This window comes from Nicotiana tabacum, chromosome 10 (genome assembly GCF_000715075.1).
Source record: "Nicotiana tabacum cultivar K326 chromosome 10, ASM71507v2, whole genome shotgun sequence".
Lineage (NCBI taxonomy): Eukaryota > Viridiplantae > Streptophyta > Magnoliopsida > Solanales > Solanaceae > Nicotiana > Nicotiana tabacum.
In genome coordinates, this window is record NC_134089.1 from 42,149,328 (window position 1) to 42,221,416 (window position 72,089).

The window sequence follows — 72,089 nt, forward strand, 5'->3', positions numbered from 1 at the left end:
CTAAACTTAATGCGATGAAAGGGGAAGAGACCTTCGTGAAAGCCTTGGACGAGGAGTTAGCAGAATTGGTCCCTGGAGGTGGCGAGGAGGAACAAGGGGAGATATCCCTTAATATGATACTGGGCTTCAATCAGACCCCTAAGATGATACGAATCGTTGGCCTAGATAAAAGTCAACCAGTTGCAATGTTAATTGCCAGTGGTTCAACGCATAGCTTTGTCGACCCCATCTCCTCAAAAAGCTGAATTGACACATCGAACCATTCAAGAAATCCTTGAGAGTTAAGGTTGCCAATGGGCAGTGGATGTGGTGCATGCACTGCTGCCTGGAGTTCCACTGGACCATGAACGGAGAGGCGTTCACTTTCGACATGAGTGTGTTAAGAGCTAGGGGAAGTGACATTATCTTGGGAATGGATTGGGTAAAGTTAGTGGTGCCTATTATGCTCTATACTAGGCCCCTCAGCATATATTTCTTTAGAGGAGACAAAGTTATCACTTTAATGTTAAATGACATGGGCCGATGGAGGCATCATACGCTAAGTCTTAAAGAAGTTATTGGACTTGGGCCGGTACGTGCTATCAACCCAATTGTTATCCAATGGCAGGGATCAACAGGAGGTTGTGTCGGGACTAACTGATTCAGTGGTTTGCGAATTCGAAGAAGTGTTCAGGGATCCAGATGGATTTCCTCCTACTAGATCGTGTGACCATACAATCAAAATCCTACCAAGATCCAAACCAATTAATGCCCCTATCGCTATTCATTTGAGCAAAAGAACGTTATTGAGAAAATGGTTAAAGAAATATTAGAAGCCCAAATCATTTCAAACAGTACCTCACCTTTTGGATCACCTGTTATTTTGGTTAAAAAGAAGGATTCTTCGTGGCGATTTTGCGTGGCCTATTACAAATTGAATGAAATCACTACTAAAAATAAGTACCTTGTTCATGTAGTAGAGGACTTATCAGATGAGTTGTATGGGGCACAATACTTTTCAAAATTGGACCTCCGGCCGGATTACCATCAAATTAGAATGCAAAAGTGGGATGAGTTTAAAACAATATTCAAAACCCATAATGGGTTGTGGGGATTCCATGTGATGCATTTTGGGCTTACCAATGCACTTGCCACTTTCCAGGCCCTGATGCACGAAATATTTGGGCCCTATTTGAGAAAGTTTGTTCTGGTATTTTTTGACGACATTTAATCTACAGCCCAAATCTAGAAGACCATGCGAAATATTTGCGTGTAGTATTTGAGTTGTTACAGGACAAATTATTGTTTGCTAAGCGTTCAGAATGCAGTTTTGCACAAAGGCAAATTGAATACTTGGGGAATATTATTTCAAGCATAGGGGTGGGCACGAATTCAGCCAAGATAGATGCCATGATCTCTTGACCCAAGCCCACCAACAACAAAGGGCTGAGGGGATTTCTAGGACTAATAGGCAATTACAGGCGATTCATTAAAAATTATGAGATCATTAGCAAGCCTTTAATATTACTGCTCAAGAAAGGGGAATTCCATTGGATGACTTAGCAACGAAAGCTTTTGAAGAGCTGAAGGGAGCCATGACTAGGGCGCCAGTTTTGGGCCTACCCAATTTTTCCAAGCCCTTTGTGGTCGAAGTAGACGCAAGGGGGCTGGGCGTAGGGAAAGTTTTAATGCAAAATGGGAGGCCCTTAGCTTACAGCCAAGCCTTGAGCCCCAAACATTTGAGCCTGTCCATATACGAAAAGGAACTTCTTGCCCTCTTGTTGTTCATTGAGAAATAGAGGCACTAAAGCCTCACAAGTTCATAATTTGGATTGACCACTACAGTCTTAAGTTTTTGAGGGACCAAAGAGAAACTACAACATTACAACACAAGGGATCACTAAATTAATGGTCCTATACTATGAGATACAATATCAAAAAGGGGTTGATAATCTGGTGGCCGATGCCTTATTGAACAAACATGAGTTTGAAGGGTAAAAATTGCACGAGCGCCTTATTTGGTCGCCCCCATTTAACCTATACCCATTTTTTTAAAAACTTTTAACTTATACCTACTTTTTAAATAACTTCAGTCCCCTTTCTCCTCCTCCTTCTCCTCATTCGTTTTCTTCTTCTTCTTTTTAAATTCCGTACTTTTAATGGAAATTTCTTCTTTCCCATTCCCATTATAACTTAGTAGAAGAGATTCCAAGGGAGATTTCACATCTCTTATTTAACAACTTTAAATGGTTTATTCACTGTTCGTTTTCAAATGGTAACCATTCATCCTATTAACTAGGAACAGAATCAAATAACTCTGCAGAAATTGACAATAGAAACTAAAAAGAAAGTCCAGTAAAGACTGTTGGAACAGACGAGTCCAAGTTTTACCAACACTATGGATTTGCGATTCTTTGAATTGTTTTAATGCAGTGAATTTGACTATTGCAAAGTGATCCTCCACTCATTGATCCTCAGCTCTTTAAATTTCCACCAGTGAATTTGGCGAAACGAGGCTTTCAACATACATATAAAGTTCACGTTTAAAATATTCTGGAAGATGAATAATGGCCAAAGACCAAAATTACAAAACAAAAACTTCATATTTATGTTTCGATCCTTCTTTTAAGTGGAGTGAAATGTTACAAATTTCGTAACCTAGGCCAATTAGGAGAGTCTTTCACTAGGAGTTGGATACGTTATTTATTTAATTACTTTTTGACTCCTTGTAAGCTACGCATTTAAGTTTAGTTATTTCCTAAAAGCCTTGTATGTTTTATTTTGATTGAGTCCCTTGACCTAGTACTTAGAGGAGGAGCAGTGTTTGGAATGTTATCCATATATGAAAAACCATTTCTCTTTTCTTGATTTCCTTTTTCTGTCGATTTTCTTAATATTTAATCGTAGCATTTGCTACACTTGGTTTGTGTACTTGTATTTCTAACAAGAACAATGTATTGATCTCTTTATTGACTGATTAGAACTTGACTTCCACTCTAAATTTTGTGGATGCAATAAAATCGTAATATATTAATGAAGGAACCCCTAGGCTCAACCACTATGTACTACGTTTGCATTTTGCCTATTCTGAGTACCATAACTGTAATCTTATACTATTATTTTTATACAAAGTTTATTTGTTTCCAACAAGCCTTTATAAAAAATTATGTCTAGAGTGACTGATGATGATTACTTTTCTTTAATTTTATTTCGGAGTATTTCAGACGTTGATAGATGACAGTAAGGTGGGTTTTTATGTTTGGCTTGCATTGGTAGGATATTTGAATGAAACTAAGGACCAGGTGACTTGCATTAGTTTCTTATATTAACAAAAAATAATTGGCTGACTTTGAGAAATACCTAGCATCAAAGGGTTAAAAAGTTAAAATACAAGCTTTAGAAATAATTTGTCAATGGTGAAGAACTGCGTTATGCTAGCTCAAACAAGAAGCAAAAACCAGAAAAGAAAATTGATTTGAACATAACGAGGTTGTATAGTAAAATTAATAAACTTCAAATCATGATTCCGCTTCTACAGATGAATGCTGACTAATTTCACTTCACAATCTCATTAGCGCACCATTATCAATCTTTAAAAGCAAAACAAATGATCAACGGCTCGGTACAACTAATTTACATGAGCAATAAGAAAATAAATTAACAATTCTATCCGTAAGTAAGCTACCATTCGATTGTAATTTGTATTAGATGTTACATTTTTACCATTTATAGTAAAAGAAAATAGTAATATATTACAAATAAAAATGAAGCCTAACTAATTACGCCTATGGTTGCATCATTATCAATTTTCCTAGTAAACTCTATAACAATACATCCCAAGTAAATAATACGAGTGATAAGAAGCAAATTAACAGTTACTGATGGAAAATTCTTTTTTCATGAATAAATTAACAACAGACCGTTCCAGCATTGAGCTACCAAGAAAAAAATGCATTTAAGCAAGCTGATTCTTTTTTTTTCTTCCAAAACCAACCTATTATCAAATGAAAAGGAAGCTCCTTCTTCACATACATTCAGAGAAAATGTTACGGTAGCAAGCCTCTTTATCAGCTCAATTTTTAATTGGCACTCCTATAACCTTATCTATAATTTATATTAAAATAGTAGCATTCTCTCCGAAAAAGGTAAAGCTCAACTCATAAGCACATTGGGTTGCACAACTCAACTCAACTAATTGACATTAGCAACAAGGACCACATGTGTGAAATTTAAAAAATTACTACGGTAAAAACCGAGCAATTTTAAGATTGAAGTAGTGCAATGTGTTATAATTAAGGCATTTGAGTAATCCGATCGTGCTATGAACCAAATAAAATTTGAATTCCTTTTTCACATACATCATGAGAAAGTATTATGATTGTAATCCCCTGTTGACTAGAAAGCTTTTGACCTTGTCCACAATTAATATGAAAATGGTGGCATGGTATAGATACAATAATAAGAAGTACAACTTTTATATTATTGTATATCTTGTATATGTCGTGTGTATATATTTTGTATATTGTGTATATGTCACTGTATGTACAATGATACGCTGGACATACAAATAACATACAACTTGTGTATAGAATATTTATTTATACAACATTGTCCTTCTTCCTCTTTGACTTTCAATTTGATATTTCAACCAAAATAACTTTAATCTTCACCGGACTCCCTTAAAATTAAGATATAAACTAGGGATGTAAATAGGGCAGGGCAAGGGGGCCAGGGCAGGGGACAGGGCTAGTCGTGCCCCGTTAAAATTTTGATCCGCTCTGCCCTATTGTCACGACCCGGATTTTTCACTCTCGGGAGTCGTGATGGCGCCTACTAATGTGAGATAGGCAAGCCGACTGTTTGAACAAATTACCTTTTTACAAATTTTCTATTCTTTAACAATTATAAAGCAATAACGTGTAGACAACGGAGATTACAATAAGCGGAAGAAATGCAGTAAACTATTTGAAATATGTATCTAATACAACTGTTTGAGCCTCGACCACCCAGAACTGGTGTCACAGTTTCATAGACGATCTAAGAATACTACATACAAAGTCTGAAAGATAAAAGATACACTGTTTCTGAACTAAGTAAATGAAACAGGAGTAAAGGAATAGAGGGAGACGCCAGGGCCTGCGGACGCCTGCAGGACTACCTTGGATCTCCGTGTGGACTGAAGGCAGCCACCCAATCTACGGTCCAAAAGTTGCTGCTCCAGGATCTGCACACAGCGCAGAGTGTAATATCAGCACAACCGACCCCATATGCTGGTAAGTGCCTAGCCTAACCTCGGTGAAGTAGTGACGAGGCTAGGACCAGACTACCAAATAAACCTGTGCAATTCAACTATATACAACGAAAAAGAAGAACAGTGATATACAGTCAAGTATGAGAGGGGTAACGTGCTGCGGGGGAACTATCAATTTAGAATAGAAAGACAACAGGTAATTGAAAGAAACAACATATCTCATATATCAACAAAGAATTAGAAATCAATAAGTGAGGCACCACCCTTCGTTCTTTTACTATCGTCCTCACCAAAGCAATCAAGTAATGAAAATGTGCACCGCATCACCCTTCGTTCTTTTACTCTCGTCCTCACCAAAGCAATCAAGTAATGAAAATGTGCACAGCATCATTCTTCATGCTTTTACTCTCGTCCTCACCATATAATCAATATAATCAGTACGGAATGGTACATCGTGCGGCACGACATCACCCTTCGTGCTTTACACTTTTTCCTCACAAATCATACACGGCATCACCCTTCGTGCTTTAACACTCTCTCACCAAAATAATACACGGCATCACCCTTCATGCTTTAACACTCTTCCTCACCCAAACAACAATCACAAGCAATAGGACAAGGAAATAAATGAAACTACAATAAGAATCCTGGCAAGGGAACAATAGTTCAACAATCAAGTCCTGGCAAGGGAACAACATCAAAAGAAACATCAACATCCCGGCAAGGGAGATAACATCAAAAGCAACAATATCCCGACAAGGGAGGCCACACAATAATTCTCTTCTTTTTCTCACTTTTACTTCACAACCCACTTCACAATTTGAGCCAATGCTCCAAAAGATTCATTTATCACTTATACTTTCACATTTCATTGTACAACTTGAGCCAACGCTCCTCAATGTTCAAATGTCTCAATTACTTCCACAAACTTTGCCCAACGATAGAAATCATCATCAAAGTATGAATAATACAACGAGGTCATAATAACCACAATATAAGACTCACGGGCATACTTGACACGAACGTATAGATACTCGTCACCATGCTTATATGTCGTACTCGACAAATACCACATAGCAAATAGGACTCGACTCCTAATCCCTCAAGCTAAGGTTAGACCAAACACTTACCTCGATGTCACGAATACAATTCAAGTCTCTACTATCGTTACCTCTTGATTCCACCACCAATTCACTCGTATCTAGTCACAAGTTACTTAATTACATCAATAAATGCTAAATGAATCAATTCTAATGCATGGAAATGAGTTTCTAAAGTTTTACCCAAAAAGTCAAAAATCGCACTCGGGCCCACATGGTCAAAAACCGAGGTTCGAACCAAAATCCGATTACCCATTCCCCCATGAACCCAAATATATAATTTATTTTGAAATCGGACCTCAAATCGAGGTCCAAATCCCCAATTTTTGAAAAACCTAGGTTTTACCCAAAACACCCAATTTCTCCTATGAAAATCATTGATTTTGAGTTGAAATCATGTTAAAAGATGTTAATGATTGAAGAAAACAAGTTAAAATGGACTTACAATCGATTTGGAAGAAGAGTTGTCTTTGAAAAATCGCCCAAGAGTGTTTTGGTTTTGAAAGAGTGTGAAAAATGAAAGATTTTTGGCTAAGTTATAAAATTACAGGTTGCAGATGTCGCAATAGCGACCAGAGTTCGCAATTGCGAACCCAGACTTCTGCTAAGTTCACATTTTCTAAGCAGCTTTCGCATTGCGAAGTGGAAATTGCGAACAATGTGTCGCATTTGTGATGTCTGGCTAAAACTGAGGGATCACATTTGCGATCAATCCCTCGTATTTGTGAGGTAAGCTGGCCTGCGCTATTGTTCGTATTTGCGACATAGCCTTCGCATTTGCGAGCCAGGCTTCGCAAATGCGAAGCCTACCATGCAACAGCTGAAATGTGCAATTCCTCAAGTCCAAATTCCATCCCGTGGCCTATCCAAAACTCACCCGAGCCCTCGGGGCTCCAAATCAAACATGCACACTAACCTAAAAACATCATACAAACTCGCTCATGCATTCAAATCACTAAAATAACATCAACAACTATGACTTTAGCATCAAAATCATGAAATTTCTTAAGAACTTCAAATTTTCCAATTTTCTCAAAGACGATCCGATTCACGTCATCTCAAGTCCGTTTATTACCAAATTTCACATACTTATCTTAAATCACATATAAGACCTGTACCGGGCGCCAGAACCAAAATACGGGCCCGATACCATCAAGTTTTAAACATGTTTCATTTCCAAAACTCATAAATAATTCCAGAAAATAATTTTTTTAAAAAATTCATTTCTCGGGCTTGGGACCTCGGAATTCGATTCCGGGAATACGCCTAAGTCCCATATTTTCCTACGGACCCTCCGAGACCGTCAAATCACGGGTCCGGGTCCGTTTATCCAAACTGTTAATCGAAGTCAACTTAAATTCATTTTAAAGGTAAAATTCATCATTTTTCACAGATTTTCACAAAATGACTTTCCGGCTACGTGCCCGTACTGTGCACGCAAATCGAGGTAATGCCGAAAGAGATTTTTAAGACCTCGAAATGCAGAATTTACTTTTAAAACAAATGATGACCTTTTGGGTCATCACACCTGTTATATTTATCTTTTTGTCAAAATTTTGCCCTGTCTCTCCCTCCTTTATTAAGCCTTGTCACGCCCCAGCCCCATTTTAGATTCTATTTTATTTTTTATTTATTCTTTTAATTTCTTTTATATTACTACTTTTCTTAATGAATATGATTAAATTTATTCAATTCTCTTTTAAAAATATATAGAAATAAATCCTTACCTAGAAAAAAAAAGGACTTTCACTTCGTATTTAGTTGATACAATAATGTAGTGCCACGTAAGTGATACTTACACTCACCCCCCTCCTATCAGTTGCACTGCAAATACTCAGAAGCGAGCGATACCTTCATCTATATAATTGCTCTAAGTTCCTATCAATCATTAAACGCTTCTGCTTGAAAAAAATTTCGCTTGACAAAAAGATTTATTTTTATATATTTTTAAAAGAGAATTGAATAAATTTAATCATATTCATTAAGAAAAGTAATAATATAAAATATTGCAGTATGTTTTTTATTTTTGCTCAGGAATTTTAAAAATATTTGGGTTGAAAGTAGTTGAATAATCAGATTGGGTTTTATCTAGATGTTTAGATTTTTCAAGTTTATCTTAAGTTTGTAAAGTTTCCTCTAATTAAAGAAGAACTTAACTTAAACTAATATTAATTTTTTAATTTATATTGAATAAGCTTGGCCAACCTAGTACATTTTGACTATCTTGAGACAACATTGTTTACTTTGTGAATTGCAAGGATGAAAATTTTATCGAATGAGGTAACTAATAGTGTTGACCAAATTTATCTAGAATTCTGGCTTATCCTTGCCCTGGTCCGTTAACTATTTCTTAAAAATATGTTTTGATTTGTGTCACGACTCAAAATCCCTCCGAAGAAGTCGTGATGGCACCTAGTCCCTAAACTAGGTAAACCTAACATTTACAAAAATAACATTTATATTTACTAATTTCAAATTAAATAACTCTCAATAAATCACAATTTTCAAAACCGGTGGTACAAGTCATAAGCATTTTTAAGATTAATTATACAAAATAAATACAACATGGTTCCAGAACGAGAAGGAATCAATGGAACGTAAATACAAACGAAGGTGAATCCGAGGCATGCGAACGCAGCAACAAGTTATCGTGAGTCTCCACCGCGACGACCCGCATAGCTATTATCGATCAATACTTGGATCTAAGTGTAGTATGAGCACACCACGGCGGTGCCCAGTAAGTATCAAGACTAACCTCGGTGGGGTAGTGATGAGGAATAGTCAAGACACCTACTAGTCAAATGAAATGAACAGGATATGATAAAAAAATATCGCGATAAAGATAACGAGGCAATATCAACAATGGAAAGAAATCAAAATACAACAGTAAGACCAATAAAGGAGAACGCGGGTAGTAACAAACGATAACCAAGTAAATTAGATAACCAAGTAAATCAGAAAACCAAGTAAAACAACATTGAAATAACAGGAACAAAGACAAGTAATAGTGTATTCAATTAAAGAAGGAATTGCCCACTCAATCAATCACATCATGTCTAATACGCAATCTCGACCATCTCAATCCTCGATTTCTCATATCATAATCTTCACTTCCGAATCTTCCGCACACATGGCACCTTGTGCCCCCATCTTTTCCAGTTCACTTTTAACAACAGAATCCACATGCTATACAATACATAATGTCCGCACAATGCACTCAATATGTCCAAGAAGCCTCATTTACCTAATATCAGCAAAATTATAATTCCTAAACTAATTGGGAAAGCCAGCGAGAAAAGGTGAAATTTGTTTCTTTTGAAATCATTTGAGTAAAGAAAGTACCCCTTTTAATTTAAAAATACAACATTGAATGGATTATTACCTTTAACAAGAGATTTAATAATTTAAAACTTAGTAGAAATTTCTTCTTAAGTAAAATATGACCTCAGACGGTTTAAGGGGTATAATTGAGAAACTAATTGAATTACGGTTGTAACAATTATTGAAGTTTGAAGTATTGGGGCATGTATATATATATATACACATAAATACGGTGAGGTATTGAAAACATTGTAGGTTTTAACACAAAGGATCACAACAATAAAAGAATTTAAACAGTTTAAACACGTGGATTGATAACAACAAATTAACACAATAGCAGAAAGTGCACAACACCACTCTTCGTGCTTTTACTCTTGTTCTCACCATAAGAGTCAATATTCACTTTTATTCTTTCTTGTTGCAGCGCGCAACCCGATCCCAATCATATTGTACTATTGCAGCGTGCAACCCGATCCAAATCATATAATATTGTTGCGGCGTGCAATCCGATCCAAATCATATAATATTGTTGCGGCGTGCAACCCGATCAAAATCATATAATATTGTTGCGGCGTGCAACCCGATCCAAATCATATAATATTATTGCGGCGTGCAACCCGATCCAAATCATATAATGGTATTGCGGCATGCAACCCGATCCATTTAATATTGTTGCGGCGTGCAACCCGATCTACATAATATTATTGCGGCGTGCAACCTGATCCATATAATATTGTTGAGGCATGAAACCCGATCCATTTAATATACAATCAACACTAATCACAAAAAAATCCCGATAAGGGAACAATAAAGAAACAACCATATCCCGGCAACGGAGTCAACAACAAGAGTAAACACATCCCGGCAAGGGAACCAACGGTATGGATTAAATATGTCCCGACAAGGGAATCAGCTATAACCAAACTTGTACCGATAATTAACTTCACAATGAAACCTCAACTAAACAACAAGACATAACAAGCACGTGATAACTACACCGGTAATCACAACAATTGGGCATGTAACCTATTTGTACGAAGTCATAGAGGAACTCACAATCAAGAAATATCAAAACAATAAGGAAGGTGATCACTTCAACTAAGGCATTTAAGGGTCAATGCAACAGGTAAGAATTCGAGGAAAGTTAGCAACATCATATGGAGCATATAGAGACAATTTAAGCAATTATTAAACTCAATCCTAACGGAATACTCTCCACATATTGAACATAAGGACCTAAGAATCCATAGAGCATATTTCCCACAAATAAGTCCGAGCACACATTTGTCACCTCGCATGCACGGACTACAATTAGCATAGAAGACTCAATTCCTAAGGGGAAGCTCCCCACACAAGGTTAGGCAAGATACTTACCTCAAAGACGACAAACCGATACTCTAAAATGCACTGCTCGGGTGAAAAGACCTCCGGACGGCTCAAATCTAACCAAATTAACTTCAAAGCACAAATAAAACACATAAGAAACTATTCCGGATCATAAAGTCTCAATCTTTAACAAAATCCAAAAATTGGTCCAAAAGATGACCCACGGGCCTGCGCCTCAGAACCTGACAAATTTTACAAAATTCGAATACCCATTCCAATATGAGTTCAACCATACAAAATTTATTAAATTCCGATACTATTTGGTCCCTCAAATTACGATTTTCCATCTTAGGAATTTTCTTCAAAAACCAACATTTTACTCAACCCAAATCACAAATTAAATGATAAAAATAAAGACAAATTCGTGGAATCGCCCAAAACCGAGCTCTAGAACTCCAAAAATGGTGAAAATGGCAACCCCCCGGAATAGAGTACTATTTATTCTGCCCAGGTATTAAAGCATCGCGAATGCGGAGGAAGTATCGCGTTCGCGAAGAAGAAAAATAAAGGCTGCCCAGTTGTGCTTCGCGAACGCGACAGCACGCATGCGAACGCGAAGAAGGAAAATATTATAGCTACGTGAACTAGTAGGCGAACGCGAAGAGTGGAACAACATAGCTACGTGAACGCGTGAGGGGGGATGCGAACGCGATGAGGGATGAAACAGAGCTTCGCGAATGCGAGGCTCTAACCGCGAACACGAATAAATATTTCCAGGTGGTCAGCAACAAAAGCTTCGTGAACGCGGAAGGCGGTTCGCGATCGCGAAAGAGGATACCAGAAGCAGAAAACAGCAGTTCAAAAACAAGAGAAAATGACCCGGAACACACCCGAGGCCCCGGGACCCCGTCCAAACATACAAACAAGTCATATAACCTATCACAGACTCGCTCAAGGTCTCAAATCACATCAAACAATGTTGAAACATCGAATCACTCCAAGAATTAAACTTAGGAACTTTCAAACCTTCTAACTTCCAAAACTCGTGCCAAAACCTATCAATTTAACCCGGAATAACGCCAAATATTGCAGACAAGTCCAAAATGACATAACAGAGCTGTTCCAACTCTTAGAATCACATTCCGACCCCGATATCATAAAAGTCAACTATGGGTAAAACTTCTCCATTTTCCAAACTTCAACTTTTCTAACTTTCGCTGAAACACCTCAAATTACCCTACGGACCTCCAAATCTGAATTTGGATGTGCGCTTAAGTCCAAAAATCACCATACGAAGCTGTTGAGATCACCCACGACCCATTGCGGGACTGTTTACTCAAAAGTCCAATTCCGGTCAATTTTTCACTATTTTAACTTCCAAAACTAGGTTCCTTCTTCTAATTCAACCCCGATTCATCCGGAAACTGAATCCAACCGTGCACACAAGTAGATATACCTAATGTGAAGTTGCTCGAGACCTCAAACTACCGAATCGGGTGCAATTGCTCAAAACGACCAGTCGGATCGTTACATCCTCCTCAACTTAAACATATGTTCATCCTCGAACGTGCTCGGAGTCATTTTATAGCCATTGAATCACTGCATGAGCTCACCATATATACACTCGGGGTGATTCCCCATCACCCAACCTAAGCAGAACTGATAATGCAACTTAACTGAAGATCTCATCTCCTCCTTAGCCCATAACCTTAGAACAGAACCCAAACCTCAACATCTGAAACTCATCATCGAATCCGAACTCCACGTCATCACACTGCATGAGCCTTGACAAGCTAAATCAAGCCAAATTCCAATCCAAAATACAATAATACGTTGTTCCACACAACTCAATTGCACGATGCAATAACATCTGACCACCATAGCTGCTCAAATAACATCCTGGATGCCGGCAATATACTTCATATTGAATACAACCTTATTCTAGACCTCCATATCACTTCTCGTGATAAAGAAACATGCGGGAACTCATAGCCGCCCATGAAGACAACAAGTCAAGAAGCTCTCTCGCCCGCCAAGGGCCATAACCCAAATCTTAGCAGAAAGACCCCCATACTTCCAAACACTCCTCACCCCCGATACCATAATACTAATCTCATGTCTAAGAACCTCATCTCAGCCAATACCAGCAACACAACTGATAGCTCATCATGAAACCACACGGATTCTCACATTATACAGTTCGTCAAACCAACAATAACTCAATTATGCAACACAAGTAAAGAAAAGCAGGGTATAGGAATTATCTAACGAGTACAACACATATAACAACAAAAGTGTACTTCTTCATCAAATCGTCCCACAGAGGGAAAACACAACACCAAATAAACAGAAGGAAAGGGCGTCCCACATAACATCCACTGCGGCGTGCAACCCGATCCCAAATACTCCTTAAGCCAAAATGCTCGAGCTCACTAAACACATGAATACTGATATCAAGTACAACAAGGTGCACAAATAAAACTATGGGAAAATAAATGAAAGTGTTAACACATGAAAGAAGCAAGTATGACTAAGGTGCAATAAGCAAATCAACATTACGAGGGCTATCTCGCCCACATCGCCATAAGGCCTGAATAGGATTACTACTTGCGGGGGAAATAATCATACAACCTCACCGCCTAACACATCATAAAAGAGTAGCACATATCATAGGCTAGGACACAAATAGTATCCATTCTGCCTAATAACATAACCAAAATGATGATCTCACGGGAGCACTCAAACTTGATCTGATACATGATACATATTCTCATTGAGCTTTCAGATAGCCCCCAACCAAATCCTGATTATTTCAAATAGGTAAATATCCTTTCCAAAAATCCAAAGCGACCTATCAATCATGCATGCTATTAACTATCTCATCCTCAATGTTTCTCCGTAATCCGCAAACAGGAAATAATTCACATATGAGGGCATCTAGCCCAAAACCTCAGGAATACCAAAATTTTCATACTCTAACTCCACCACGCAATCTAATGGCTGATATATCACTTACACCTTATTATTCTGCTGAAGCACTCATATAGAGTTTCTGACCGCGTAACGAAATATGAACCTCGAAAGCCTCAAAACCCAGTAATCACGCTGCTACCAGCCACGCACTGTAAACCAAAACTCAAGGTCCTTTCCAAAAAAAATGCACACTCTTCACATATAATAGCTAATAATGCCAACGCTCTATTAATTTCAGATACCGATTCGGGAGAAACTGCAATGTACCACATATTCCTTATGCCCATAGTAGACACTCAACTCAAGCCATAGTAAAACTAGCGAGAACCCTCCGAGATTCGCCCGCACATAACCAAACCATCAGGACTGCACCTCTCTAACTCAACCGAGTCACACAAACCTCCCAATCCAAGAGTGCTGCCACAAATGCCAGTAGAGAATTCCCATCAAAAGGACCATTTACTTCTATGGCTATGTTGACCCAACACTACTAAACTTACTCATTTCTTCGGATAGTCGATATACAATAACTCCCATCAAAGCCCCACATATAGATGACTCTAGCATGAACTACGTAGCAAGAAACTCATAGACCACCGCATTACCTCTGAAGCACCCCGTTTTGCCGCAACCAAGATGCCAACGCTGAATAGACCTCTTGTGAATCTGAAGTTGTTCCTCCGACTCCCCTAGATACTGAAATATAGATCCATTATTGACGTAGAAATACTGTAAGCCCCAACATCATCCCGTGCGAGATCTCAGACCCTGGTCATACCCCAAATTCGGGAATCTACCAATACCATATATACACATACCTCAAGCTAAGATTGATACAAATCTGACTCTGCAATCTGAATGTCGCTATTGGACTCCTCCACTTGGCGCAAGGCCATAGAAAACAAAGTCTGATGATCCGCAAAACTAACCATCAAAGCTCGTACAACACAAATCTCAAGGTACTCCAATACCACCAACTATTCCCAATCAACATCCACTTCGTGGCCTTGCCACAATTGCGACGACTAGTCGACCAATTAAACCTTTCCAGCTCGCACTCATCAAGCAGGTACCGAAAATCATTGTGCCTCCATACGAACAATTGAATAGTCTCTCAATGCCACTGTATCTTCAGTCTGGACAACACGTCAAAGCAATGCCTGAGCATCCCTGACTCCTTTGTAGCTTATCTGTAGCATCACGAACCACTGACGCATAGCGAACACTGAGAGTGTAATATTATACACGAGTGGATGTAGAGGGACATAAGTCAGGTACTTCGAGCTGAATCAATATCGCATGATAGGGAATGAAAGAGGTGGAATTTCCTAACAGTTCTGTAGCCTCTCGAAGATAAGTGCGGACGTCTTTGTACCGATCCGCCAGACTCTACTAAACCTACTTATGACTCGTATCACCTATGAACCTAGAGCTCTGATACCAACTTGTCACGACCCAAGGAGTCGTGATGGTACTTAGTCTCTAAACTAGGTAAGCCTAACATTTACAGAAATAACATTTATATTTACTAATTTCAAATTAAATAACTCTCAATAAATCAAAATTTTCAATACCGATGGTAAAAGTCATAAGCCTTTCTAAGAGTAATTATACAAAATAAATACAACATGGTTCCAGAACGAGAAGGAATCAATGGAACGTAAATACAAACAAATGTTACTTCGAGGCCTGCGAACGCAGCAACAGGTTACCGTGAGTCTCCACCCCGATGACCCGCACAGCTACTATCGATCAATACCTGGATCTGTACACAAAAATGTATAGAAGTGTAGTATGAGCACATCACGGCGGTGCCCAATAAATATCAAGACTAACCTCGGTGGGGTAGTAACGAGGAACAGTCAAGACACCTACTGGTCAAATAAAATGAACAGTATATGATAAAAAATATCGCGATAAAGATAAAGAGGTAATATCAACAGCGGAAAAAAATCAAAATACAATAGTAAGAACAATAAAGGAGAACGCAGGTAGTAACAAATGATAACCAAGTAAATTAGATAACCAAGTAAAACAACACTGACATAACAGGAACAGAGACAAGGAAGAGTGTATTCAATTAAAGAAAGAATTGCCCAATCAATCAATCACATCATGTCTAATACGCAATTCCGACCATCTCAATCCCCAATTTCTCATATCATAATCTTAACTTCCGAATCTTCCGCACACATGGCACCTTGTGCCCCCATCTTTTCCATTTCACTTTTAACAACATAATCCACATGCTATACAATACATAATATCCGCACAATGCACTCAATATGTCCAAGAAGCCCCATTTACCTAATATCAGCAAAATTACAATTCCTAAACTAATTGGGAAAGCCAGCGAGAAAATGTGAAATTTGTTTCTTTTGAAATCATTTGAGTAAAAAAAGCACCCCTTTTAATTTAAAAATACAACATTGAATGGATTATACCTTTAACAAGAGATTTAATAATTTAAAACTTAGTAGAAATTTCTTCTTAAGTAAAATACGACCTCAGACGGTTTAAGGGGTATAATTGAGAAACTAATTGAATTACGGTTGTAACAATTATTGAAGTTTGAAGTATTAGAGCATGTGTATATATAGATTAAAGTATTGGAGTATATATATATATATATACATAAATACGGTGAGGTATTGAAAACATTGTAGGTTCTAACACAAAGGATCACAACAATAAAGGAATTTAAACAGTTTAAACACGTGGATTGATAACAACAAATAAACACAACAGCAGAAAGTGCACGACACCACCTTCGTGCTTTTACTCTTGTTCTCACCATAAGAGTCAATATTCACTTTTATTCTTTCTTGTTGCGGCGCGCAACCCTATCCTAATCATATAGTGTTGTTGCGGCATGCAACACGATCCAAATCATATAATATTATTGCAGTGTGCAACCCGATCCAAATCATATAATGGTGTTGTGGTGTGCAACCCGATCCATTTAATATTATTGCGGCGTGCAACCTGATCCACATAATATTGTTGCGGCGTGCAACTCGATCTATACAATATTGTTGCGGCGTGCAACCCGATCCATTTAACATACAATCAACACTAATCATAAAAAAAATCCCGACAAGGGAACAATAAGGAAACAAGCATATCCCGGCAAGGGAGCCAACAACAAGAGTAAACACATCCTGGCATGGGAACCAACGGTAAGGATTAAATATGTCCCGGCAAGGGAATCAATCAGCTATAACAAAACTTGTACTGATAATTAACTTCACAATGAAACCTCAACTAAACAACAAGACATAAAAAACACGTGATAACTACACCGGTAATCATAACAATTGGCATGAAACCTATTTGTACGAAGTCATAGAGGAACTCACAATCAAGAAGTATCAAAATAATAAGGAAGGCGATCACTTCAACTAAGGCAATTAAGGGAAAATGCAACAGGTAGGACTTCGAGGAAAGCTAGCAACTTCATATGGAGCATATAGAGATAATTTAAGCAATTATTAAACTCAATCCTAACGGAATATTATCCACATATTGAATATAAGGACATAAGAACCCTAGAACATATTTGCCACAAATAAGTCCGAGCACACACGCGTCACCTCGCGTGCACGGACTACAATTAACATAGAAGACTCAATTCCTAAAAGGAAGTCCCCCACACAAGGTTAGACAAGATAATTACCTCAAAGACAACAAACTGATACTCTAAAATGCACTTATCGGGTGAAAAGACCTCCGGACGGCTCAAATCTAACCAAATTAACTTCAAAGCACAAATAAAACACATAAGAAACTATTCTGAATCATAAAGTCTCAATCTTTAACAAAATTCAAAAATTGGTCCAAAGGTTGACCCCCGGGACCGCGCCTCGGAACCCGACAAATTTTATAAAATCCGAATACCCATTATAATATGAGTTCAACCATACAAAATTTATTAAATTCTGATACCATTTGGCCTCTCAAATCACGATTTTTCATCTTAGGAATTTTCTTCAAAAACCAACATTTTACTCAACCCAAATCACAAAATAAATGATAAAAATAAAGACAAATTCATGGAATATAATCAATTCTAGGTGAAGAACACTTACCCAATCTTTTTGCTTGAAAAACCCACAAAGAACCGCCCAAAACCGAGCTCTAGAACTCCAAAAATGGTGAAAACGGCAAACCCTCGGGAAAGTGACCCATAGCCCACCCGGAACACACCCGAGGCCCCCGGGACCTCGTCCAAACACACAAACAAGTCATATAACCTATACAGACTCACTTGAGGTCTCAAATCACATTAAACAACGCTAAAATATCGAATCACTCCAAGAATCAAACTTAGGAACTTTCAAACCTTCTAACTTCCAAAACTCGTGCCAAAACCTATCAATTCAACCCGGAATGATGCCAAATTTTGCAGACAAGTACAAAATGACATAACGGAGCTGTTCCAACTCTTAGAATTGCATTCCAACACCGATATCGCAAAAGTCAACTATGGGTCAAACTTCTCCATTTTCCAAACTTCAACTTTTTCAACTTTCGCCGAACCACCTCAAATTACCCTACGGACCTCCAAATACGAATCCAGACGCGCACTTAAGTCCAAAATCACCATACAAAGTTGTTGAGATCACCCACGACTCATTCCGGGGCCGTTTACTCAAAATTCCAATTCTGATCAAATTTTCATTATTTAAACTTCCAAAGCTAGGTTCCTTCTTCTAATTCAACCCCAATTCATCCGGAAACTGAATCCAACCGTGCACACAAGTCGATATAACTAATGTGAAGCTACTTGAAACTTCAAACTATCGAATCGGGCGCAATTTCTCAAAACGACCAATCGGGTTGTTACATCCTCACCATACATACACCTGGGTTGATTCCCCATCACCCAACCTAAGCAGAAATGACAATGCAACTTAACTGAAGATCTCATCTCCTCCTTAGCCCATAACCTTAGAACATAACCCAAACCTCAACATCTAAAACTCATCATCGGATCCGAACTCCACATCATCACACTTGCATGAGCCTTGACAAGCTAAATCAAGCCAAATTCCAATCCAGAATACAATAACACGTTGTACCACACAACTTAATTGCACGATGCAATAACATCTGACCACCATAGCTGCTCAAATAACATCCTGGATGCCCACAATATACTTCATATTGAATACAACCTTGTTCTAGACCTCCACATCACTTCTCGTGATAATGAAACATACGGGAACTCATAGTCGCCTATGAAGACAACAAGTCAAGAAGCTCTCTCGCCCGCCAAGGGCCATCACCTAAATTTTAGCAGAAACACCCTCATACTTCCAAACACTCCTCACCCCCGATACCATAATACTAATCTCACGTCTAAGAACCTCATATCAGCCAATACTAGCAGCACAACTGACAACTCATCATGGAACCATACGGATTCTCACATTACACAGTTCGTACACCAAACCAACAATAACTCAAGTATGCAGCACAAGTAAAGAAAAGCAGGGTATAAGAATTATCTAACGAGTACAACACATATAACAACAAAAATGTACTTCTTCATCAAATCTTCCCACAGAGGGAAAACACAACACCAAATAAACACAAGGAAAAGGTATCCCACAAAATATCCGCTGCGGCGTGCAGCCCGCTCCCAAATACTCCTCAAACCAAAATGCTCGAGCTTACTAAACACATGAATACTGATATCAAGTACAACAAGGTGCACAAATAAAACTATGGGAAAATAAATGAAAGTGTTAACACATGAAAGAAGCAAGCATGACTAAGGTGCAATAAGCAAATCAACATCACGAGGGCTATCTCGCTCGCATCGCCATAAGGCCTGAATAGGATTACTACTTGCGTGGGGGGGGGGGATAATCATACTACCACACCGCCTAACACAACATAAAAGAGTAGCACATGTCATAGGCTAGGGGCACAAATAATATTCATTATGCCTGATAACATAACCAAAATGACGATCTCACAGGAGCACTCAAACTTGATCTGATACAGGATACATATTCTCATTGAGCTTTCAGATAGCCCCCCAACCAAATCCTGATTATTTCAAATAGGTAAATATCCATTCCAAAAATCCAAAGCGACCTACCAATCATGCATGCTATTAACTATCTCATCCTCAATGTTTCTCCGCAATCCGCAAACAGGAAATAATTCAAATATGAGGGCATATAGCCCCAAAACCTCAGGAATACCAAAATTTCCATACTCTAACTCCACTATGCAATCAAATGGCTGATATATCACTTACACCTTATTATTCTACTGAAGCACTCATATAGAGTTTCTGACCGCGTAACGAAATATGAACCTCGAAAGACTCAAAACCCAGTAATCACGCTGCTACCAGCCACGCACTGCAAACCAAAACTCAAGGTCCTTTCCAAAAAAATGCACACTCTTCACATATAATAGCTAACAATGCCAACGCTCTATTAATTTCAGATACCGATTCGGGAGAAACTGCAATGTACCACATATTCCTTATGCCCATAGGAGACACTCAACTCAAGCCATAGTAAAACTAGCAAGAACCCTCTGAGATTCGCCCGCACGTAACCAAACCATCAGGACTACACCTCTCTAACTCAACCGAGTCACACAAACCGCCCAATCCAAAAGTGCTGCCACAAATGCCAGTAGAGAATTCCCATCAAAAGGACCATTTACTTCTATGGCTATGCTGACCCAACACTACTAAACCGACTCATTTCTTCGGATAGTCGATATACAATAACTCCCATTAAAGCCCCACATATAGATGACTCAAGCATGAACTACGTAGCAAGAAACTCATAGACCACCGTATTACCTCTGAAGCACCTCATTTTGCCGCAACCATGATGCCAACGCTGAATAGACCTCCTGTGAATCTGAAGTTGTTCCTCCGACTCCCCTAGATACTGAAATGTAGATCCATTATTAACATAGAAATACTGTAATCCCCAACACCATCCCATGCGAGATCTCATACCCTAGTCATACCCCAAATCCGGGAATCTACCAATACCACATATACACATACCTCAGGCTAAGATTGATAAAAATCTGACTCCGCAATCTGAATGCTGCTATTGGACTCATCCACTTGGCACAAGGCCATAGAAAACAAAGTCTGATGATCCGCAAAACTAACCTTCAAAGCTCGTACAACACAAATCACAAGGTACTCCAATTCCACAAACTATTCCCAATCAACACCCACTTCATGGCCTTGCCACAATCATGACGACTAGTCGACCAATTAAATCTTCCTAGCTCGCACTCGTCAAGCAGGTGTCGGAAACCGCTGCGCCTCCATACGAACAACTGAATAGTCTCTCAATGCCTCTGTATCTTCAGTCTGGACAACACGTCAAGGCAATGCTTGAGCATCCCTGATTCCTTTGTAGCCTTTCTATAGCATCACGAACCACTAGCGCATAGCGAATGCTGAAAGTGTAATATTATACACGAGTGGATGTAGAGGGACATAAGTCAGGTACTTCGAGCTGAATCAATAACGCATGATAGGGAATGAAAGAGGTGGAATTTCCTAACAGTTCTGTAGCCTCTCGAAGATAAGTATGGATGTCTCCGTACCGATCCACAAGACTCTACTAAACCTGCTTATGACTCGTAGCACCCATGAACCTAGAGCTCTGATACCAACTTGTCACGACCCAAAATCCCTCCAAAGGAGTCGTGATGGCACCTAGTCTCTAAACTAGGTAAGCCTAACATTTACAGAAATAACTTTATATTTACTAATTTCAAATTAAATAACTCTCAATAAATCACAATTTCCAAAACCGGTGGTACAAATCATAAGCCTTTCTAAGATTAATTATACAAAATAAATACAACATGGTTCCAGAATGAGAAGGAATCAATGGAACGTAAATACAAATGAAGGTGACTCCGAGGCCTGCGAACGCAGCAACAGGTTACTGTGAGTCTCCACCGCGACGACCTGCATAGCTACTATTGATCAATACCTGGATTTGTGCACAAAAACGTACAAAAGTGTAGTATGAGCATACCACGGCGGTGCCCAGTAAGTATCAAGACCAACCTCAGTGGGGTAGTGACGAGGAACAGTCAAGACACCTATTGGTCAAATAAAATGAACAGGATATGATAAAAAATATCGTGATAAAGATAATGAGGTAATATCAACAACAGAAAGAAATCAAAATACAACAGTAAGAACAATAAAGGAGAACGCGGGTAGTAACAAACGATAACCAAGTAAAGCAACACTGACATAACAGGAACAGAGACAAGTAAAAGTGTATTCAATTAAAGAAGGAATTTCCCACTCAATCAATCACATCATGTCTAATACGCAATCCCGATCATCTCAATCCTTGATTTCCCATATCATAATCTTAACTTCCGAATCTTCCGCACACATGGCAACTTTTGCCCCCATATTTTCCATTTCACTTTTAACAACAGAATCCACATGCTATACAATACATAATGTCCCCACAATGCACTCAATATGTCCAAGAATCCCTATTTACCTAATATCAGCAAAATTACAATTCCTAAACTAATTGGGAAAGTCGGCGAGAAAAGGTAAAATTTGTTTCTTTTGAAATCATTTGAGTAAAAAAAGTACCCCTTTTAATTTAAAAATACAACATTGAATGAATTATTACCTTTAACAAGAGATTTAATAACTTAAAACTTAGTAGAAATTTCTTCTTAAGTAAAATACGACCTTAGACGGTTTAAGGGATATAATTGAGAAACTAATTGAATTACGGTTGTAACAATTACAGAAGTTTGAAGTATTGGAGTGCATATATATATATATATATATATATATATATATATATATATATATATATATATATATACATAAATATGGTGAGGTATTGAAAATATTGTAGGTTCTAACACAAAGGATCACAACAATAAAAGAATTTAAACAGTTTAAACACGTGGATTGATAACAACAAATTAACACAATAGCAGAAAGTGCACGGCACCACCCTTCGTGCTTTTACTCTTGTTCTCACCATAAGAGTCAATATTCACTTTTATTCTTTCTTGTTGCGGTATGCAACACAATCCCAATCATATAGTACTGTTGCGGCGTGCAACCCGATCCAAATCATATAATATTGTTGCGGCGTGCTACCCATTCCAAATCATATAATGTTGTTGCGGCATGCAACCCGATCCAAATCATATAATGCTGTTGCAGCGTGCAACCCGATCCATTTAATATTATTATGGTGTGCAACCCGATCTATATAATATTGTTACGGCGTGCAACCCGATCCATATAATATTGTTGCAGCATGTAACCCGATCCATTTAATATACAATTAACACCAATCACCAAAAAAAATCTGACAAGGGAACAATAAGGAAACAACCATATCCCGGCAAGGGAGTCGACAACAAGAGTAAACACATCCCGGCAAGGGAACCAACGGTAAGGAATTAAATATATCCCGGCAAGGGAATCACCTATAACCAAACTTGTACCAATAATTAACTTCACAATGAAACCTCAACTAAACAACAAGAAATAACAAGCACGTGATAACTATACCGGTAATCACAACAATTGGGCATGTAACCTATTTGTACGAAGTCATAGAGGAACTCACAATCAAGAAGTATCAAAACAATAAGGAAGGCGATCACTTCAACTAAGGCAATTAAGGGTCAATGCAACAGGTAGGAATTCGAGGAAAGCTAACAACATCATATGGAGCATATAGAGACAATTTAAGCAATTATTAAACTCAATCCTAACGGAATACTCTCCACATATTGAACATAAGGACCTAAGATCCCTAGAGCATATTTCCCACAAATAAGTCCGAGCACACACTCGTCACCTCGCATGCACAGACTACAATTAGCATAGAAGACTCAATTCCTAAGGGGAAGTTCCCCACACAAGGTTAGGCAAGATACTTACCTCAAAGACGACAAACTAACACTCTAAAATGCACTTCTCGGGTGAAAAGACCTTCGGACGGCTCAAATCTAACCAAATTAACTTCAAAGCACAAATAAAATACATAAGAAACTATACCGGATCATAAAGTCTCAATCTTTAACAAAATTCAAAAATTGGTCCAAAAGTTGACCCCCGGGCTCGCGCCTTGGAACCCGACAAATTTTACAAAATTCGAACCCATTCCAATATGAGTTCAATCATACAAAATTTATTAAATTCTGATACCATTTGGCACCTCAAATCACGATTTTTCATCTTAGGAATTTTCTCAAAAACCAACATTTTACTCAACCCAAATCACAAATTAAATGATAACAATAAAGACAAATTCATGGAATATAATCAATTCTAGGTGAAGAACACTTACCCAATCGTTTTGCTTGAAAACCCCACAAAGAATCGCCCAAAACCGAGCTCTAGAACTCCAAAAATGGTGGAAATGGCAAACCCCCGGAATAGAGTACTATTTATTCTGCCCAGGTATTAAAGCATCGCGAACGCGGAGGAAGTATCGCGTTCGCGAAGAAGAAAAATGAAGGCTGCCTAGTTGTGCTTCGCGAACGCGACAACACGCATGCGAACGCGAAGAAGGAAAATATTATGGCCCATAGGTTTCTCTTCGAAAACGCGTGAACTAATACACGAACGCAAAGAGTGGAACAACATAGCTACGCGAACGCATGAGGGGGACGCGAACACGATGAGTGATGAAGCAGAGCTTTGCGAACGCGAGGCTCTAAATGCAAATGCGAAGAAGGATTTCTAGGTGGTCAGCAATAGAGCTTCGCGAACGCGGAAGGCGGTTTGCGATTGCGAAAGAGGATACCAGAAGCAGAAAATAGTAGTTAAAAACAAGGGAAAATGACCAGTAGCCTACCCGGAACACACCCGGGGCCCTCGAGACCCGTCCAAACATACAAACAAGTCATATAACCTATCACGGGCTCGCTCGAGGTCTCAAATCACATCAAACAATGCCGAAACATCGAATCACACCAAGAATCAAACTTGAGAACTTTCAAACCCTCTAACTTCCAAAACTCGTGCCAAAACCTATCAATTCAACTCGGAATGACGCCAAATTTTTACAGACAAGTCCAAAATAATATAACGGAGCTGTTCCATCTCTCGAAATCACATTCCGATCCCGATATCATAAAAGTCAACTATGGGTCAAACTTCTCCATTTTCCAAACTTCAATTTTTCCAATTTTCACTGAACCATCTCAAATTACCCTACGGACCTCCAAATTCGAATCCAGATGTGCGTTTAAGTCCAAAATCACCGTACGAAGCTGTTGAGATCACCTACGATCCATTTCGGGGTCGTTTACTCAAAAGTCCAATTCCGGTCAAATTTTTAGTGTTTAAACTTCCAAAACTAGGTTCCCTCTTCTAATTCAACCCCGATTCATCCGGAAACTGAATCCAACCATGCAAACAAGTCGATATACCTAATGCGAAGCTGCTCAAGACCTCAAACTGCTGAATTTTCTCAAAACGACCAGTCAGGTTGTTACAATCCGCTCCGCCCCGCCCCTGCCCCATTAAAACTTTGTCCTGCCCTAACCTGACCTGCCCTGCCTCACCCCATTTGCCATTCCTAATAAGCTCCAAAGGATAATTCCAATTGTAAAGGATGACTCCTAATCACTCTTAAACTCTAGGATGAAAGTTTATTGACTATATAACTCTATAGGGTTAGAAGTCTTATGTACTCTGGAATATTTTATATATACATGCTGTATACCATTGTTTGATTATTAAATAACAGAGCTTTTCATGGTATCATAGCATTTTACCAATCATTTACAACAATATCAAATCCAAATAAATAATAATTTTCTAAAATCTGATTTTTATTTAAAGCTTTAAATTTTTTTAATGATTATTGGAGTTTGCTTAGGTTTTATTATTTCGCATATATATGCAAAAATTTCAAAAGAAAGTCGTCAAATCAATGAACATCAGTAGATATAGTTTGATGTTTCCTTTGTAATAATATAAGCTGTCATTGGAGTCTTGAATTGCTTATTGTCGTTCGTCTTGGTTTTGACACAAAAGATAAAGTTCTAATCCAACTCCAAGGATATTTGGACAAGGCGACTAAATTGGCACAAAAAGTGTTCTTTTTCTTTTGATAGGATTGGAGGAATTGGTTGTGATCTTGCCCCTAGAAGAAAGATTATGTGATGGTACTTTTGCACAGTGAAAAATAAGAAGTTTGGAGTTTAATTCTTATTTTGTATACAATTAGTATATCATGTTGGGTAATTAAATGAGAACACATTTAATAGTGGTAATTACATTTATTAATATGCATAGATAGGTAAAAATATCGAAAAAGTGAAGCCCAACTTCTTTTTAGCCCCTTAAGTGAAGCCCAAATCACAAAAGCCCAACTCATGAGACCCATCAACTACACAACTGCCTAGCCCAATTAATTAACAAGAGCAATAAGGACCACACGTGTAAAATTTCAAAAATTGCTAGGGCAAAAGTCAAGCAATCACGGGCAGTCCGGGCAATACTCAGAATATCTGACCGTTGGTGTTTTCAATTCTCACATACAAATATATAAGCTCCTCTATATCCCGCTTCTTCACACTATTCAAAAAATACACCCACCCCTTCTCCCTCCCCCAATCTACACTTAGAAATCAAATTCATCTACACACACATATAAACTGTATCAATCAATTACTGTTGATTGATTTTGTTCCCTACTTCGTGCTTTCCCATTCGAAACCAAGAAACTGAAAACTGGGTGAATATTTTGTTTTTAATTCAACGTAAACTTTTTTGCTTTTACTGATAGAAGTTATATCTGGGTTTTGTTTATTATGTATAGATCTAGTCGATTTCAACTTTTTTTGGTTAGCTCTGGTGTTTAATTTTTGGTTTAATGTGCTACTGCTACCGATGCATTAATCTTTTTGTTTCAACTTGCTTTATTGGCTTTGAAGTTACTTGAGTGTTATTGGAATTATAAGAATAGCTATAAATAAGCTCTGTTTATGAATTGACGTTTACTTTGTACTTGATATTTGTTTTTTGTTGGACAATTGAACAAGGAATCCTGTTCTGTCAAATAGTATGTATGACTTTTCAATTTCTTGTAGGAGTTCATAAAAAATTGTTTGGTTTTCTACTAAATTAACTCTTTTGATGACCAAGAAATGGGCTAACCCTTAGGGCTCGTTTGGTTCAAATCTGGACCAGGATTATAACCGGGTTTTAATCTAGATAACTTATCCCACTTTCTATATGGGATAACTCATACTAAGATTTTGGTTTTAAAAAAAATAACACTGGTTTTAGCTAATACCTCCAACCAAACACGAGATAAACTTAATCCCAAAACTTATACCGGGATGACCCACCTAATCCCTTGAACCAAATGATCCATTATGATCAACACAACCTTCAAAACTCGGGATAATTGCCCCGCCCCTCTACCTTTCTCCACTTAAATACCTGGTTTAGTTTGCATGACTGTGACCTAGTGCCATTGAATTAATTTTGTACCTCATTTTTTCAATTAGCCAAAATAGATCTGAATGGACATAGATGACTCATATAATGGCGATACCTAGTTTTAGGATTGAGGCGTAGTTGATTTATTGCTTGTTTGTTGAAAAAAGAAGAGGGTGCCTTTTAGAACATTCAAACGTTGAAAACTTTGGTTTTCTTGGTTTTGTGAGGCTTGTTGATGGCATGTAAAATTTGAATGGGATTTTCAAATAGTTGCTCATGCCTCATTGTGCCTCTATATCGCCACTATGCCCCAATGGAGAATCCTCTAGTTCTATTTAAGTGCTATTTTATTACTAGAGATCTTGTATATTAGTAACTGCCAGAGTGTTTAACTTTTTCTGTCTGTGTTCAGTTTTGTAGGAGAAATGGCTCTTGAGATCACTCAGTTTCTATTGGCTGCTCAATCAGCGGATGCCAAGATTCGAACTGAGGCAGAGGCTAACCTTAGTCTGTTCCGAGAGCAAAACCTACCGGGATTTCTTCTTTCACTGGCTGTTGAGCTCTCAACTGATGTAAAACCCACTGAATCCCGGAGGCTGGCAGGTATTGTGCTGAAGAACTCTTTGGATGCTAAAGAAACTGTCAGGAAACAACAGCTTGTTCAACAATGGCTGGTAATTGAATCATCTTATAAGTCCCAAATTAAAAGCTTGCTTCTGAGCTGCCTTGGATCGTCTGTACGCGAGGCAAGTCACACTGCTGCCCAAGTGATTGCTAAAATAGCTTCCATCGAAGTTCCTCAGAAACAATGGCCAGAGCTTGTTGGTTCTTTGCTTATTAATATGACTCAACATGGAAGGCCTGCATCCCTTAAACAGGCCACATTAGAAACACTTGGTTATGTGTGTGAGGAGATATCTCACCACGATCTTGTCCAAGATGAAGTAAACTCTGTCCTCACTGCTGTTGTGCAAGGTATGAATGTTGAGGAGGAAAGCCCTGAAGTCAGACTTGCTGCAGCAAGAGCTTTGTATAATGCTCTTGATTTTGCTCAGACGAACTTTGATAATGAGATGGAGAGAAATTATATTATGAAGGTCATCTGTGAGGCAGCCACAGCAAAGGAGAGACAGATAAGACAAGCAGCTTTAGAATGTCTTGTTTCTATTGCGTCAACATATTACGAGTTGCTTGAACCTTACATGCAGACTCTGTTCGAGTTGACAGCTAAAGCAGTAAAAGAAGATGAGGAAGCTGTAGCCCTTCAAGCAATTGAATTCTGGAGTTCTATCTGTGATGAAGAGATAGAACTTCAAGATTATGAGGTCCCTGACAGTGGGGATTCCAGTGTGCAACATTCCCATTTCATTGAGAAGGCTCTCGAAGTATTAGTTCCAATGCTGTTGGAAACATTATTGAAACAGGATGAGGAACAGGACCAGGATGATGAAATCTGGAATCTGGCTATGGCTGGTGGAACATGTCTTGGTCTTGTTGCCAGAACTGTTGGAGATTCTGTTGTTCCCCTTGTAATGCCTTTTGTGGAGGCTAACATAATGAAATCGGATTGGCGCTCCCGCGAGGCTGCCATATATGCATTTGGCTCAATACTTGAAGGCCCGAGCATTGAGAAGCTATCTCCCATGGTCCATGCTGGATTAAAGCATCTGCTTGATGCGATGAAGGATAACAATGAGCACATAAGAGATACCACAGCATGGACTCTTAGCCGTATCTTTGAGTTGCTGCATGCTCCAGCTTCTGGATTTTCAGTGGTTTCACCAGACAATCTTCAACAGGTTGTGGAAGTGCTGTTAGAGAGTTTAAAAGATGTCCCTCATGTTGCTGAGAAAGTTTGTGGGGCTATCTATTTTCTCTCTCAAGGATATGAGGATGCTGGTCCAAGCTCGTTTCTGCTGACACCATTTGTAACTCAGATTATTGGTTCTCTTATTTCAACGGCTGATCGAACAGACAGCAGTGGTTCTAAGCTCAGAACCACGGCATATGAAACCTTGAATGAAGTTGTTAGGTGCTCCAATCTTATTGAAACATCTCAGATCATTAAACATCTTTGCCCTGTTATCATGACCAAGTTGGCACAAACTGTTGAGCTTCAGATTTTATCCACTGATGATAGAGAAAAACAGGGAGATCTACAGGCTTCCCTATGTGGTGTTCTCCAGGTTATTATTCAGAAGCTAAGTAATTCTGATGAAACCAAGTCTATAATAGTCCAAGTTGCCGACCAGATCATGATGTTGTTCTTAAAGGTTTTTGCCTGTCGTAGCTCAACTGTCCATGAAGAGGCGATGCTTGCTATTGGAGCTCTGGCCTACGCAACTGGATCAGACTTCTTGAAGTATATGCCGGAGTTTTACAAGTATCTGGAGATGGGCTTGCAGAATTTCGAAGAGTACCAGGTCTGTTCCATCTCTGTGGGGGTGGTTGGTGATATTTGCCGTGCATTGGACGACAAGATCTTGCCCTACTGTGATGGGATCATGACACATCTTCTCAAGGATCTGTCTAGTGGTGAACTTAATAAATCTGTAAAGCCTCCCATATTCTCCTGCCTTGGGGATATTGCGCTTGCCATAGGCGAACATTTTGAGAAGTACCTTCAATACGCATTGCCTATGATGCAAACTGCTTCTGAAGTATGTGCACAACTAGACAATAGTGATGATGAAATGCTAGAGTATGGCAATCAGCTCAGGCGCAGTATCTTTGAAGCATACTCTGGAATTCTTCAGGGATTTAAGAATTCCAAGGCCAACTTGATGTTACCCTACGCTCCTCATCTCTTGCAGTTCATTGAACTGGTTGCGAAAGACAGACCAAGGTATTGTTAAGAGGATTTTCATGGACATTTTCTTTCTCTTACAATATTTGCACCTTATGAGTTCTGACATGTGTATTCTGGTTCTTTTGCAGAGACGAGAGCGTAACAAAAGCAGCAGTAGCTGTGTTGGGAGATCTAGCTGATGCACTTGGTTCCAATGCAAAGACCATATTCAAAGATCCTGCATTTTGCACACAGCTGTTGGGCGAGTGTCTTCAATCTGATGATGAACAGCTGAAAGAAACAGCAACATGGACACAAGGAATGATTGGGCGTGCCTTCTCTGTTTGTGGGTGAGAGCTGCTCTTTACATAGGGAATCTTTTGTTTTCCCCGTTGTATTGCCGAGGCTGAAGTTGTCAGGTTACCCATTTTTTTTTTTTTTTTTGGAATCAGCTAAGCTTGCATCTCTTGTGTTGGCTATTAAAGTTGAAGTTCTTCCTTTTTAATTTATGGGTAAGCAGAAGGGGTGGGGTAATTTTTTACAGCTTCAAGCTTTGAGGCCACCTTGTCTTGGTAGCCTGCTGTTATGACTTTGTCTAGTCCTTTAATATAATATTACAAGTCAGCTTCCAGTAACTCATCATTCTGTCTTGGTAACCTTTCTCCCGTTACTATCATTCTTGCTCTCTGCTGAAGATCATCGTCAGTTTTCGTTCTTTCCCACTAATGAATTTTTAATTTCTATCTAAGTTCTAGTATTAGTTTAAATAGTGGAGTTCAAATAATCCACCTTAAATTTTTAGGATAATAGGCAAGTACCACCTAAACTAAAATTTGCAATGCTCATAACATTTTTAAAGTCACGAAACACCTGTTTGTTTATGCAACTACACATTTAACTGGAAGTCTGAGTCACTAACAATCTACTTAAAACTCATAATTTAAGAAATTTAGTACTATTACTTGTTACTGTATGTCTTGCTGGTGGCAGTGCCTTTTTCTTCAACAATAGAAAATATGTTTACTGGTATAGTCTTTGCAAATTGTATAACCCTTTGGACATGGTTTTCTTTGCATCACGAGACAATCTCTCTTAAACAAAAATAGATGAGATAAATGATGATTGCACATTAAGATGTCTAAATTGACTCATAATATAAATTACACTACATAACCTTTATGTGACCTGTGTATAAATTCTTAGATCTCTGGTTCCAGCATTCTAACTTTCTTGCCAAATCTTGTCTTTTCCATTTGTACCCATTTTGTCACTAGCATGTGTAGTCCTTCCTGATTGAGCTAAACCTGTTAATCTTACCCATTACTTTGTTGAAGTCAATGTAGAGTACATGGATTTATCTTGACGAATCTAACCAAATTAAGAACTGTATCTGATACCAATGAATGATTGTTCTTTGAGAATGTGGTGTCAATCTGATTTTGTTACGACAATTAGTTGGCCTGCAATTTGATTACTTTAGAGGAAAAAACTTAACTTTGACACGGCACCTGATTTCTGCTCTTTTAGTTTTTCCAGCTCTGCTGTTGGATGGGAAAAAGTCCATCTTGTAGTAACTGGGGCTGTTATGCATCCAGCCTTAAGATAATATGAAGTTATGAACTACTTGGACATTCTTTGAAGTATATTTCGTTGACTTCAGTGTTGAGAATTGGCTACATTTCGTGCTTTAATGTATTGAAGACCTTCCTCTAAATGTTGTGTGTTTTTTTTTTTTTTAATGTTTTTCAGGAGGAATAAATGTATGATGAGGCATGTGCTCATAAAAACATGTCTAAAATATCATGATATTCAACTAAACCAGAAACTATATCTTTAAGAAATTTAAGAATTTGTGCAGAAAAAATCAGAATCTATATCTTTAAGAGTGTCTGCATAAATGTAGGATGTGTTAAGTAAGAACCCAGATATAGGAATGTGATAACTGAGATTATGTTCCTCTCCCTTGTTAGCTGATGAATGCACCAGAAATAGATGACCTAACTAAATTGCACAATTACAAGGAAGAATTTTGGGTAAGTAGAAGCTACTTAATTCCTATAAAGTACTTTAAGCAAAACACGAGAACAGTGTATATCCTTTATACAGAAGTTCCTATAGTTTCTATCTACCAGCATTTAGGGAACTAGATGACATCTGTCCGATGGAAAATGTACGGCGTGATATATTGATTGTATCACTAGCAAACACTTCTAAGAACTTGGACGTGATTTCATCAACCCTGCCCGATCCAACAGAGCTCAATTGCTCAGAGATTTGAAGCGATTCATCTCCATTGAGGTACCTCATTACTTGTCTCATGGTTGGCCTAGCTTCTGGTCTTGGATGAGAACAAAGAAGCCCAAGTCCCAAAACCATTTTCACCTCTTTATCGACATAGGCAGAATTCAACTTAGGATCAACTGCATCAAGAATATTACCTAGTTGAAGACATTCTATAACCCAATCTGCTAGTACCAGAGCTCCTTGCCCGGGTTCATATATAATAGGTGGTCTTCCACTAGCTACTTCAAGAAGTAGTACACCATATGCATAAACATCTGTGCTCGTTGAGGCCTTCCCTGTTCGTGATAATTCGGGTGCAAGGTAGCCTATTGTTCCTACGACATTTGTAGTGTGTGAATTCTTGCCATGATCATATAATCTTGCAAGCCCAAAATCCCCTAATTTACCATTCATTTCACCATCAATAAGGACGTTACTGCTCTTCACGTCTCGATGTATTACCACTTGCTCCCATTCTTCGTGCAAGTAAAGAAGCCCTGCAGCAATCCCTTTGATGATGTTAAATCTCCGGTCCCATGCTAGAACAATGTCATTTTTCGGTCTATAAAGTAACGAATCAAGACTTCCATTTGGGACATAGTCATACACTAGGAGAAGATCATTCTTTGTCTTACACCAGCCTTGAAGGTTGACCAAGTGTTTGTGCCTTAACCTGCCTAAGCTTTCAATCTCCGCTGCAAATTCTCTCATTCCTTGAAGAGAATTGCTTGCTATCCTCTTCACCGCAACCTCAGCTCCATTAGTAGGCAAAATACCCTTATAAACAGCACCAAAGCCTCCAACTCCAATTAGTTCACTGACCTTGAATCCCCCGGCTGCCTTGTAAAGATCTCTGTATTTAAACCTGTGAGGACAATCCAGCTCCCAGTCTTCTAGAACTTCATGTTGCACCATTCTTCTGCGGATATAAACAATTACTGATGCCACAATGATCAGGAAAACCGTGGAGGAAAATGCTGCGATCAAGGCCTTTTTAAGATGGGAATTCTTGTAGGATGTTACCATTTCAGGTGGGGCAGTAGGTAGCTCAGAGGGATTTAATGGATCAGCAGCTCCATTCAACCGAAAACTCCAACCCAAGATGTAATGAGAGCTTGCTTTATCTCCTGTGGCTGCTGAGAAACCAGCATACATAGTTTCCTTCATCACTGGGGACAAGTCTATGGACTCAGAGATTAGAGGTTGAATTGGCTTTAGAATTGATATTGGAGCCACAGTTACATTTACCACTTTCTTTACTCCATCGTAATCTATCCAAGCCTGAATCGGTTCTCCACCTTGTAGATATACCTGTTCTGTTTCAGAAGTATTATTAATATGGTAATCGGCTGAGTCTGATGCGATAGACCTCATGCCATTGATGTTGATTCCAATGTGGTTGCCATCTTTGTCCACACCTTCATTGCGACCATTCACAGTGTCAAATTCAACCATAAAGATGTGGTTAGTATCATTGCCATCATTCTTTGAATTGAAGACTCCAAGAAAGTGATTGCCTTGAGCACCAGGAAAACTCGGGGATGGAGATAAGGTGAAAGCAAAGCCAAAGCCACCTGGAGTGTTCTTAAGAGGGACAATGGCGAAGACGAAGTTTGTACTAAATGAAGAAGCATTTTTAGCAGTGGAATTAGTACTAGAGTTGAAAATTGGTATAGGTTTGGGATGGAAAGCATGGCCTATAACATGGTATGATCTATTAGTAAGCTTAAGTGCACCACTAGGATTGATATATGCAACTCCATCAGTCATGACATCTGACTTATTGAATCCATGGTAAAGAAAATCAAAAGATTGAGCTCTTACAAGAATAGTGCAAAAGAATACAAGAATAATAACTAGGCAATAGGGCTTGTCCATGGAGTATTTTGGAAGTGCAGTTTGTTAAGTTTTGAGGCTAAACTATTCAAACTCAAATAGACAAGAAGATGCCTTGTTAAAGGAAGAGAAAAACAAATGGAAGATGAGGCATTATTTTCAAAGTCTATGCTATTAATAACTTAATGGAGAGACTTTGAAACAAGCAAAAAGATTCGGCATTGCAAATTTGAGTGTCCAAAGAAAACCTATAAAAGATAGATATATAGTCATATCAAAGTCGTTATAGGTTGTTGACTTTGAAGTAGCAGATCAGAGGGGGAAATAAGGGTTGCCATATACACAAATAACTTAAAAGATGAATTATTCAACTATTCAAGACTGGAGACTTTTCTTGGTACTCTCGTTATTGTGCTTTGCCATGGACTGAAGAAAAGAAAATATCAAAAGGCATGTAAAGCTCCAAGAGCCTCAGAAAAATATTTAATTGGTTTAATTCAGTTGGTTTTGTATTTTTGTGAGTGAATTGGTAATTGAACAACTGTTCTTTCGGGTTATTTTGGAAGAATCTTTGTGTTTTAGGAGTTCAGTCTAGTCTAATTAGTAAACAGAAAATCATGTGTCTTTAACACCTCGTTTGGATGGTTGTTACCCATTGTATTGTATCATATTGTTACTTTAAATATGATGTTTGTTTTGATTGTTACTTAAATTTTATTGTACCGTATCGTTAAATCCGTCGTTACATAACGACGAAATGTGCCACTTTATGTAATGACCGATTTGGTGTGGTCGCGTCGTTACCTTGTCTTTTTCTCTCAATCTCACCTTCACTATTATTAAATAATTTTGCCTTGTATCATAATTTTTTTTTATAGTATTGCAAGTTTATTCTTCATATTGCTGGTGCGCGATATCATGAAACGATGGCAACAGACACAATCTATCCAAACATTGTATTTATTAAACAATACATTACAATACAATATAATACGATACGTAACAACCATCCAAACAAGCTGTAAGCGTCAAAACATGTTTTTTTTTTTTTTTACTTTGTTTATCCCGTGTACCCCTTCACTCTCCAATAACACATGAGGATTAAGTTTTCCATATTTAGAAAACAAAAAATAATTAATTATTGAAGAAGGCAAAGAAACTACCTTGATGACCAATGATATTAAACTTATATGATTGATTAGTGATACATTAATCATTCCACCTAATCAAACTTGGTAGATTGACAATCAAATCAAGTGATATGGCTTTAATAGAATAAGCAGAGGCACGTTGCTGGTGGACCAAGTGCCGTTGAAATGTGGTACTCCATTGGTTATCTAACTAATTTAAATTAGTGTCTCGTATAACCTATTGTTAAAAGGGGAAGATCTCGTATGACCTATTAAAAGGGAAGACTGGGTTTACGGGGCTCTTATTTGAATGTAGAAACCGTGTCTCATAAATTGATTATTTACAAAGTCAAAGTTGAGAGAGCAGAAATTCGAGGAATAATATTCAGTGGCTTATATTATTTTGCAAGTGATGGAGAAAGGAGTGGTCCACGTTTGTATGTGTATAAAACAAGTCTTACATTGGTTGTTATAAGTCTCAAGGCAATCAACTTATGGAATTCATCGAAGCTTCCCTTGACCTACCCTAAAAGGAAATTCTTTTGTTTACGGGTGTAATTAGTTCAGATTTTGTAATTATCAAATCAAACTAATTTGTCGGGTTATTAAATCTAAAGATCAAACCAAACCAAAAAACTCGGGTTTTTCAATCTCGATTTTTCTCGGATTTTCGGTTTATTCGGGTTTTTTCGAATTTTTTCCTGGTAAAATCTTCGTATCACAAAACATATAACTTGTGCTCCAAATATTTCTTTAATCCTAGTAAGATACAACTATATAAGTTATTTTCCAAGAAAATAATACAAAATATGAGATGTGTCATGGCAATATCCTAAAATATTCAACAATAAAGACAATAAAATCATGTAATATAAATATTGCTAATTAAAAAATCATAACAAAAATAAACATAATCTAAAAGTACTAAGTCATGCTAAAATAAGTAGACTAATAAGGGAGTATTAATTACATGACTAAACGCTAAAGAAAAAATAAAAATAGATTATGCATTTTTATCTAAATCATTGCAAAATAGAAAATAGATATTTGATACATTCCCATTCCTAGTATTGAATTGAATGTCTTTTGTTAGCATTAGTATTGATTTGATTTTGGTTTGGGCTCTTGTTATCATTGGAGATACTAATATTAATGACTATAAAACTTATTGTAATATTCACAAGTTCTAAGTCCAACCTTGAAATAATACCTTAAAAGGTAAAATTATAAAAAAAGTTTAAGAAATATTTATAAATTACATCGCAATAAATATATTTATATATTAAATATATCTAAAATTTCTATATATGTAATATCGGGTTTGTTTGGTTTCGGTTTGACTTTCTTTAGTTAAAACAAAATCAAACCAAATCATAGTCGGGTTTTTTTTCTCGATTTGACTTGGTTTATCAGGTTGGTGCGGTTTGTCGGTTTCCTTTGTACACCCTACTTCTGTTGATGCATTAAGAATTTAAAATGAAGCCATTTATAATCAGTTTAGTCAAGCTTAAAAAATCAACTTATTTTGAGAAATATTTTTTTTAAAGTACTTTTCTCAAGAGGGGTTGCTGTTGGAATGTTGGACCGGAATCATTTGTTAAAGAACCCTAAACCCAATTTGGATATGAAGAAGACGATACAGTCGAAGAAGAAGAAAGAGAAAGACAGCTATTGCACACAATAGGTTACAACATAACAAGAGCTGAAGACCCAAATGTATTGGGTATAACAAGTGTCTGGGCCAACTGGGCCAATACACAGAACAAACAAAATGCAGGCCCAATAAAACACAAGTCTGATCCTATTGTTACATATTCGGTTCAATAGCTTTTAGCATAATTGGATACAGCTGAAAGACACTTAATTCTTCCAGCATAATCATATCCGAATGCACTTCACATCTTTTAAAGGACACTTTACAACTATGTAATATCTGTACACATTATGTGCACTTATGACAAGGACAACAAATAAAGTATTAGACACTTGTAACTAGTATAGCTGTAGCATATATTTTTATCTATTGAATACTTGTATAAATAGATACATTGTACAGAATATTAGACAGTGAATGAGAGAAGGAATTTCTTCTAAATTCTTACATGGTATCAAAGCAGTAGCTATTTGAAACCCAACCTACATTTTTCCAGCCTTCTCTTCCTCTTTAAAATGGCACCAAATTCCACAGATGATTCTTCAAACATTTCTGCAGCTCGCACAATTACTCAACCAGCTGCTATGAATTCCAATCACCTCTATTACCTTCATCCATCAGATTCACCTGGAATGGTTCTTGTCAACTCAGTATTTGATGGGAAGGGATATGGAGGATGGCGTAGAGCCATAATCATTGCACTCTCTGCCAAGAATAAACTTGGTTTTATTGATGGAACATATTATGAACCTGATGCTTCTTCCACTGACTTCAAGCAGTGGAATCGTTGCAATGATATGGTTATATCGTGGATCTTGAATTCTCTATCTAAGGACATAGCTGTCCTTTATTAAAAACTGCAAATGCAATTTGGAAAGAACTTGAGGACAGATTCGGACAATGCAATGGTGCTCAACTTTATCAATTACAAAAGGAGTTGAGTGACCTAGTGCAAGGTACCTCTGATGTAACAGGATACTATACAAAAGTAAAAAGGATTTGGGATGAGTTGGATACCTTGAATAGTTGGTGCACTGCATCTGTGAATGTAATTGTGGAGGAAAGTCAAGAGCTTCAAAGTTTTTTCAAGATGGTAGGCTAATCCAATTTCTCATGGGACTTAATGATGCATACACAACTGTAAGGAGTAATATCCTAATGCTTACTCCTCTTCCAAGTATCAATCAAGCCTATTCTCTTCTCATTCAAGATAAGAAGCAAAGAGAAATTCATGTTGTACAAAACCCAGTTGGGACTGCTTTTCTGGCACAAAATCAACCAACGTATTTTCAGAAATATGCTAATGGAGAAGGAAAGCTGAAAGCAAATCTTGAAGGAAAGAAGAATAACCTGGTATGCAACTATTGCAAGAAGACCGGACATTCCATTGATAAATGCTATAGAATCATTGGTTTTCCCTCCACCTTCAAGTTTACCAAATCCAAAAGGTATCAAGGAGGACCTCACATCAATGCAACACTCATGCATGAAGAAAACACAAGTCAATCAGTCAACACAATGGAAGGAAATACAGCAGGAAAAGTCATCACTCAAGAGCAATTCAGTCAGCTTTACCAACTTCTTCAGCAGGTGAAGGTTGGACAACAGGGTGAGCAGTTTTCTTATGCAAATGCTAGTGCCAACTGTGCTGGTAAAATAATCAATACCCCTAATCTATATTGTCTTTCTTGTCTTCCTTACATGAATTCTACCTCCTAGATAATAGATTCAGGAGCTTCAAAACATATGACTTTCGATTATTCCATTTTATTAAATGTAAAACCTCTAAGAAAATCTTTATATGTGAATCTCCCAAATTCATACAGATTTAATGTCAGTCAAGTTGGTAGTGTGCATGTTCTACCAGATTTAATCCTAAACAATGTGTTATATGTTCCAGATTTCAGGTTTAATCTAATTTCAGTTCACAAACTCACTAAACAACTCACCTGTACCTTGTTGTTCTCATCTCTTGGCACATTCTTGCAGGGCCCTTCACTGAAGAGGCCAGTGGTAGTTGGTGAAGTCAAGGAAGGTCTATATCTTCTTAATCCAGCTTCTCTAAGTTCTGGCATAGTTTATGGAAATCAATCAATTTTTCAGTCTTATTCAGCTTGTAACAATCTAAAGAAAGACATTGTCTCTCATTCAGTTTCTTGTTCTGCTAGGGTCAACTCTAATGTAAGTCTGTGGCACAAAAGGTTGGGGCATATGACTCTGTCCAGTATGCAAAATATAACCAATTTTCAATTTCCTTCTCTAAACAAGTTTAATCATCCTTGTGATATATGTTGTCAAGCTAGGCAGGCAAAATTGCCTTTTCAGTCAAGCAATATCAACACAAATTCAATTTTTCAACTAATTCATGTCGATACTTGGGGACCTTACAAGATCCCAACTCATGATGGTTATAAATATTTCTTGACCATAGTAGATGACTATAGTAGGGGAACTTGGACTTATCTTTTACGAACAAAAAGCAATGCTTTCCCAGTTTTGAAATCCTTTCTAGCAATGGTAGAAAGACAATTTGCAACTAAAGTTAAAATCATTCGTTCAGATAATGCTTTGGAATTAGGTTCAGGATCCGTTCTTTCAAGTTTTTTCTCTTCTAATGGAATCCTTCATCAAACCTCTTGTGTTGGTACACCACAACAAAATGGAGTGGTCAAACGAAAACAAAAACATTTTCTAAAAACATGTAGGGCTCTATTATTCCAATCTAATCTCCCCACTATGTATTGGGGTGATTGTTTGTTAACTTCTACTTTTTTAATAAATCGTTTTCCCTCTAAAGTTCTTGATTTTAAAACACCTTTGAAATTCTTTTTGGGAAAGTTCCAGTTTATGCTTTCCTAAGATGTTTCAGTTGTCTATGTTATGCCTCTACTCTATCTCATCATAGGTCAAAACTTGAATCTAGATAAGTGAAGTGTGTTTTTTTAGGATATCCTTTTGGGAAGAAGGATACAAACTGTTGGATCTTCAATCTAAAACCATTTTTATCTCTAGAAATGTAGTTTTTTATGAGGATATATTTCCTTTTTCATCTCTTTCACTTGAACCTCCCATTTTTCCTACAGAATTTTCCACTGTACACTACCAAACTCATCCTTTCCCTCAGTATGATAACCAACCTTCTTCAGAACCAGATCTTAATCCTTCTCCCTCTCTATCCATAACACCACCAAGAACAGCTCCTACTTCATCCGCTACATCTAGGTTCAATTCATCTCCGTCTTCTATTCCTGTTCAACCTGAACTAAGGAGATCTACTAGGGAACACAATCCACCATCTTATCTGACTTATTATGTATGCAATGCTGTATATTTGACTGATCTAACCAATTCTTGCTTTGCAGCACCAGTCTCACCTACTACTATGGCTTTCACTGACCTCTCTCCATCCAATCAATCTCTTCTAAATTCTATCTCTCATATCATTGAACCTACAAGTTTCTCTCAAGCAGTTTTACATCCCAGTTGGCAGGATGCAATGGCAACAGAACTTCAAGCCTTGGAGACCAACCAAACTTGGGAAGTGGTTGAACTACCAAGAGGCAAGAAACCTTTACCTTGTAAATGGATCTATAAGGTTAAATATAGATCTGATGGAAGTATTGAAAGGTTCAAAGCTCGACTAGTTATACTAGGAGACATACAAAGGGAAGGAATAGACTACAATGAGACTTTTAGTCAAGTGGTGAAAATGACTACTGTTAAATGCATCTTAGCCATTGCAGTGAAAATGAATTGGAAATTATTTCAATTAGATGTCAATAACGCTTTTCTTCATGGTGATCTACAGAAAGAAGTATACATGAGATTTCCACCAGGTATGGTTTCACCTTCCACTAATCATGTGTGCAGATTAAAAAAGTCCTTATATGGACTCAAACAGTCTTCACGACAGTGGTACGCAAGACTCACTGGTTCCCTCAATTTCAAATGCTATTCCCATTCTCTTAATGACTATTCTTTATTTTCCAAAAGACAGCTCATGGAATTTCTATTGTGGCTGTTTATGTCGATGACATACTTCTCACGGGTGACGACCCTACAGAACTTTCTAATCTAATGAAATTCCTCAATTTCGAATTCAAAATCAAAGATCTTGGAGAAGCCAATTATTTTCTTGGAATGGAAATAATACAAGAAAAATAGGGACTAATTATCAGTCAAAGAAAGTTCACCTTAGAGCTTCTTTCTGAATTTGGTGTTCTCGGTTCACGGCCAGCTTCTTCTCCGCTGGATCCTAGTTGCAAGCTTCGAGCCGATGTTGGTGAACCTCTTCACGATCCAACCATTTACAGGCGACTCTTGGGCAAACTCAATTTTTTAACCCACACTCGCCCTGACCTCTCATTTGCAGTTCGACATTTGAGCCAATATATGCAAAGCCCACGTCGACCACATTTTGATGTTGGGCTACATTATCTAAGATATTTGCTATCTTCACCCGGAGTTGGGCTCTTTATGAAATCAGACCCCTCTTTTTCATTAATGGCTTTTTGCGACTCGGATTGGGGGTCTTGTCCGGAATCTCGTCGTTCAGTCAGTGGCTTCTATATCAATCTCGGCGGCTCTCCTATTTCATGGAAATCAAAGAAGCAATCTTCAATTTTACTATCTTCTGTCGAGGCCGAGTACCGTTCTATGAAGAAGGTCGTTGCTGAACTAACATGGCTTGTACGCCTTCTCACAGATCTCTCGTTTTCCCCAAGCTTACCAGTTTCTTTACATTCAGATAGCCAGGCCGCTATTCACATAGCAAAAAACCCTGTCTTCCACGAACGAACAAAACACGTGGAAATAGATTGCCATTTCGTTCGTCAACACTACCTCGCCGGACTGATCTCCTTATCTTTTGTTCCTTCGAAATCCTAGTTAGCCGATGCCTTCAGTAAACCTCTTTCTGGACCACTACACGGTGCGATCATTTCCAAGTTGGGGTTGATTTCTCATCCCTCCAACTTGAGGGGGGGTGTTGGAATGTTGGACCAGAATCATGTGTCAGAGAACCCTAAACTCAATTTGGATATGAAGAAGACGATACAGTCGAAGAAGAAGAAAGAGAAAGATAACTATTGCACACAATAGGTTACAACATAACAAGAGCTGAAGACCCAAATGTATTAGGTATAACAAGTGTCTGGGCCAACTGGGCCAATACACAGAACAAACAAAATGCAGGCCCAATAAAACACAAGTCTGGTCCTATTGTTACAGATCCGGTCCAATAGCTTTTAGTATAATTGGATACAGCTGAAAGACACTTAATTCTTCCAGCATAATCATATCCAAATGCACTTTACATCTTTTAAAAGACACTTTACAACTATGTAATATCTGTACACATTATGTGCACTTATGACAAGGACAACAAATAAAGTATTAGACACTTGTAACTAGTATAGCTGTAGCTTATATTTTTATCTATTGAATACTTGTATAAATAGATACATTGTACAGAATATTAGACAGTGAATGACAGAAGGAATTTCTTCTAAATTCTTACAGTTGCTCTGATGGTAAGCAACCTCCACTTCCAACCAAGAGGTTGTGAGTTCGAGTCTCCCCAAGAGCAAGGTGGGAAGTTCTTGGAGGGAAGGATGTCGGGGGTCTATTTGGAAACAACCTCTCTACCCCAGGGTAGGGGTAAGGTCTGCGTACACACTACCCTCCCCAGACCCCACTAAGTGAGATTATACTGGGTTGTTGTTGTTGTTGTTGTTGTTGTTTTCTCATAAGTACTTTTGGTGAGAAGCAATTTTTGTTTAGTTAATTACTTTAAAAAACACTTTTGAGCATCAATTAGTATTTGCTAAAATTTTCAGCTTCTCCAAAATTGTTTCTACTGCTACTCAAAAATATTTTTTTTCTTCTAAAAGCTTGGCCAAATACTTTAACTTTGAAAAAAATACTTTTTTTTTTGAAAAAAGTGCTCTCGAAGAAACTTAGCCAAACAAGCTATTAGTCAGTTCTAAATCTGAACTCAACTATTCCATTTTGTAAAACGTTGCTTCGTCCATTATTACAAGTTTTTGTAATGAACGTTCAGATTTATACAGGTTTTATGTAGCGTTTCATATTTTAGGATTTTTAAAGGAGCTAATATTGACTCTTTGTTGCTGCATATATCTATTGTGATGCCAATAATCTTTCATATTTTAACTTCAAATTTTGGTTTACTTATTACACCAATAAATACTGTCCTTCATTTTGTTCCCACGATAATTGACTTGAGTATCTAAACTAAAGTGTCTACATTGTTTAAATTTCTTCCCATTAGAAAAAAGGTATTCCATCATGATTTTATCTTTCCAGAAGATTCCTGTTAATATGTTTTCAAAAACTAGTGTTTGTTCTTGCAGTTTCTGTACAGATATTGGTTTTATTTTTCAGATATTAAAATCTATTTATTAATCCAAATTTCCTTGCTTTTTATTGTTGGAAAACGACTTCTGTAAACCAAATGGTTAAAGTTTTTTTAATTGAAAGAAGGGAGAAATCAACGAAGAACATGAAATGTAAGACAGACGAAAAAAAACACAGTTTAAAGATATGATAGAAGTTCTCAAATGGATTAAAATGAAGCTTTTTCTCGGCTTCCTTTCTTAGACCTTTGATATCTTGATCGTGGATTAGACACCTAAAAGAAGAAAAAATGAGACGAAAATGATTAGTCGTGAGGTAATAAACAGAAGACAGGAGTGCTTTAGTTTTAATTAGGAAAAAACGAATAATCTATCCTTTCAAAGTAGATCACTTGTCAGGTTGTTAGAGGAGACTAGTTGGGCATAACTCAGTAGCTTTAGCTAAAATTTTGTACTTATAAAAAGTTTATTTAGTATGTATAAATAATGGCGAAATACATAAACGACCCCTTTAAGTTGTTCTCAACGGTCAAACAAACACCTCAACTAACCCCTTTATTATTTTAACACTTCAAGTGATTATCAAGTGTATCAAGTAAATACCCGGCCTAGTCAGCTTACCTTGCTTGTGACACACAGTTTGAAACGCAAGTTACCCATCAAGTAAATTAGGCTTTTATTTTTTAGAATTAATTTGAAGTGGGCTCCAAAAGTCCAACAACTTCTTCCAAATCCAACCATTACAGAACCAGTTATGCTACTATCAATGCCATTATCGCTACCTTTACGACCACTGTGGCTGTCAAACCTTTGTAAGATGCACAATAGCAAAACAAATATTTCCAGCAAATTAAAGTCAATCATCAACCAAAAATTGTTAAACTCATAACTCATGAAATCTCAATAGAATTACTTCATCCATCTACTTTAGAAGCAATTGAAATCCAATTGCTTGAGTCAAGTAATTAACTGGACACCAAGAGAGAGAAAGAAGGTTGTCGGAAAGGACCTTTTCTGACGAGGTCCTTGGTGGAATTAAGAGTTAAATTTTAAAAAGAGATGGTGTTTAGGATGAAAGGTGAGAAGATGTCCTGTCGTTAGGAGGAAGGGATAGGGAAAAGAGAATAGTTTTTTTTTTATTTGCGTTGGATATTGAGTTTGGATCTCGGGTCGCTCCATGCGGGTTGATCCGAACCATCTAAAAGAGATAAGGTAAAAGAAAGTTACTCAAAAGAAAATCACCATACACAGTTAAATAGTGATGGGGTTAATCAGTTTTTGAATGTGGGTTAACTTCTCTTTTATATATATCATGTAAGTTTCCTTCATCTCACATAAGAAAGAGAAAAACAGAAACTTCCTTCTTCTTCCAAAAAACCACACAAGGATAAAAGATACTTAGTTCGTAAAATTCTAACTTTGTTTCCAAGAGATTCAAAGTTCAACTTGGGGCAATTCTTTTGGTGATGAGTTCAACTATCTCCGCTACATCTAAAAGGTACACAACTTGTTATTCTCGCCCCTCGGTTAATTTATTATGACATTGGTATCAGAGCCAGCGTTGTTTCTTATTTCTTTAAACATGGAATAATAGAAAACTCTGTTGAAAAAAGTTCGCCTCCAATCATTGTTTGTTGTTGTTTGTTCCAAAGCAATTTTTTTTCATAAAAAAGAAAAGTATGATGAAACGGCTGTAAATCAGAAACTCTGCACGAGAATGTCCTGAAATGAGAGATGAACAGTTTTTGCCCGAATGGAAATCTATTGAACGACACATTCTGTTGAGTAAATAGTATTTATAATCCCTTTTTCGTGTGAATTTCTCGTGTTATCCAAATATACATATGAACGTCTGCCATATGTATGTGTATCTTGATGATTCTGCATGTATTGAGTATTAAAACAAAGCAAAACAAATAAATAATATATGATCATTGAATGCACTCGCCAGACCATCAAATTACCTGGTTGAAGTACCTGATGTGTAGGACTTTCTGGCTTTGAATTAGGCACGTGAAATTTATGTTTCTGGTTCATAAGCATTCTGTTCTCATAATATGCTTTCACTTGTTGAAAATGGAAAAGTGAGTTTTATCTACTTAATATAAAAAATTAGTTTAGCATTAATTCCTTATATTGATATACTTTTACGAGTTATTGTGATATATGTTATCACATTGGATGGTTGTAGCCATTCTTATTGTTTCCTTGGTCCTATTTCAAAATATGGCTGAATAGGGACAAGTTCGAATTACTCCAAGTGGGAGTTATCGAAGTCAAGAAAGGGTACAACGTAGAAGGGTACGTCGTCGCATGATTATTTCTATAATGATTCAGACTTGGAGCCTGAAGTCATCAGGAATGTCCCAAGGGCGAGACAAAATGAGTTAAGGGATCGAAGGGCTGAACGAAGGGAAGGAGAAAAGAATATTAGGAAGTTTAAGGAATTTAAAATGGTCCTTGATACTTTCATTCCTGAACATGTACGCCTTTTTAGATTAAAAAAAGCTGAATTGGCTAATTACATAGAGATTACTGATTGAGAAGCATTAGCTATTTTAGCGGACTCTCTTCGAGAGCCTTGGGGTAAAATTTTAACTGATATTTATCATGATGTTTGGCCTAGTGCACCTTTTAGCATATATGAGCAAGAGTTAGTATTCGATTGGTACATGTATGTCCTAGTAAACATGTAAATTGTTATATGTGTTTTATCTTAATGAAATTTAAATTACGTTATTTGTCTCACCAGTTACATAAATTATTTATCATATTTTTTTGTTATAATGGATTGAGACTTGTAATAAAGTACACACTAAGAAGTAATTTAATATTAATTAAAAATATTTAGATATAGACGATGAATGGAAACGTAGTGACTGTTCGATTCTATAGTAAATGTAGAATTAATATTATAATTAATTTACTTGAGTGTGTAATCACATATATAAATTGGCTGAAGTATATATTGATAAGTTAAACTTATAATATTGTCTCTAATAATAGACATGGCATCAAAACGTATCATTGTTGACTTGAACAAGGGTGACAAATTGAATGGTGAAAATTACAACATCTGGAGTCGTAAGATGTGATATGTACTCGAAGAGAAAGATGCTCTTGAAAGTATTAACCATGTTATGAGTCACTCAGAGGAGGGTAACACTGCCCAACACAGGAGGGATCTGGAAACTTACAATGTTTGGAAAAAGAAAGATTCCACTACACGTGAAATTATTATAAGTTCAGTTGCTGATGATCTAATCCACGAATGTGGGCAACATCCTACTGCTCAAGTCATGTGGGCGCATTTAAGATAGGCGTTTGGGTACAACTGTGACTCACCTTCGACAGTTGACAATCAAGTTTGACACGTACAAAAAGTGTCATGATCGCGGTGTCAAGCAACATCTAAGGGTGATGTCAAATATAATTGCTCAACTCAAAAGTGTTGGCCATGTTCTCTCTGATGAGCAGTAGGTTCAGACAGTGATTCGGTCTCTTTCTAATAATTGGGAACATCTGAAGGTTAACTTGACCCACAATGATAATATCAAAATTTTTGCTGATGTTGCTCATCATATGGAGCTTGAAGACGAGCGGCTTGGTACTGCTAAAACTGTACCTAATGCCTTTGTGGCAGAATCAAGTGGTACAAAGAAATCAAGCTTCAAGCGCAAGAGAAACTGAAAAAATAACGGAAAAGGTAAGGAGACTGGAGAAGGATCCTCCAAGAAAAGAAACAAACCAAATTCTAAGAAAGAAAAATGGTTCTACAAGAAGAAAGACAAGAGTAAGATGAAGTGCTACAATTGCCAAGTTCCAAGGCATTTTGCTCGTGAGTGCACTGAGCCGAAAAAGGTAGAATTTCAAAATGCATCTCATGTTTCTAGCACTGTTTTACTAACTGAATTTTATCTTGTGTGGATTGTAGACTCAGGGGCTACCGACCATGTGAGCCGTGATAGAGAAGCGTTCATAGAGTTTCATCGAGTTCCACCTGGATCAAAAACATGTATATGTGGGAAATAATGCAAAGCTTGAAGTCAAAGGGATAGGCCCTTGCAGAACGGACATACGTGGTGGACGATCTTTGATGTTGCATGACGTCCTATATGTTCCAGATATTCCACGAAACTTAGTCTCTGTATTTGTTCTTCTAGATTTAGATTTTAATTTGAACTTTAGTCGTAATGGTCTTAGAATTACTTAAGACAATATTTTTTTATGGTTTTGGACATCGTTATGATGGTTTTATTGTGTTAGATTGTAATCCTTCTACGTATAACTATTATGTTGATCGTTGTATTATAGCATGTTATTTTAGTAACAATGATGTTGATATTATTACATGGCATGCAAGATTAGGTCATATAAGGTAGGATCGAATGAATAGATTGGCTAAAGAAGGACATTTAGGTTCTTTCTCTAAAATTGAAATGCCAATTTGTGAAAATTGTCTTACCGGAAAGATTATACATAAACCATTTGGAAAGGCTAAGAGAGCTGATTTTCCATTACAATTAATCCATTCTGATATTTGTGGTCCAATGAATGTGAGGGTTGGGTCTGGTGCTTTATATTTTATTACATTCATTGATGATTGCACACGCTTTGGTTATGTCTATTTGATTTCTCATAAATCTGAAGCACTTGAATGTTTAAAGAAATATTTGAATGAAGTTGAGAATCAATTAGATAAAAAGATTAAGACCTTAAGAACTGATAGAGGGTGTGAATATCTATCAAAAGAATTTGAAGAATTGTGCAATGAAAAGGGCATCACCAGACAGTTAACTATTTCGTACACACCTAAACAAAATGGTGTAGCAAGAATAGAACACTACTGGACATAATAAGGTCCATGATGGCGCATGCAAATTTACCTATCTCTTTTTGGGGAGATGCGTTATTGACTGCAACCTACATATTGAACAAAGTGCCTTCTAAATCAGTTTCTTCCACTCCTTATGAGATATGGACTGGTCATAAACCAAATTTGAAGGATTTATGACCTTGGGGTTGTGCTGCATATGTAAAAAATTCCTTTAGCAAGTTTGGTAAATTAGGTCCAAAAGGCAAAAAATGTCTCTTTATAAGATATTCAGAACACTCCAAAGGGTATGTGTTCATTGGTGAATTAGAAGATGGAAGTGTTACTGAGATTGAATCACGAGATGTCACATTTCTGAAAAATAATTTTCTAAAGAAGGGCGAGGTAAAGAATGGAGAGCCTCTTTATGAAATGTTGAACTCAGATAGTCATTAAGTGTCTTATGACACAGTTGATAATCAAATTGATCAAGATCTTATTCCTGATCCGAGTGAGAGTGGGAACTCTCAATCCCAAAATCCTTCTGACGAACCTGAATTTCAACTACGAAAGAGTGCCAAGAAAAATATACCCAAACATACCTATGAAATTGAAGATTATATTTTTTTGGTATCTCCCATAGAAATGGATGAGCCAAAGCCTGTGACTGAGGCTTTATCGAGCCCTGGAAAAGATGAGTGGATGAAAGCAATGAAAGAAGAATTAGAGTCCGTGAAAACCAACAAAGTCTGGGACCTAGTTGACCTTCCGCCTGGGCGTAGAGCCATTGGGAACAAATGGGTTCTCAAATTTAAACGCAAAGCAGATGGGTCAATATAAAGATACAAGGCACGATTGGTGGCAAAAGGCTTTACTCAAGAAGCTGGAATAAATTATGAGGAAACATTTTCACCAGATGTGAAGTTTACCTCAATTCGCTTACTTTTGGCTATTGTTGCATGTTTGGATTTGGAATTACATCAAATGGACGTGAAGGCAGTTTTTCTCAATGGAGAACTAAATGAAGAAATCTACATAGAACAACTTGTAGGCTTCATCGTTAAAGGCCAAAAAAGAAGGTTTGTAAATTGAAAAGATCTATTTATCGCCTGAAGCAATATTCAAGGCAATGGTATTTGAGATTTCACAAGGAGGTGATCTCATATAATTTCACCATGACCAATGAAGACCATTGCATTTATGTGAAGAAGTCCAATGGGATATTTGTAATTCTTTCTCTTTATGTGAACAATATTTTATTGGCTGGAAATAATTTGGAGCATTTAAAAACCATCAAGTCATGGTTTCAAAGTTATTTGACTTAAAAGATATGGGCGAGGCAGACTATATCCTTAGAGTTAAGATCCAAAGAGACTGTTCCAAAAAGTTATTGAGTCTATCTCAAGAAGCTTATATAAAGAAAATTTTGGAGCATTTTCGCATGAACAATTGCAAATCCATGGATACTCCTATAGCGAGAGGTGAAACTTTAAGCCTTGAAATGTGTTCCAAGACTGAAAATGAAAAGGAAGACATGTCTCGAGTTCCATATTCAAGTGTTGTCGGGAGCTTGATGTATGCTATGATGTGTACTCGCCCAGACATTTGTTATGATGTAGGTCTGGTTAGCAGGTATCAATCCAATCCTGGAAGAGATCATTGGAAAGTTGTGAAGAGAATTTTCAGATACCTGAAGGGAACTGTAGATTATTCACTATGTTATAATAGAAATGATTTATACTTAAGAGGATATACAGATGTTGATTGGGCTGGTGACCAAAATAATAGAAAATCAACATCCGGTTATGCCTTCTTACTTAATGGTGGTGCCATATCATGGAAAAGTAAGAAACAAACCTGTACAATCCTTTCAACGATGGAAGTTGAGTTTGTGTCTTGTGCATCTACAGTACAAGAAGTTATTTGGTTGAAGAGATTCTTTGAGCATTTGGATATTACAAAGAACTCTCAGGATCCCATGACTCTATATTGTGATAGTCAAGCGTTGTAAGCACGTGATTTTTGCCCTATATGAGAATTACTCCCAAAAAATTCAAAAATAAAATAATTTTTCTTGGTGTGCAATTTTTGTGATATTTTGTGATATTTTGTGTAACTATTTGTATGTTTGTCTATGCATGTTTATTTGTTAAATTAATAAAAAAAATACAAAATATGTCTCATTTTGCATGTAGGATTTAATTCTACAATTGTTAGTAATTAAATTTGTTCACAAAAATTAAAAATTACAAAAATAGGCATCTTTTGCATTTTTAGCATTTAATGTCCAAATGAACAATTTTATGCTTAATTATTACTTAATTGTGCGTTAATTGTTATTAGAAGTTAATTTGCGCTTTTATAACTTAATTTAGTTCTTAATAATAATTTAAGTACTTTTATTATTTAGTTTTAGAAAAATAAAAGAAGAAAAGAGAACAAAAATACAAAGAAAAATCGGATTGGGCCACTTCTTCAATTTCAAACCACAGGCCCAAATAATTGTCCCAACTTTCCCCATGACCCGGTCCACTTCAAACCGGGTCGACCCGGTCCGCTCCATTAACCCAACACCCCTTCTTCATTTTTGTCCAACACAAAACAAAACCAAAAAAATAAAAAATAAAAGGTGAATTATCACTATTAATAGTTTTATTTTTTGTTTTTTTTATATATAAAAAATCCGAAAATATTTTATTTTATTTTTATTTTTTTAAAAAAATATATAATAATTTCGGGAATGATTTAAAAAAAAATAAGAAAAAGGGAAGTATTGAATAAAAAAAAATATAAAAGTAAAAATAGTTGAAATTCTCTTCTTTTTTTTTTAAAAAAAAGTAAAAGAATGTAGAAAATTTAAAAAAATAAAAAGTTTTGTGGAAATTTTTAAAAAATTTAAAAGTAAAAGAAGGTTGGAATTAAAAAATAAATATAAAGGTATCTGAAAATTTAAAAAATTTAAAGTAATTGAAAGTAGCATTTTTGAAAGAAAAAGAAAAGATAGTGGTTTGTTTTTTAAAGAAAAGTTAAATAAAGTGAGATTCTCTTTTAAAAAAATAAAAAGTGGGATTTTAAATAAGATAAAGTAATTAAAGTTGAAATTTTAAAATAAAAGTAAATAAAGGTGGGATTTCTTTTTCTAAAAAAATAAAAGCAATTTGTAAGTGGGATTTCTTTTAATTAAAAAAATAATAATAAAAAAAAACAAATCTGAAAATTTCGAAAATTTTTCTATAAGTAGAAGAGAAAATTTAGGAAGAAGAGAGTTGAAAAAAGAGGAAAAACTAGATAGAGAGAAGAAGAAAAGAGGGGGCGGAGAGAGCTGTATACACTCGATATACACTTTGGATACATAGAATATACAAGGACAGAGTTCATTTTTGAGAGAGTAAAAAAGATAGAAACAAATTTTCTGAAATATTGAGAGCGGAAGAACGCCATAGAGAGTTCAAATCTAAAAAGAAAAAAATAAAGAGAGATTTCCGCATTATTTGTCTTCTCCATTTTTACTAGTTTTCTCCGTGTTGCTGGGATTTCTGGACTGAGGTGTTGAAGTTAATGTGTTGGGCTTTCTGCTGTTGTATGTTGCTGTGTTACATACTACTTTGCTGATCTTCTTCTTCTTGTACTGTCATTTCCAGGTACACATTTGTACACTCTCGGCTTGAAGCGAAATGAAATATTAATCAGGCTTTGTTCCTGTTGAATCCCTCCTGTTTAGATTTGTGTTTGAATATAATTTTCCTTTCTTTGTATAAAAATGTAGTCGATTAATTAATGAGTAATGGGCTTGCATATGTATAACTTCTTCATCTAATAATTTTAGTTTAAATTAATCAAATACTAGTTAATTTATTTTTGATATTATGGTGTGTCAATCTCATGTTCCAGTATTATTGAATAATAGAATATAGAATGAAAGCAATTTTTCTTTGTACAAACTCGATCGCAATTTTTCATTCACATTAGCCGTAAACTAATAACTAATAAGTTATTTTTTTTTCAGCATGTAATTAATTGAGAAATTTTCTTTTATTTTTAGAGACAAACTTAATAGAAGAAATGTAGTCACTATAGGTTTATCTTTAAAAATAAGAATGAGATGAGCCTCGCCAAATAAAAATACAAAATTGCGGGGCCCTCAGTAAATATTTGCTTTATATTGCTTAGACTTCGGGATGGACCGTTTAGCAAAATTCCACGGCCCTACCCAAAGTAGATGATACGCTAGTCGCTTTAGGCGCGCCTTTAATAATTTAATTTTCTTAAACTCGGGTGCACATTGATGTGACCCAAATCCAAATCTCAACGGAGTCAAAGTGTGTCGACGACCACGGGTACATTGATTGTAACGCGGTTCGAGATACATTTTCACAACGTTGCAATTCCTTGTAAAAAATAATAATAATAATTATGAAAGCGGTAAAAAGTTAAAATTTGCACATAAGTTCATATTTGTATTAAATCAGATAATCAAGCCAAATATGACAGTTGAGCGACCGTGCTAGAACCACGGAACTCGGGAATGCCTAACACCTTCTCCCGGGTTAACAGAATTCCTTATCCGGATTTCTGGTGCGCAGACTGTAATATGGAGTCATTCTTTTCCTCGATTTGGGATTAAAATTGGTGACTTGGGACACCCTAAATCTCCCAAGTGGCGACTCTGAAATAAATAAATAAATCCCGTTTCGATTGTCCTTTAATTGGAAAAAACTCCCTTGTACCCACGCGGGTATGGAAAAAGGAGGTGTGACAGCTCTGGCGACTCTGCTGGGGATTAGAAAAACCAGAACCACTGGTTCAGGGTTAGAAATTCGAGCTTAGATAAATTGTTATATTTGGTTTTATCTGATTTTTTTTACATGTTTGGGCTCAATGTGCTAAATGATATTTTTACCGCTTTGATATTATGTGAACTGTATATAAACTGTGCTGAAACCCTTCTCTTCTTACCTCCGGGGAGAAGCTCGCTGGTCGAGACTCCCTATTCTGTTAGTGTCAATACCTAAAATAAGAAAGAGGCCGGATAAGTTACAAAGCCGTACGATCACGCGGGTCGCCGGTACGTAGCCCCCTCCTCGACTCGAGTTGTCCGCTCGGGTACACAGTGTAGAACAAATGCCCAGGTTATGAACCTAGAATAACTCAGCTTCATGCCGGATCCCTAGTAGGAACGTTTGTTTGCATCACGTGCATTTGACTTTGGAAGCTCAACACAGGGATTGGGTCTGTCTAGGACAGGTGTACCAAAAATGAAAATGACCATCCTGATGCATCTTACTTGCTACTACTTGCGCATTTATTTGATTCGGACTTGTGTGTTGACTGACTTGTGAATATCAGGAATAATATTTTGAAATTGAAAAAAAAATAGCGGTTAGAGAATTGATTGTTTATTTTTGAAAAACCAATACCCAAATACTTTCAAAACTCTGCCGAAATTTTGAGAAAATGAAAAAATGTCTTATTAGTCTGTTTTATTAAAAGTAAGGGAAAAATAGAAGGGAAAAAAAAGTCGTTGTTATGTTTGTTTTTCAAAAAAAAAATAGAAAAAATAGTTTGTCATGAAAATGAAAATGAAAAAGAGTCTTATTTTAAAATAGTTTTTTATTTGTTTATGAAAATGCCAAAAAAATAAAAATAAAACGAGTCGTGCGTTGAACGTGGGTTTATTATTTGTTCCAATATATATATATATATAATCCAAAAAGTATTTTTCTTTACTTCCAAAATATATATATGTCTTTATTTGTTGCAAAGAGTATTTGTCTTACCAAGAAAATTCAAAGTAAAACTCCAAAAGATATGTCTTGCAAAAAATAGATATATATATATATAAATATTTATTTCCCATCATTGATTTATTTAGAAAGTCTTTTTAATTGTTTTTTTTTTATTTTTTTTTTAGAAAGTCTTTTTAATTGTTTTATTTTTTTTTAAATAAATAATAAAAATATATATAAAAATAAAAATAAAAATATTTTCGTTTAAAAAGAAAAAAAATCCGAAAATATTTTGATTCTTCTTTCAAAATTGAAAAGAAAATTCAAAATTCAAAAAATATTTTTTAGAAGTATTTCTTTTATTAGAGGTAAAATTCCAAAAAAATATTTTCTTTCTTCTTTAGAATAAGAGAAAACAAATGAAAATTCGGACAAAAAATATCTTCCTTTTACTTTTGCAAATCTCAAAGTTCAAATCAAAAGAAAAGAAATTCTTACAAGTCTTTCTTTCAAAAAGATAATCAATCAAAAAAAATACTTCATTTCTTTTTTTGAAGCAGTCCTTTCACAAATTCCAATTAAAAAAAATGTTAGTTCATTTACTTATTCATGACCTGCCCGAACTACGCGAGTTTGATTCTCACCGGATGTGAGATACGTAGGCAACCCTCATCGGGTCCAACCCCCCCTTTTGCTAAAAAAGCCAAAAACAAATAAATAAATAAATAAAAATAAAAAAAAACATGTCATAAATAAGTCGGGTGATGTCCAACCCCACCTTTTGCTAAAATAGCCAAAAGCAAATAAATAAATAATAATAATAATAAAAAAAAAACATGTCAAATTTTAATTTTGTCATAAAGAAGTCGGGTGACGTTGTTTTATCAAGACATAGCCGAATGTTCCCGAAAGGGACACCGGAAGGCTGACTTTGCATTAACACCCACCCTTGGGTCATTTTTAAGATTTGGTCCAGTTGACCCACACAGCCTTAAAAATCTTCGTCCCCGAGACGTTGAAAGGCCGTGTTTGCAATATTGAGTTTGCTAATTTGGAAAACGATAAAAAGAGTCATGAATAAGTCAGGTGACGTTGTTTTGTCATAAATAGCTGAATGTTCCCGAAAGGGACGCCGGAAGGCAGACTTTGTATAAACATCCACCTTTGGGTCATTGTTTTAGATTTGGTCCAATTGACCCACACAGCCTTAAAAAATCTTCGTCCCCGAGACGCTAAAGGGCCGTGTTTGCAATACCAGGCTTTTATTGTAATTTGAAAAAAAAAAACAAGAGTTAGCGGTCAGGTGAATACCGTTTGGATTTTTAGTCAAAAATAAGCCGAGCCAGCTTCGGCAGTATCTTAAACCGTTTTTGCCGAAATAGCCTTAGAGTATCTTTCAATTGTCGAAAGGTTATTTTCGTAAAAGAACGGAAAAGTTTGTAAAGTGTCATAAAATAATCCTCCCCGGCCTCAAACTCATGTGAAATTTGGAAGGGGCCACATTTGCAAAAATAGCCGTTTGGTTGCATTTGACAAACGGGGAAAGGAAGTTGGCCGTTTGTTTTTGAGTTTGTAAATCTTTTGATTAGAATATGCGGGTTGTTTGATTTTCAAGTTTGTAGGTCATCTTTAAACCTTTGAAACCCAGTTGGTTTTAATATGAAAATTAAAAAAATAAAATAAAATGTTGAGTATTGTTTATCTGTATTGGTCCGAACTACGCAAGGTCTGATTCATGCAGGGTCATGATACGTAGGCAATCTCCATAAGATTCGACCACAACGGAAAAAAAAATGAAAAAAAAAATCAAAAAGGAAAAATGAAAAAATCGAAAGGAAAAGAAAATACAAAATAGAATAAAATACAAGAGCTCCCAAAGTACTTCAAAGGGGCAAATAAGCAAGCCGGGATAACGCATGTTGTTTGAAGCAAAGCATGTTAGAAACGGTTAACTACCTAGGAGCATTGCATCCTCAATGTGTTGTTATCAAATCTGTTAAACTCTAAACGCTAACAAGTTTGTTGTTTTCCGAATCTCAAACAGTTAGTTGTTAAAGAATTCTGGCAACACACCCTTACCAAACTAGATCCAAAGGACCGATAACAACAAGCATGACTACTTCAGAGACATGTTGTCACACCTCCTTTTTCCGCACCCGATGGGGTGCAAGGGAGTTTTTCCAATTAAAGGACAATCGAAACGGGATTGGTTTAATTATTTCAGAGTCGCCACTTGGGAGATTTAGGGTGTCCCAAGTCACCAATTTTAATCCCGAATCGAGGAAAAGAATGACTCCATATTACAGTCTGCGTATCAGAAATCCGGATAAGGAACTCTGTTAACCCGGGAGAAGGTGTTAGGCATTCCCGAGTTCCGTGGTTCTAGCACGGTCGCTCAACTGTTATATTCGGCTTGATTATCTGATTTTATACAAGTGTGAACTTATGTGCAAAATTTAACTTTTAACCGCTTTTATCATTTACTGTTTTATCAAGAATTGCAACGTTGTGAAAATGTATCTCGAACCGCGTTACAATCAATGTACCCGTGGTCGTCGACACACTTTGACTCCGTTGAGATTTGGATTTGGGTCACATCAATGTGCACCCGAGTTTAAGGAAATTAAATTATTAAAGGCGCGCCTAAAGCGACTAGCGTATTTATTTTGGGTAGGACCGTGGAATTTTACTAAACGGTCCATCCCGAAGTCTAAACAATTTTTAAAGCAAATATTTACTGAGGGTCCCGCAATTTGTATTTTATTTGGCGAGGCTCATCTCATTCTTTTTTTTTTAAAATGAATTTGCAACTCATGGACACGCATCTCGAACCACGTCACAATCAATGTACCCGTGATTAGAAACACATTTCGACTCCGTTGAGAATTGGATTTGGGTCACATAAATGTGCACCCGAGTTTAAGAAGGTAAGATTTATTAAGGCGCGTCCTAAAGAGTCTAACGTATTGTTATTTTAGGAAGAGGCCGTGAAAGTTCATTAAACGGCCAAATCCAAAGTCTAGTCAATGGTTATGTATTTTATTGAGGGCCCCGGCGGTTTGTGATTTATTTGGCGAGGCTCGTCTCATTTTTATTTTAAAGGATAAACCTATAGTGACTATATTTTCTATTAAGTTCGTCTCTAAAATAAAAGAAAATCTCTTAATTATTTACATGCTGAAAACGTAACTTATTAGTTATTAGTTTACGACTAATGCGATTGGAAAATTGCGATCGAGTTTGTACAAAGAAAAACTGCTTTCATTCTATATTCTTTTATTCAATAATACTAGAACATGAGATTGACACACCATAATATCAAAACAGATTAACTATTTTTCGATTAATTTAAACTAACATTATTATATGAAGAAGTTATACATATGTAACCTTATTACTCATTAATCAATCAACTACATTTTTATACAAAGAGAGGAAAATTAATATTCAAACACAAATCTAAACAGGAGGAATTCAACAGAAACAAAGCCTGATTAATATTTCATTTTTTTCGCTTCAAGCCAAGAGTGTACAAATGTGTACCTGGAAATGGCAGTACAAGAAGAAAAGAAGTAGGAGAGTAGTATGTAACACAGCAACATACAGCAGCAGAAAGCCCAACACAGTAGCTTCAACACCTCAGTCCAGAAATCCCAGCAACACGGAGAAAACTAGTAAAAATGGAGAAGACAAATAGTGCGGAAATCTCTCTTTATTTTTTATTTCTAGATTTGAACTCTCTTTGGTGTTTTTCCACTCTCAATATTTCAGACAATTTGTTTCTATATTTTTACTCTCTTCAAAATGAATTCTGTCCATGTATATTCTATATATCCAGAGTGTATATCGAGTGTATACTGCTCTCTCCGCCCCCTCTTTTCTTCTTCTCTCTATCTAGTTTTTCCTCTCTTTTTTTCCACCCCTTCTTCCTAAATTTTCTCTTCTATTTATAGAAAAATTTTCGAAATTTTCAGATTTGTTTTTTTATTATTTTATTATTTTTTTAATTAAAAGAAATCCCACTTACAAATTGCTTTTATTTTTTTAGAAAAAGAAATCCCACCTTTATTTACTTTTATTTTTAAAATTCCAACTTTAATTACTTTATCTTATTTAAAATCCCACTTTTTATTTTTTTAAAAGAGAATCTTACTTTATTTAACTTTTCTTTAAAAAACAAACCACTATCTTTTCTTTTTCTTTTAAAAATGCTACTTTCAATTACTTTAAATTTTTTAAATTTTCAGATACCTTTATATTTATTTTTTAATTCCAACCTTATTTTACTTTTAAATTTTTTAAAACTTTTTACTTTTTTTTTTAAATTTTCTACATTCTTTTACTTTTTTTTTATTTTTTTATTTTTTTATTTTTTAAAATCATTTCCGAAATTACTATATATATATATATATATATTTTAAAATAAAAATAATAAATAAAATAAAATATTTTCGGATTTTTTTATATATAAAAAAACAAAAAATAAAACTATTAATAGTGATAATTCACTTTTTATTTTTTATTTTTTTGGTTTTGTTTTGTGTTGGACAAAAATGAAGAAGGGGTGTTGGGTTAATGGAGCGGACCGGATCGACCCGGTTTGAAACGGACCGGGTCATGGGGAAAGTTGGGCAATTATTTGGGCCTGTGGTTTGAATTTGAAGAAGTGACCCAATCCGATTTTTCTTTGTATTTTTGTTCTCTTTTCTTATTTTATTTTTCTAAAACTAAATTATAAAAGTACTTAAATTATTATTAAGAACTAAATTAAGTTATAAAAGCGCAAATTAACTTCCAATAACAATTAACGCACAATTAAGTAATAATTAAGCATAAAATTGTTCATTTGGACATTAAATGCTAAAAATGCAAAAGATGCCTATTTTTGTATTTTTTTATTAATTTAACAAATAAACATGCATAGACAAACATACAAATAGTTACACAAAATATCACAAAAATTGCACACCAAGAAAAATTATTTTATTTTTGAATTTTTTGGGAGTAATTCTCATATAGGGCAAAAATCACGTGCTTACAGCTGCCCCTCTTTGCCCGAAGACACGAATGGTTTTCGTGCAAAGATAAAGCGAGCGATTTTTGCCCATCCGAGTACTCCGTGTGAAGCATTTTTTTTTATTTTTTTTATTTTGAAAAAGATTTGACCGAACCTTTGCTTCAAAGGTTTCCTACATATCCTGGGCTAAACAGGAATCAGGTCAATGTAGTTCGGGAAGCTTTGGTAGCTGGGACTACCGTGGGACTGCAATGTTACTGTTGTTGCATGCTGTTATCACTGCTTACCGATCTCCTTGTTACACCGTGCTTAAAAGAAAACAAGAAGCTAGGCTAGACTAAAATTTGTTCTTGTTGCCTTGCTTTCTTGTCGGCTTGTGTTTCCTCCGGTGCTTTTCTTTCTTGAATTTGGGCGTGATACTGGCCTTTTGCTTTTCTGAATACCAGTTTTCATCATTTTGCTCGGTCCGCTAGGAACATGGCTTTCTTCATCAAGCTTTTTGGCGGTTCCTCTGGTGGGTACGGCTCTCTTCATCAGACTTGTTATGCTGGGCATGATTTAATGTTCACCAGCTGCTTCTTTCAAGACGCCTCTTTTCTTCTTTTTGACTCATGCGTCTGAATTTGTGCTGGGACCTCTTGTTGCAACCTTCTGTTTCCGGTGCTGAGATTTTATTGTTTCCTGCTGGAGATTCTTGTTGTAACCCTCTGTTTTATTGTCTTCTGACTTGATCTTGAAATGTATGCCTCTGTTATTATGGGCGGGCTCCCAACTTCAACACTTGAAAAGTAAAGACTGGAATGTATGCCTCTGTTATCTGGGTGGGCTCCCAACTTCAACACTTGAGAAATAAAGACTGGAATGTATGCCTCTGTTATCTGGGCGGACTCCCAACTTCACTACTTGAAAAGTAAAGACTGGAATGTATTCTTCTGTTATTATGGGCGGGCGCCTGACTTCATCATCTTGAATTTAACAACCTCTATTCTCCAGGTAGGATCCTACAACCAAAACAAACAAAACAAACGAGAATTTCCTAACCCAGTTTGCACTGGGAAGATTTGTGAGTCGTTAGCAAAATTGTAACCTATTTATACTACTGATGCAATGATGAGAGTAAACTAAAGACTAGGCTAGGATGTGCATCTCCTACGAGTAAAACCAAAACTCTTGCTAGCAAATGTGTCTGCTAAAAAAACCTCAATGACTCAAACTAGAAAGTGCTTCTTCTATAGTTGAATCGGAATGAGCTAAACTAGGAAGTGCGTCTCCTAAGGGTGAAAACTTCAAAGAACTAGACTAGGAATTGTGTTTCTTATGGTCGAACTCAAAATGAATCAAACTACGAAGTGCATCTCCTAAGGGTGAAATCTCAATTCCGGAAGTGCGTCTCCTGAAATAAAGTATAACCTGAAAAAGCCAAACTAGGAAGTGCATCTCCTAAAGTAAAAGTATAACCTGAAAAAGCCAAACTAGGAAGTGCGTCTCCTAAAGTAAACTTAATTCAGGAAGTGCGTTTCCTATGCACGAAATTAAACTTAGGAAGTGCGTCTCCTAGGGGTTAAATAGTCTTAGGAAGTGCGTCTCCTATGGGTGAAACCTTAATGATTTTGAACTAGGTAGTGCGTCTCCTATGAATGAAAATAATTTAGGAAATGCGTCTCCTATGCATGAAATCTTAATTTAGGAAGTGCGTCTCCTATGGGATAAAAGTAAACTTAGGAAGTGCGTCTCCTATGGGCAAAACTAAACTTTAAGGAAGTGCGTCTCCTATTGGGTACAATAAACTTAGGAAGTGTGTCTCCTGTGGGTACAATAAACTTAGGAAGTGCGTCTCCTATTGGTAGAACTGAACTTGGGAAGTGCGTCTCCTATGGTAAAACTGAACTTAGGGAGTGCGTCTCCTATTGGTAGAACTGAACTTAGGAAGTGCGTCTCCTATGGTAAAACTGAACTTAGGAAGTGCGTCTCCTATGGTAAAACTGAACTTTAGGAAGTGCGTCTCCTATGGTAAAACTGAACTTAGGAAGTGCGTCTCCTATTGGGTACAATAAACTTAGGAAGTGCGTCTCCTATTGGGAAAAACTAAACTTAGGAAGTGCATCTCCTATTGGTAAAACTTACTTAGGAAGTGCATCTCCTATGGGTACAACTATACTTAGGAAGTGCGTCTCCTGTTGGTGAAATAAACTTAGGAAGTGCGTCTCCTATTGGTGAAATAAACTTAGGAAGTGCGTCTCCTATTGGTGAAACTTTTCTTAGGAAGTGCGTCTCCTATTGGGTAAAACTAACTTAGGAAGTGCGTCTCCTATTGGGTGAAATAACTTAGGATGTGCGTCTCCTATTGGGTGAAATAACTTAGGAAGTGCGTCTCCTATTGGTACAACTAAACTTAGGAAGTGCGTCTCCTATTGGTGAAACTATTCTTAGGAAGTGCGTCTCCTATTGGTAAAACTTGGCTTAGGAAGTGCGTCTCCTACTGGTGAAACTATTCTTAGGAAGTGCGTCTCCTATAGGTGAAACTATTCTTAGGAAGTGCGTCTCCTCTTGGTGAAACTTATCTTAGGACTAACTTAGGATGTGCGTCTCCTCTTGGTGAAACTATTCTTAGGAAGTGCGTCTCCTCTTGGTGAAACTATTCTTAGGAAGTGCGTCTCCTTAGGATGTGCGTCTCCTATTGGTGAAACTTAGCTTAGGAAGTGCGTCTCCTATTGGTGAAACTTAGCTTAGGAAGTGCGTCTCCTATTGGTGAAACTATTCTTAGGAAGTGCGTCTCCTATTGATGAAACTATTCTTAGGATGTGCGTCTCCTATTGGTGAAACTGACTTAGGATGTGCGTCTCCTCTTGGTGAAACTTACTTAGGAAGTGCGTCTCCTCTTGGTGAAACTTAACTTAGGATTTGCGTCTCCTGTTGGTGAAACTAACTTAGGATGTGCGTCTCCTGTTGGTGAAACTAACTTAGGATGTGCGTCTCCTCTTGGTGAAACTATTTTTAGGAAGTGCGTCTCCTTAGGACGTGCGTCTCCTATTGGTGAAATTTTTCTTAGGAAGTGCGTCTCCTCTTGGTGAAACTAACTTAGGATGTGCGTCTCCTATGGTCTTAGGAAGTGCGTCTCCTATTGGCAAAACTAGACTTAGGAAGTGCGTCTCCTATTGGTAAAGGCTAGGCTTAGGAAGTGCGTCTCCTATTGGTAAAGGCTAGGCTTAGGAAGTGCGTCTCCTATTGGAACAGACGTGGAATGTATTCCCTTGTTATACAGGTGGGCGCCTAATGGTAAAGACATGAAATGTATTCCCTTGTTATACAGGTGGGTGCCTGAAATATGAAATGCACAGACAAAAAGTATTCCTCTCGTTATTCAGGTGGGCACCTGTCTATACTAAGACATAAAAGTATTCCTCTCGTTATTCAGGTGGGCGCCTGTCTATACTAAGACATAAAAGTATTCCTCTCGTTATTCAGGTGGGCGCCTGTCTTTGAGAAAATTTTCACAATGAGAAAATTTTCTGCCCCGGTTTGATGATTTTCTTTATGGCCTGTCTTTCCGCCATCAATAACGTTCATTTTCCCTGTTTCTAAATCAAAGAAAAATTTGTTAGTTTAAAAACATGGTAAGCGGTCATGCCACTCTTGTTGGGGATGGTTTCCTCTTTCTCCTTTCCCAGCTTTGTGTTCCATTACGCTATCAAACTTGCTGGGGATGATATTAATTGCTGACACTGGCCCATCCCTTTTATCAATCTCATCTTGATAGGGATACCCTTCTTGACACGGGTTTTGCGCCTGTTCCTTGTACCACTTGGATGTACTAGTTGATGGCCTATTTTGAAGTCATTTCCCACTGGTTCCGACCAAACAGACTCTACTAGGGAATTTTCCTATGAAAGGAAAAAATAAAAAGAAACAAAATAAAGACAAAGGAAAAGATGACTCTTTAACAAAAGAAACTATAAATAAAAATCTATCAAACGCAGATACCGACTCTAATGGCCATGACATGCGTATGTGGCCTATCCTCTGCCGTCAATCGTCTCTCAAGACCTTCCCTTGACGATTCCCCATCTGATTCCCAATCTTATTCGACTTGTAGTGCCCGAAGGGTTTTTTCACTATCAAGCCTCTCTCATTTTGGTTTTCTCTTAGCTTTCATCGCCTTATGGTGCCTGTGAAGGTTTTCACCGATAAGACTCTCTCATTTGTATTACTTTCCAGCTGGGGATTTGGAGTGTCGCCGGTATGACTCTTTCTGTTGGAGATTAGAGTCCTTTCTGCTGTGGAACAGAATGTTATGTTCGCCGGTAAGACTCTCATTTGTCTGACTTGGCATCTTTTGAAGACTGGTTAGAAGGTCTTTCTTTGGACCGTAATGTGGGTTTTGGATAGGCTAGAAAGAAAGAGTATAAAAGGCTAAAAAAAATACATTAATTTTGGGTTATTAGTTACAACCTTCGGAATTAGATTTATTCACAATAAACGCAACCTTTTCCCCAGTTTCTTGCTTGGGGATATCCTAACTGATTTTTTTTTCATTTTTCAAAATTATGACCGAGCCGTGAAGCGCCTACGTATCCTCTTTGAGGAATCAGGTCAAACGTAGTTCCCAATTCCTCTTTTCATTCCGACTTTCTTTTGTTTGTTTTTTTTTCTTTTCTTTTTTTCTTCTTTCATTTTTCTCTTTTTTCGTTTTGTTGTTTTTTTTTTCATGCCATATGCTTGCGTTTTCTAGTCGTTTTTTCTGATTCCGAACGAGGGGTATGACAAAAAATAAGTAAGGCTCAAAAGGGGTAACGAAGGATAAAGTGTTTAGGTAGCAGAATAAAATGCCTTCGTCATTCCAGTCTTCAAACTATGCCAAGTGCAAACAACACAATTTAAACAACGATTTGTAGCCTCTTCCGATGGTGCTGGACTTGACAATTATATTCAACATTTGCTTTTTCATTGGTCCTTTCTAAAGAACCGTTGGGCGACACTCTCATTATCATGAACGACCCTCATGCCAATTTGGCGAATCTTGCTTTTAACGATTTTTCTTCATACTTTACTTGCCCCAGTTCCATATGACTCGAGCTCTGAATAATCTCAACCGTCCTTATTTCCTTTAAATGGTCTGATCGGGGTTTTATAATTAACTTTAAGATTAGTCCCCAAACTGTGTGCGCATGTCATGTCACTAGAATCGTCGTTGAAAAATGATAAAAGGATTAAACAAAAGAAGATTGGAAATAATAAAAGACCGGATTTTGCATTAGACTACCGGCGAAATGGTTTGAATAACAAAACAAAACAAACCAGAACAAAATCCTAAACAACCCTGACAAAACTTAAACAGACGCTATGACAAAAACGGAAAGATAAGCGGCATGATATTGACACAAAACAATCCGAATTACAATCCTAATGATCCGAACAACAGAAATGAAAACAAAATAAGCCACCACAAGCTTCTCTCCTGTTAACCAAGTAACAGAGCGTCCTTCCACTTTATCAAGACTGGCATCTTAGCCACTGAGCTTCGCATCGATACTGCCAAAACCATTACCAGCTTCAATATCATCAACATCGGTCAACAAGTTCTCAAGAGGATTCGCGTGCTCCCTGTCACTGTCATCGATCACAATTGCCCCTTCCTGAATCATTCTTTCTATTTCCTTTTTCAAAGAACGACAGTCTTCAATGCTATGTCCTTGGACATTAGAGTGATACACGCATCGAACAACATGATCGAATCCTTTTGCATATGGGTCTGGAGTATAGCCAAGGAGCGGCTCAATCAGTCCTGAAAGCTTTAGCTTTTCAAACAATCTCGCGTAGGACTCCCCAATTGGCGTGAAATTGTTTCCTTGCCTTTGTTTTCCCCCATGCCCCTGTTTTCTAGGGTCGTTGGGTGCTTGAAAACGTTGTGAAGGAAAGAATGCATTACGTGGTGCTGGCTCTCGCCAGCGGGGGTGACCTGATGGTTGACCCTGCGACCGGACCTTGTTCGGAGGATAATACTGAGGCGGATTATATGGAGCTCGGGGGCAGGCTTGGGCATGATGGGCTGAAAAGAGTGGCTCTGATGGTGGGTAGTAGGGTTGTGGAAGGTTGTATGGAGTGTGTGGATAATTTGGATGACTGGGCCTGGGCTGGTAGTGAGGGGAAGGACCTCTGAATTTGGACCCAGTACCTGCTTCGACTGATGCGACCTCGAGCGCACCTCCCGCGCCGCTCTGAATAACCTGGGTCGTTGCCTTGAGCGCTGAGTAATTTAGGATTTTGTCAGACCTTAGACCCTCCTCTATCATGACCCCTATCTTTACCACCTCATTGAAGGATTTCCCAACCGTTGTCACCAAGTGACCAAAGTAAGTTGGATCCAATGTTTGCAAGAAGTAGTCCACCATTTCTCCCTCTTTCATGGGAGGATCAACTCTGGCCGCTTGTTCTCTCCAACGGAAACCAAACTCACGAAAACCTTCCCCAGGCTTCTTTCTAGTCCTCAACAATGTGAGACGGTCAGGGACTATCTCGAGATTGTATTGAAAATGACCTGCGAAAGCCTGCGCCAGATCATCCCAAGTGTACCATCTGCTGGAATCCTGCCTGGCATACCATTCTAGTGCCGATCCACTCAGACTTTGGCCGAAATAAGCTATCAGCAGCTCATCTTTGCCACCTGCCCCTCTCATTTTGCTACAGAATCCCCGCAAATGTGCCATGGGATCACCGTGCCCTTCATATAAATCAAACTTAGGCATTTTGAACCCAGCCGGGAGTTGGACGTCCGGGAAAGGGCATAGATCTTTGTAAGCTACGCTGACTTGGTTGCCCAAACCATGCAGGTTCCTGAAGGACTTCTCCAGGCTTTTGAACTTTCTCAATACCTCATCCTGTTCAGGGGCTTTAACCGTCTTTTCAATCTCTGTCGGTACCTCCAAGTGCGGAATGTAGGCCTGTGGTTCGGGGGCATGGAGTGTAGGCTCAGGGGGATAGTATTGCGTATCGTGAGCCTGAAACAATGGCTCACTGGTCGTTCTTTGCGGGGTGGCTGACGTAGGTCCCACAAAAGTGGGAATATTTGGTGTTGGGAGAGGTTGATGGGGTGGTGGAGCTTGGGAATCATGAGGGCTTCTTTCTTGATGATAACGGGGATTTGGGAGGCTTGTGGAAGGGCCGGAATGAGGGTATTCCGGCATGCGCCCCAGTGGCTCAGGGCTCTTTTGTGCTTTGGCTAAAGCTAGCTGCATTGCATTCATCTCTAGTCCCATCCTTTCAATCTTTTCCATCGCTTCTTTTAACAACTGGCTCATCGGCCTTTCTTCCTCGTTACTATTCTCTAAAGTAGTCATGCTTACTGCTACCGGTCCTTTGGATCTGGTTTGGTAAGGGTGTGTTGCCAGAATTCTTTAACAACTAACTGTTTGAGATTCGGAAAACAACAAACTTGTTAGCGTTTAGAGTTTAGCAGATTTGATAACAACACATTGAGGATGCAATGCCCCTAGGCAGTTAACCGTTTCTAACATGCTTTGCTTCAAACAACATGCGTCATCCCAGCTTGCTTATTTGCCCCTTTGAAATACTTTGGGAACCCCTGTATTTTATTATATTTTGTATTTTCTTTTTCCTTCGATTTTCATTTTTTCTTTTCTCTTTTTTTCTCTTTTTTCAATTTTTTTTTTGTTGTGGTCGAATCTTGTGGAGATTGCCTACGTATCATGACCCCGCATGAATCAGACCTTGCGTAGTTCGTGCCAATAAAGATAAACAATACTCAACATTTTTTTTATTTTCATATTAAAACAAACTGGGTTTCAAAGGTTTAAAGATGACCTACAAACTTGAAAATCAAACAACCCGCATATTCTAATCAAAAGATTTACAAACTCAAAAACAAACGCTAGCTTCCTTTCCCCGTTTGTCAAATGCAACCAAACGGCTATTTTTGCAAATGTGGCCCCTTCCAAATTTCACATGAATTTTGAGGCCGAGGAGGATTATTTTATGACACTTTACAAACTTGTCCGTTCTTTTACGAAAATAGCCTTTCGACAACTGAAAGATACTCTAAGGCTATTTCGGCAAGAACGGTTTAAGACGCGGCTGAAGCTGGCTTGGCTTATTTTTGACAAAACCCAAAGGTATTCACCTGACCGCTGACTTTTTTTCCAAACTACAATAAAAACGTGGTGTTGCAAACACGGCCCTTCAGCGCCTCGGGGACGAAGATTTATAAGGCTGTGTGGGTCGACTAGACCAAAAATCCTAAACATGACCCAAAGGTGGCTATTTATGCAAAGTCAGCCTTCCGGCGTCCCTTTCGGGAACATTCGGCTATTTATGACAAAACAGCATCACCTGACTTATTTATGACTCTTTTTATCATTTTTTCAAATTAGAAAACTCAATATTGCAAGCACGGCCTTTCAACGTCTCGGGGACGAAGATTTTTAAGGCTGTGTGGGTCAACTGGACCAAATCTTAAAAAATGACCCGAAGGTGGCTGTTTACGCAAAGTCAGCCTTCCGGCGTCCCTTTCGGGAACATTCGGCTATTTATGGCAAAACAACATCACCCGACTTATTTACGACAAAAATCAATATTTGACATATTATTTGTTTTTTTTATTATTATTAATTAATTGTTTTTGGCTTTTTAGCAAAAGATGGGGTTGGACCCGATGAGGGTTGCCTACGTATCTCACATCCGGTGAGAATCAAACCCGCGTAGTTCGGGCAATCAAGAATAAGTAGATGAACTAACTTCCTTTTTTGAATTTGTGAAAGAACTACTTTAAAAGGAGAAAGAAAATATTTTTGATTGATTTTCTTTTAAAAGAAAGACTTCAAAGATATATATTTTTTTTAATTTCCATTTTTTTTTTCTTATTCTAAAGGAAGAAGAAAATATTTTTCGGAATTTTACCTTTAATAAAAGAAATGCTTCTAAATTTTTTTTTTTTTTGAATTTTGAATTTTCTTTTCAATTTTGAAAGAAGAAAAATATTTTCGGATTTTTTTCTATCTTATTATACATTTTTTTTAAAAAACAAATAGTACAAAGACTTTCTAAAGAAGTTAATAATGGAAAATATTTTTGGATTTTTTTTTGTTTTTGAAAATTGGGGGTCTAAAAACCTTTCTAGACTTTTTGGCAAGACAAATATTTTTGCAACAAATAAAGACATATATATATTTTTTGGAAATAAAAACTTTTGGATATATATATATATATATATACATGTATATATTTGTGACAAATAATGAAAGATATATATATATATATATATACATGTATATATTTGTGACAAATAATGAAAGACTCTTTTTATTATTATTATTATTATTATTTTTTGAATTTTCATAAAAAACCCATTTTAAAAAAATAAGACTCTTTTTAATTTTTATTTTTATGACAAGACAAACTATATATTTCTATATATATTTTTTTTAAAACAAAACAGAACAACGATTTTTTTTTCTATTTTTCCTTTGCTTTTAATAAAACAAACTAATAAGACGTTTTTTTTTCTTTCCAAAATTTCGGCAGAGTTTTGACAGTATTTGGGTATTGGGTTTTTTCAAAAATAAACAATCAATTCCCTAACCGCTATTTCCTTTTTTTCAATTTCACAATATTCATAATATTCAAACACCGGTCAGCATGCGGGCATGAGACAAATAAATGCACGGAAAACAAATAGGATGCATCAGGATGGCCTTTTCATATCAGGTTGCTAGTCCTAGACGGACCCAACCCCTGTGTTGAGTCCCCTAAGTCAAATGCAACGTGATGCAAATAAGCGTTCCTACTAGGGATCCGGCATGAAGTCACGTTATTCTATGTTCAAAACCTGAGTCAGTGTTCTAGACAGTGTACCCGAGCGGACCACTCGAGTCGAGGAAGGAGCTCCTGTCCGGGAACCAAAAGGCCAACCGGCTTAGAAACTTTCCGAGCCTCTTTTATTTAGGGTATGACACTAACAGAATAGGGAGTCTTAACCAGTAAGCACATCCCCGGAGGTAAGAAGAGTAGGTTTCGGCACAGTTTATATACAGTTCAGATAATATCAAAGCGGTAAAGGCAACATTTAGCACATTAGGCTCAAAACATGTAAAAATCAGATAAAGCCAAATATAACAATTTATCTAAGCTCGAATTTCTAACCCTGAACCAGTGGTTCTGGGTCAAAGTATTCCCCAGCAGAGTCGCCAGAGCTATCACACCTCCTTTTTACATACCCGCGATGGTACAAGGGAGTTTTTTCCAATTAAAGGACAATCGAAACGGGATTGGTTTAATTATTTCAGAGTCGCCACTTGGGAGATTTAGGGTGTCCCAAGTCACCAATTTTAATCCCGAATCGAGGAAAAGAATGACTCCATATTACAGTCTGCGTATCAGAAATCCGGATAAGGAACTCTGTTAACCCGGGAGAAGGTGTTAGGCATTCCCGAGTTCCGTGGTTCTAGCACGGTCGCTCAACTGTTATATTCGGCTTGATTATCTGATTTTATACAAGTGTGAACTTATGTGCAAAATTTAACTTTTAACCGCTTTTATCATTTACTGTTTTATCAAGAATTGCAACGTTGTGAAAATGTATCTCGAACCGCGTTACAATCAATGTACCCGTGGTCGTCGACACACTTTGACTCCGTTGAGATTTGGATTTGGGTCACATCAATGTGCACCTGAGTTTAAGGAAATTAAATTATTAAAGGCGCGCCTAAAGCGACTAGCGTATTTATTTTGGGTAGGACCGTGGAATTTTACTAAACGGTCCATCCCGAAGTCGAAACAATTTTTAAAGCAAATATTTACTGAGGGCCCCGCAATTTGTATTTTATTTGGCGAGGCTCATCTCATTCTTTTTTTTTAAAATGAATTTGCAACGTCATGGACACGCATCTCGAACCACGTCACAATCAATGTACCCGTGATTAGAAACACATTTCGACTCCGTTGAGAATTGGATTTGGGTCACATAAATGTGCACCCGAGTTTAAGAAGGTAAGATTTATTAAGGCGCGTCCTAAAGAGTCTAACGTACTGTTATTTTAGGAAGAGGCCGTGAAGGTTCATTAAACGGCCAAATCCAAAGTCTAGTCAATGGCTATGTATTTTATTGAGGGCCCCGGCGGTTTGTGATTTATTTGGCGAGGCTCGTCTCATTTTTATTTTAAAGGATAAACCTATAGTGACTATATTTTCTATTAAGTTCGTCTCTAAAATAAAAGAAAATCTCTTAATTATTTACATGCTGAAAACGTAACTTATTAGTTATTAGTTTACGGCTAATGCGATTGGAAAATTGCGATCGAGTTTGTACAAAGAAAAACTGCTTTCATTCTATATTCTTTTATTCAATAATACTAGAACATGAGATTGACACACCATAATATCAAAACAGATTAACTATTTTTCGATTAATTTAAACTAACATTATTATATGAAGAAGTTATACATATGTAACCTTATTACTCATTAATCAATCAACTACATTTTTATACAAAGAGAGGAAAATTAATATTCAAACACAAATCTAAACAGGAGGAATTCAACAGAAACAAAGCCTGATTAATATTTCATTTTTTTTCGCTTCAAGCCAAGAGTGTACAAATGTGTACCTGGAAATGGCAGTACAAGAAGAAAAGAAGTAGGAGAGTAGTATGTAACACAGCAACATACAGCAGCAGAAAGCCCAACACAGTAGCTTCAACACCTCAGTCCAGAAATCCCAGCAACACGGAGAAAACTAGTAAAAATGGAGAAGACAAATAGTGCGGAAATCTCTCTTTATTTTTTATTTCTAGATTTGAACTCTCTATGGTGTTCTTCCACTCTCAATATTTCAGAAAATTTGTTTCTATATTTTTACTCTCTTCAAAATGAATTCCGTCTCTGTATATTCTGTGTATCCAGAGTGTATATCAAGTGTATACTGCTCTCTCCGCCCCCTCTTTTCTTCTTCTCTCTATCTAGTTTTTCCTCTTTTTTCCACCCCTTCTTCCTAAATTTTCTCTTCTATTTATAGCAAAATTTTCGAAATTTTCAGATTTGTTTCTTTATTATTTTATTATTTTTTTAATTAAAAGAAATCACACTTACAAATTGCTTTTATTTTTTTAGAAAAAGAAATCCCACCTTTACTTACTTTTATTTTTAAAATTCCAACTTTAATTACTTTATCTTATTTAAAATCCCACTTTTTATTTTTTTAAAAGAGAATCTCACTTTATTTAACTTTTCTCTAAAAAACAAACCACTATCTTTTCTTTTTCTTTTAAAAATGCTACTTTCAATTACTTTAAATTTTTTAAATTTTTAGATACCTTTATATTTATTTTTTAATTCCAACCTTATTTTACTTTTAAATTTTTTAAAACTTTTTACTTTTTTTTTTAAATTTTCTACATTCTTTTACTTTTTTTTTATTTTTTTATTTTTTTATTTTTTAAAATCATTTCCGAAATTACTATATATATATTTTTTAAAATAAAAATAATAAATAAAATAAAATATTTTCGGATTTTTTTTATATATAAAAAAACAAAAAATAAAACTATTAATAGTGATAATTCACTTTTTATTTTTTATTTTTTTAGCTTTGTTTTGTGTTGGACAAAAATGAAGAAGGGGTGTTGGGTTAATGGAGCGGACCGGATCGACCCGGTTTGAAACGGACCGGGTCATGGGGAAAGTTGGGCAATTATATGGGCCTGTGGTTTGAATTTGAAGAAGTGGCCCAATCCGATTTTTCTTTGTATTTTTGTTCTCTTTTCTTCTTTTATTTTTCTAAAACTAAATTATAAAAGTACTTAAATTATTATTAAGAACTAAATTAAGTTATAAAAGCGCAAATTAACTTTCAATAACAATTAACGCACAATTAAGTAATAATTAAGCATAAAATTGTTCATTTGGACATTAAATGCTAAAAATGCAAAAGATGCCTATTTTTGTATTTTTTTATTAATTTAACAAATAAACATGCATAGACAAACATACAAATAGTTACACAAAATATCACAAAAATTGCACACCAAGAAAAATTATTTTATT

At 36.8% G+C, this 72,089-nt stretch overlaps 3 protein-coding genes across 4 annotated transcripts; 2 read left to right on the forward strand and 1 right to left on the reverse strand.

Moving 5' to 3' along the window:
* Positions 1-26,542: 26,542 nt before the first annotated feature.
* On the forward strand, positions 26,543-30,838 carry LOC107816465 (importin subunit beta-1-like). Of its 2 annotated transcripts, none has more exons than XM_075222816.1 (3): positions 26,543-26,705; positions 27,828-30,260; positions 30,353-30,838. In XM_075222816.1, exons 2-3 carry the CDS (start codon positions 27,841-27,843, stop codon positions 30,555-30,557), a joined length of 2,625 nt encoding a protein of 874 aa, XP_075078917.1. In that variant the 5' UTR covers positions 26,543-26,705; positions 27,828-27,840; the 3' UTR covers positions 30,558-30,838. The 2 variants fall into 2 exon arrangements, with proteins under 2 accessions (XP_075078917.1, XP_075078918.1); XM_075222817.1 differs by having other exon boundaries at positions 26,558-26,730.
* Positions 30,839-32,134: 1,296 nt separating this feature from the next.
* Positions 32,135-34,743, reverse strand: LOC107787788 (lectin-domain containing receptor kinase VI.3). Its single transcript, XM_016609394.2, has one exon. It carries the CDS (start codon positions 34,362-34,364, stop codon positions 32,325-32,327), a length of 2,040 nt encoding a protein of 679 aa, XP_016464880.1. The 5' UTR covers positions 34,365-34,743; the 3' UTR covers positions 32,135-32,324.
* A 14,883-nt stretch (positions 34,744-49,626) lies between these two features.
* On the forward strand, positions 49,627-50,307 carry LOC142165090 (secreted RxLR effector protein 161-like). The gene has a single exon (XM_075223721.1). The coding sequence runs from the start codon at positions 49,627-49,629 to the stop codon at positions 50,305-50,307; it is 681 nt and encodes a 226-aa protein (XP_075079822.1).
* The last annotated feature ends 21,782 nt before the right edge of the window (positions 50,308-72,089 follow it).

Coding starts and splice junctions, on each gene's coding strand:
- LOC107816465 (XM_075222816.1), top strand. CDS start 27,841: ATGGCTCTTGAGATCACTCAGTTTCTATTGGCTGCTCAATCAGCGGAT. Junction 30,261..30,352: donor GTTGCGAAAGACAGACCAAG/GTATTGTTAAGA, acceptor GTTCTTTTGCAG/AGACGAGAGCGTAACAAAAG.
- LOC107787788 (XM_016609394.2), bottom strand. CDS start 34,364: ATGGACAAGCCCTATTGCCTAGTTATTATTCTTGTATTCTTTTGCACT.
- LOC142165090 (XM_075223721.1), top strand. CDS start 49,627: ATGGGCGAGGCAGACTATATCCTTAGAGTTAAGATCCAAAGAGACTGT.